Consider the following 72,089-nt stretch of genomic DNA (forward strand, 5'->3'; position numbering starts at 1 on the left):
CTTTGCACTATAATTTATGAAAAATGGTTGTGTTGGCTAAGTGATAATCTCTTAATAGTTAGTTATAAGCAACAAAACCTCTGACATCATCAACCACAGTTCCCATGAGCGTAGTGTGCAAAGAAGCACAAATTTGATCACTCTTAATTCTCTCTCTCTTACAGAGTACCCTTCTAATGAAAATTCAAGAATGTAAAATTATTAAAGCACAAGTAAGGCTTTATTCGAAGAATAATTGCATAAACATGCAAGAATTGAAAAGGAAAAATAGAAGGCGGAATGAATTTGTTATCTCAATATTGATGAGAGAATCAATACATAAAGCAACTAAGTTAAGATTGGATGTATGCAAGCACTAAGGCTAATTAAATCTAACTAAAGCTAAGTATGCTTTAGTTATGTTAATGTGCACATACACCACATGTGAGCACTAGATTTAACTAACTAAAGCTAAGTGCACACCACATGCAAGCACTAAAGTTAACTAAAATTAATTAAGACTAACTAATGTGCATGTACACCAACACCCCCCCTTAAGCATAACTTAGTTGAGTATGATGCAAGATGAATGAGTCTCGAAAACAAGGCCATTTTAGGTACCCATGTATAATGTATGAAGGAGGAAAGAGGGAAAACCCAATGGGAATAAAAACCCCCCTCAAAATACAATGCAAAAAGAAAAGAAAATACAACTTCTAGGAAGTTGTGTCATTCACCCTGAGACAATCTTGCAGAAATTGAAACTTTTACTCAGTGAAAGACTTGGTGAAGATGTCGATAGTCTACTCATAACTAGGACAGTAGTGCAAAGCGGCGATCCCATCATGAATCAATTTTTTGATGTAGTGCATGTGGATCTTGATATGTTTGGTCCATTATTGCTACATTGGATCTCTACAAAACTTCTATGTAATCTAATTCTCTCACCGTATGACAGTCAAACAATGGACGATGATACCAAACTCGGAAAGGAAATGTCGCAGCCAAATGGCCTGAATGGCAACATTGACTACTCCTATGTACTTGACCTTTGCTGGTGATAAAGCAATGACATTCTGCTTCTTGCTTGACCAACAAATGGGGTTGGATCCCAAACTAAGTACATAGCTGGAGGAGGACTTGCGATCAAGGTTATTTCCAGCCCAATCTAAATGTGTGAACCCAATGAGATCCAAATAAAATTTTGTTGCATAATGAATCCCATAGGTGGTTGTCCCCTGGACATAGTGAAGGATGTGATTTACATCTTTGCAGTGTAACTCATGCGGCTCCTACATGTATCTGGAAAATGATCCTATGACAAATGAGAGATTAGGATGAGAGTGAGTGAGATAAATAAGACTGCCCACAAGCTGACGGTACAATGTGCAATCAACCAATGGTGTATCTTTTCCATTCTCAAGCTTTATCCTCGACAAGAAAGGTGTGGTTGTTGGCTTGCAATCACTCATGTGAAATCTTGCCAAAATATCTCTAACATACTTCAGTTAAGAAATGGTAATCCCATAACCATTCTGATTGATCTCTAGTCCAAGGAATAAATTTAGAAAACCCATGTCTGTTATAGAAAACTGCTTATGCAATGCAATTTTAATTTCAACAATGGCATAAACTGAACTACATGTTATCAAAATATCATCTACATAGAGTACTATGATCAACAAGGAGTCAATTTTCTTCAACAATTAAACATTGGAATAAGATTTATAGTGTACAAAATTTTGAGATAACAAATAGGAATCCATCTTTGCATACCATGATCTAGGTGCCTGCTTGAGGCCATAGAGAGATTTCTTTAGTTCTCATACAAGAGATGAATTTTTCATGTATACTTACGGTAGCTCCATTTAGATTTTTTGCCTCGAGATCATTGTGAAGAAAGGCATTCTCACATCCATATGATTCACCTCCCACCATCTTATTGCTACAATGGAGAGAGATAGTGGAATGGAATCCATTTTTTCCATTTGAGCAAAAGTCTCATCATAGTCAACACCATGTACTTGCTTAAAACATTTGGCCACCAACCATGATTTATATCGACTAACTTGGACATATTATACTTTCTTGGTCTGGTAAACCCACTTGCACTTGACAATTTTATGATTGGAATGTAGCAAAACCAGGTCCCAAGTCTAGTTCTGAATGAGATATTTGTATCCTCATCCATAGTTTCTTCCCATTCAGGATGCCCAACTACTTCTACATAAGTATGTGGATTAGATGCATGCATCATATAGGTGTGCATAGACATGCATGGATCCATAGCTAAGAGTTCTTTTGGAGCTTCCTCAAACTAAAGTCTAGTGGTAGGATCATCTAAGAGATCACCGATGTAGTGCCATTTTTGTGTTGAAGGTGATCGAGAATCTTACGAACTACATGAGGAAGTATTATCTTGATTTTCAACAAATAGTGGTCCAACAAGTGTCATAGGCAAAGGCTTATCTAGATCATAATTTTGATTTGAAGTATCATCTAAATACTCATCAAATGATGGTGAGGGCAACTTTGTAATAGGTTCATATGGTGGTGCATGCAAAGCATCTTCTTCAAACTTTACACTCCTTTCGATAAAGATCTCTTTAGTGTTGATATAAAGCAATTTGTACCCTTTGACTTCACCATAATATCCAAAAAACATGCATTCCTTGCTCTAAGGCTCCAAATCCTTTCTATTCTTTGTAGGAATGCAAACCCATGCTCGAGATCCAAAAATGTAGAAATGACTAAAGTCAGATTGCATGCCAATCCAAGCCTCAAAAGATGTTTTTCCAGTAATAGATTTATGAGGAGATATATTTTAGATGTATGCAACACAGTTGATAGCTTCAGCCCACAATTTTGATGAAAGAGATCGTGAATGCAATATGCAACTAGCCATCTCTTTTAAAGATCTATTCTTGTTTCTCAGCGACCCCATTTAATTGTATGCATGCTTCATTACAAAGATTATGAACATCTTTGTTGACATATTCGTTCCCATTATCTGGGCAGAGGATCTTAATGCATTTTCTAAACTAATTTTCCACATGTGCTTTGAAAATATTTAGAAGTTGAAAAACTTTTGACTTGAGTTTTAGGAAGTAAGCTCAAGTGAATAAAGATATAATCATCTATAAATGATAACACATATCTTTAGATATCATTTTGGGATTCAACTGCGTTAAGTAAGTCATTCATCTATGACCATTTCCAAAGGTGAAGAGGCTCTCACACATGCCCCTTCTCGAACCTGTCTTGTGGATCCTTTCCAATAGCACATCCATTACAAACAACATTTGAAAATTCAATGGTTAGTAGTCCTTTAACCATCCCTTACTCTCTGTGTTGCTACATATATCTAAAATTCAAGTTTCCAAATATCTCATGCCAAATCCTACTTTCTTCATTTGCACGCGTAAATAGCAAAATAGAATTTGAGTGAGGAACAAAATCAGAAAATGTATACATATGAGATTGATCATTTACCTTGCAAGATGCAATCTTCAAGTTTGTTTGCATATCATAAATTCTCACGAAATCTGGGGTAAATTCCAATTTCCTTCTAGTGCCAGTGTGTGTCATCTGATACACTAAAAGAAGATTCACAGAAAGCCTCAAAATATTTACAAGACATTCTGAAAACATCCATCTCCGAACTGCACTCTTCCTTGTCCAGTTGCTTCAACTGCAGAATTGTCTTCTATTAGAATAGGAGGTCTCGAGTATGCTTGTAGAGAAGAAAAATATACCTTTGAAGAAGCCATGTGATACGAAGCTCCTAAATCAATGTTCCATTCTTGTGGTGTAGAATGAAGGGAAATCAAAGTATGACCATTACCCCTTGTTTCTAATCATTTTTCTTTCGTCTTCTTCTTGGCACTTTTAGGAATGTGATGACCAAGGTTATTATGTTAAAGAGTCTTTGCCATCAGATCAATAGTATTTTGCATGCAAGAGGATTCAGGATGATAACCTCTGTTATAATAAGGACACTTGGAGTTTCATTTCTTTCCTTTCTTATCCTTGGAGCTAGAAGAGTCATCTGGAGGTCTTGGATTTCCTCCCTTTCTTGGATCTAGGTCTCTATCCTTTCCTTTTCCTTTGGATTATTGATTTGGTTTTGAGTTGGACTTTCATTTTGCATGCATGGCAAGAGCATGTGCATTTTAATACTTTAATGAACCCATCTTGATGAGCTTATTTTTCTCAGGAATGAGAGACTCAACAAATGCATGAAGTTTGGGCATTTTCCATTTATCTCTAGCTGCAAGTCTAACTGTATGAAATGTAGAAACAAAAATAGCATATTTAGGACCTAATTTACACAAATAGAAAGGATTAATTGACTTTCCAGTTTAGATTTATTGATATCGCAATCCTTTAATTGAAGAAGAAATGATTTGAATGTCATAAATAAATCTTGAATGTTCTCAAAGTTGTTTGGATCTATAGAATTTAGCTCATTTTTTAGAACATGAGCCCACATCTCATCCTACTTTCCAAATAAATTATCCAAGGTTGTCCAGACTTGATTCAGAGTGTTTCATGTGTCAACATGGAAACACAATGTTGGAGATCTGGTCAACAATAGAAGACCAAAATCCGCATCCATCATGTTGAAGTATTTGGATTTTCAGTGGTGGAATTGGGTTCATCTTTCGTATCCATAACTATCTGATACAAGCCTTTTCCTCTGAGGTGAAGCAAAATCTATGACTTCCATTGGAAGTACTTATATAGAGTGAGAATAGTTGAAGATGGGAAGTCCATTCTTTATCCTTGAGGTTGTAGCAACAATTGTGAATGTTCTCTAATATTCTGATCCGAAAATCAAATATCCCACTAATTTCCAATTCTTTGATCTTCAAACCTACAAAAGATAGTTCATGTACCTTCTCTAGACCCTTGCAACTCTGATACCATGTAAAATTATTAGAGCACAGATAAGGATCTATCCAATGAATAATTACATAAACTTGCAAGAATTGAAAAGGAAAATTAGAACAGAGAATGAATTTGATATCTCAATATTGATGAGAGAATCAATACATAAGCAACTAATTTAAGCTTCACTATATGCAAGAACTAAGGCTAATTAAAGCTAACTAAAGCTAAGTGTTATTTATGTTATGTTAATGTGCACGTACACCACACACAAGCACTAGAGTTAACTAACAAAAGCTAAGTGCACACCACATGCAAACACTAGATTTAACTAACACTAACTAAGTGTATGCCACATGCAAGAACTAAAGTTAACTTAAGCTAATTAAGACTAACTAATGTGAATGTACACCAACAAAGAATGTATCAGAACAAAATGAAATGTGACATGTGAGTCCAATGGATTTAAGGAGTTTATTTTATTGCAAATTGATGGGTCATATCCATATCATATCGAGATATGTGAGGAATTTAAATCAAACTTCGTTTCTGATGAATCTTAGAAGTGAGGTTATCCTCTATCAACATCAATTATTAATATCACATTAAGAATTGCAAGAGGTTTAACTTAAGATTCCATTTCAATGGATCGTAGGGCTAGGGATTCTTATTGATCAATGAATCTGTATCGAACTAGGAATAAAAGGTGTTGTCTCAAGAGGCCACAATTTCATCAAGATGGCAATATTCTCGTCGAAATTTGGTGAGGTTTTTTTCAAGAAATCTAATATTGAGAATGTTTGAATCATTTTTTTTATTATAGAAATGAATTCAACATCATCAAGAACTCATGGGGTACCCAAAATCCTAAAGCTTAACAGTATTTCCAAAAATTCCCACCTGATTTTCTTAAAATCATACCTAAATTTCTATTATTTTTAGAACTATATTGTGAGCTTATTAGACTAAAGGCAAAGAAAAGATTTGTTAACATTTTGATTGGAATCGATGATATTTAATTCGTTCACATGCCATTTGTTAACCGAGAGCATTTTCCTTTCGTTAATGAAGCATGTTTGACTTTCCTCTATATATATATATATATATATATATATATATATATATATATAGATAATGTTAATGTTAATGTTAATGGCATTAGAGAAGTTGAATAACTATATAGCACAAGAAAGGATAATGGTTTTATTTTACATTGATAATGGGACCATGCTTCAATACTAACGAGATTAATTTCGTTAAAAGTGCATTGAATTATAAGGAACAAACTTATGAATTATAAATCCAAGCTCCAATGAAATTTTTCAAGCTAGAAAAATTTTTAAGAGGATGAAAAATGAGCTACACCAATACACAATTGTCGGAATAAACCATGGATTACAACAATACACAATTGCCTAAATAAACTATGAATTAGCTTTTCCTTGTATCCACTTTTTGAAGAAATTCATTAATATGTGTACAATAAAAAGCTTTCAAACTTCAAATTTTTTTATTGAACTTGATAAAAGTATATAAGAACCCTTTCTAGATATTTTTATCTTTCAAATTTTCAATCCTTCCTTAAATATCAACAGATTTGTACAAGTTCCAATTTTGGAATTTTAAATTATCATGTCTTTAAAACTATATTCAAACTAATAAAAATATCAAATCTATTTACAAATTTCCCAACCCCTCTCTTATCAAAAGAGCTACTCTTTATATTAATATATTACTTCATGTATTTTTTCAAATTCCTCAAATATTTTTTTTAACAACAGTGTCAATAATTTAGCAAGAAGTTATTGAGAAAATATTTTAATCATTTTTCTTAATTAACAACATTGCTAGAAGTCTTCTCCATTTTCGTTGTATTTTATTTAGAATGTTGATCGTATCTTGTCTTTTATTTGTCTACGAGCATGAATCATATCCCATTATTTTTTTCCTTTGTTCATACCCCTGGTCTTCATGATTATTTCCTTTAGCTTAAAAATATATAAAAAATAAAATGAATGGATTTAGTGTTTATTATAGGAACACTCAATAATAATAAAATCTACCACAATTAAAATAAAGCACACAATAATATATTTATTTGCACGATTTATCTTTATGATTCATTATTAAACTTGATTGAATCTCATTGAAGTCAAATCTAAGTTTGAAAAGTCAGAAAAAATGAATGGTTGCATTAATAGGTTGTTAGCTACTTTAGACTTTACGTGAATGGTAAGTTATACCACATTGGTTAGGTGAAATTAAAACATTTCATTAATAGTGTATTATTGACCCAATGCACATTGCATTTATTGTGCACAATGTGGCTCACACAAAATTTATTCAAATTTTGGTCTCGACTTCTACTAACTATACAACCTCAATATTTATGATAGCTTGGACACTTAGAATGACACATTAGTTTTAATGGATGACATGGTGAATGATTTAGAATGACACATTAGTTTTAATGGATGATATGGTAAATGATTTTGCAGCTAAGTTGGTAATATAATGGAGGGATATGGATATGTTATAATCATCTAGATATCCAAACATCTAAGCATCCAGATTGCTTTGAACGTTACCCTATGCTATGGCGTCTTTCATCACCATGTATCTTGAGATGCTATATGTGGCCTGTGTGACATTCCCATCCCTTTTGATAGACTTGATGTCCCTTGGAATGCTTCTAAAAAATAACTTTTTCTTTCCATATATAGGTACTTCTTTTGACATATTGTGTATATATGTGACACAACTAAAATACATATTTCATACCCCACAAATTTCATTCATTACACCTCATGTATGCCATTAAGAAAACATGAAAAAATTATAAAACTTTCATGTTCTTGGGCGAGGTTTATGGGTTAGACCAAAATCCACCCTCTATAGGTCATCCCTTAACTGATCAACTGAATTTTTGTGATTTAAAACAATGTCTTGGCTAATCCCAACCTAAGAGGTTTCGATAATATCCTCACATTGATAAAATTTTGTGTGATCCAAGTTTGTCATCCCTTATTTTAAGAACTCTCCTACTTAGGAAACCCCTTTTTCCATCCTCACTTAGTTTCTCCATTACTTGGTGGCATTATCCCCTATATTGGAGATGAGGATTGTTAGTGTTGGTCTTCAGTGGATTGGAATATAGGAGTCTGAAAGGTGGTTCTACTTGGTGCCTATGATTTAGGATCAAGTTATATTATAACTTATTGTTCCTTCATCTATAAGAAGCTTTCCTCCTATTCCAATGTTAATGTTACTTTGAATTCTATTCTATTTATTTGAATTTAAATATGTACACATATATCTATCTCTCTATTGTAATTGGTATCTATTTTTATTTCTTTGATTAATAAACAAGGTTGAGGAGTGAGAGTTGGAGGGAGGAGAAGGAAGAGGAAATGGGTATTCGTCAAACTTCAGTGTCTCCATGTAGGTTTCTATTACCTTTAGATCTAGACTTTCTCCTTGTTTGCATACTATTTAGGATTCTCCCCAGTGGAGTTGCTAATTTTGTGATAGGGAATTTTCCCCTAAGGTTAGGGTTAAAAACCTATAGAAAATAAATCAGTAAGAAGCTCTATAATTAAATCCCAAAAAAACATGAAAATAAGGACAAAACCTAGATCTAAAGGTAATAGAAACCTAGTTGGAGACATTGAAGTCTGATGAAGATCCAATGCCTCTTCCTTCTCCTCACTCCAACTCTCGCTCCTCAACCCTGTATATCAATCAAAGAAATAGAAATAGAGACCGAGTACAATAAAGAGATAGAGATACATTTGCATATCCAAATTCAATGCATAAATGAAATAGAATTCGTAAGAATATTAACATTGGAGCAAGCAGAGGGATTCTTATATAGATTAATGAAAAACATGATAGAATACAAGTTGATCTTAAATAATAGGCACCAAGAGGAACCACCTTCCAAATTCCTCCGTCTTGAGCCACTAGAGATTAATTCCAACAATCCTCATCTCAAATTTAGTGGATAATGCCATTAAGTGATGGATAAACTAAGGGTAGAAACATGGAATTCTTGAGTAGGATAGTGCTTAAAATAAGGGATGACAAACTTGGATCTCACAGAAAATTTGACAGAGTGAGGACACTACCAAATTCTCTTAGGTTGGGCTTACCCAAGGCATTATTTTATATCACAACAAACTTGGTTGGGCAGTTGAGAGACAACTTGTAGAGGGTAGCTTCCAGTCTAACCCATAAACCCTACCTGAAAACATGCATACTTTATACTTTTTTCATGTTTTTTAATGGAATACGAGGTGTAATGGCAACAAATCATGGGGTACACTGACATGCATTTTAAGTGTGTTGTGTATATACGCAGTATGTCAGAAGTACTTGTGTGGAAAGAAAAAAAATGACTTTTTAAAAGTTTTCCAAGGGAAATTAAGTCTCTCAAAAGGAAGGGGAATGTCAAATAGGAAATATAGAGCATCTTAAGATACATCATGAAAAAATATGCTATAACACCCAATAGCTCGATCTTGTATTCATATCATAGAAGTAAACAAAACTAAAACCTCATCTAGGATTTGGGCATCTCGAACATTAAAATGCCACACAAAATGAGGCAATCCAACAGCTACCAATGAGCCACTATATTCCAAGTCCCATATCCATGTGTCCATTCATAGTTGAATGAATATGGTAACTGGGCATCTAGAGTATTAAGAAGTTGTGTGGATAATGCTTGCTTTGGATTCTTGATGTGATACCATCAATGACATGTCAATGGTCCAACTTAGTTTCCATGTTCCTATGAATCAATAATTAATTTCTAAGGAATGACATGTCATAAATGGAATATCAATTATCAAACTCAGTTGCCACATTAGCACAAATGACAAAATGCTAGTAAAAAAGTTAAAAGGAAAAAATGGAAGTGTCATTGATATCCAATATCCTAAGGAAAAAAATGAAACCTCAAGGATTACATCCATATTCAAATGTAAGACATCTAGCATCTACCATTTTCTAAGAGGATTTAGTAGTATTACATTCAAATTCGTGTGCTAGCACCACATGTGGCATCTAGAGAATCTCGAAAAACATAATTTCTCCTTGATCTAGACGTGGATTACCCTTATTTGGGCATATGACATTATTCAACTTAAGAATTATGAATTAAGTCCATATTTCTCTTAAACATATTTTTTCCTTTTAAATCTTTGACTTTATGCTAAAATAAAAACATAGATGAAATTAAACGAGAAGAGTATTTTTCAAGGAAAAAATAATTAAAACAAGTAAGAATTAAAAAGAATCAAATCAATATCAATATATATATATATGTGTGTGTGTGTTAGAACCTAAGTTAAATAGTGGAAAATCATTGAAAATTATAATCTAAGAAACAATTTAGAGTGATCCCAATTATTTTATGAGTTTTTCATATAATGATGGGGGGTGTTGTGCAAGCTACAACAATTAGTAACTAACTGAGTGAGCCAACTATATATACCATTTATAATTTAGGAATAATTTTATCTAAAAGATGAATGAAATATGAATAAATAAGTCGTACATTTCAAATTCTAAAAATCACAAGAATCTAGTATACTACATACTTGTAAAAAATAAGCTTGTAAGTCAAAATACTCAATACTTGATGCTAGTTTTACAAAGCTCACTACATTATTTTAATTTAATCTAATTAGTAATGAAATTAGCCAACACTATGAGAGTTTTTTCTACCATCAATGTTTACATTTTTTTATTCTTCATCTCCTTTTATTGAACATTGCTTCTTTTTCCGCAAGCATCCATAGCCTTGATGGGTTTATTTTCTCTTCCCACACTTTAAAGTGATTTCAAAATCTTTCTTGTGTTAAGAAATATTTTGTACCCTTTTTATTTATAAATATAAATATGGATGTTAGGAAATGAAGTGATATAGGATTTGTTTTAATTAGTAAACAATTAAGACATAAAAAATTAGTCTCTAGACTATCTTCCATTTCTAGTTATTTTTCATAATAATTTTACTATTTATGCCAACATGGCTGTTGCAAAAATAATATAAAATGAAATTTCTTTAGAAAATAAACTTTTAAAGATAAATATTACTTAAAGGTAAAGATTTTTTGTAATAATCTTCTTGAAATTTCATATTGCAATGATATTGTCAAGATAAATCCTCCTAATAGAGTATTATTTCCAATTATTAGTCATAAATACTTCTGGCTATAACAACCATTAATTAATACAAATATGTACAAACTAATCTAAACCTTAATTGGTAAGCAAAATATCTAAAAGAGAATTTAAAATTTCAGGAAAAATCAAATAAAAGATAAAACAATTGAAGTATATACAAAATTAAATTAAATTAAAACTAAAATTTGAATAAGTTAAAAAGAAATAAAAGTTTATAAAACGAGTTTAATACATATAATTATAAAATAAATGAATGCTAAAATGAAAGATTAAATCCAAAAAATATAAAAATGAAAATAATATCCAAATGAAATTAAATTGAAGAAATTCTAAAAGAATAAATGTCAATCATCCATCGTAAGGTCAAATTGAAAAATAAAATTAAATCCTTAGTAGCATGGGACAAATCAGGAAAAGCAACAAATTCTAATAAATTATATAAACATATATACAATTAAACCTGGTAAAAGAAACCAAGGTAAAGAGGTGGGAAAAGATGAGTCAATTATTCAAAATAAAACCCAAAATATAAATTCCTGTAATAAAGTTTACAATCTAGAACGAAATATAAACCAGGTTTTGAGAATTAATGATTAAGTATTTTCTCTATTAATCCCACGAGTTAAAGAGAACTAACTAAAAATTAAAAAATCAAAATCAAAATATATAAAGTAATCTATTAAAAAGGAAATAATCTAAAACATATGTAATTTATTAAAATAAAAATCAATTATATGAGCTTTATTCCATAAAGGAGTAATAGGTAACTTGGCTAATAAAAAAATAGCATTGATCTTTTCTTTACAACTATATTTATTGTAAACCAAAATCAAACCTACATTAAACAACTATACAAAGAAACTAATTTTTGTTCTACACTACCATGACTAGAAATGAACCTCGTATAAGCCTAATAACATAAATCAAAGGATTACATTACATCGCTTTCTATCCATTATGAGCAATTAAATATTATTATTATTTATAGGAAAATTTTCTCAAAAGTTTCTATTCTATCTCGAAACTTATTTTGGTAAAATTTAACATAAATGAAGGAAAAACACAAATGGACGGGATATCTGTTGAAAATCGTCTAGAGCATAGCACTATATGGTGCAAAAGAAGGTTAATATCAATAGTATTATTTATTCTATTTACAACCAGCAAAGTATTAACAATATTATAGAATTGGAACTTTTTCAAGAATGATTTTTCCAACTAAATTTCAATTAGGTCATCAAAATTAAATTGAAAATATATTAATGATTGTGAATAATTTATGGATAAATAGATTAATTAGTAAGAATAAAGCAATTTCAAGTAGTGGAGCTTGTGGAATATTATTAAAGTTAATGGTATTATTAATCTTGGAAGACAAAACAAGATGATAAGGCATAATCATTGTTTGAAATTGCAATGCTTTAGTCTCTCAGAGAAATGCTCTAATACTCTGGTGCTCATATTTGAAATTTCCATCAATTTAGAAAGAATTAATTGGATCGAATAATATATCATCTTCTACCCATGTATAATGTATTTTATCATAACTAAACTAATTAACATACCTATATATCATTAAATCTATTTTTTTATTTACATAAACTACATTATTAAAATAGAGGAATCGAAACTTATTCATAAAAAAATATTGCAAAAAGTACCGATTAAAATACTGAGACCAAATTGAGTATCATTTTGTACTTATGAAGAATATTCAAAAACATCACGTACCTTGTTAGGATATTGGGTTTTAAGTTTGGAATCATATTTAGGTGTGGGTGTTTTTTCTAAGGAATTGAGATTATTTTGAATTTCAAAAGTAATAAGATCAAAAATTATTATAAAATTTTATGTACTCGGACATATCCCATTTTCTAATTGACCTTTGGAATTGATGACATTAGAACTTGTCATGACCATCACCTTAGGTGAAGCACCTCAGTGTCATCAATGTCTAGTGGTTTATCAAAAATGACTTCTCTTGTTTCTAAGACATAAAAGAGAATAGAATGAACAACATAGTTGGAGGAACTAAATAAATATGCATGTGATTTTTCAAAACTATCTAGAGAATTATCATTGATTATTCATAATCCTTAACTAGACTAATAGAAAATCTATAATTACTATGATTTATAATAATTTCTTTATCTTCTAAATATGAATTTGTATAGGAAGGAACTTTTAAATGAAAAGAGCAATTGTTATATAGATTACTATCAACAAATAGATCAAAATACAATGAAAAAAACTTTTAGAGCACACATGATTAAATTTTTCTCTATTGGATAAATGATCATTAGGGTTCAATTCCTCAATGTTCATTTAAACATAGGTAATACTAATAGAGGGCTAAAAACTAGCTAAAAAAATTCAGGTGTGACATCAATATCTTTGGAAATATCCTTGCAATCCTAAAATTGTGTGTCAAAATGTTCTAGCCTATGTGATTGAACAACATTCTCAATATTATTAGTTAATTCTAAATAATCATCCCTAATATATTCTTCCACCTGCATTTTATGCTCATCATAATTATTCAGTCTTTACATATATGGAAGAGAGCAAAGATAGAGAAATTCTTCCATTAAATTTACATCAAAAGGTTTTCATAGATAGGAAATCTAAAACAAATCAATCTAGATCTTGAAAAAAAATTATTCTATGCACTCACCCTTTATATTTTCATATATTTTCTAATTCTAAACATAATTCATCATAGCCATGCTCTTAATGTGCAGCAAGAAACATTTAAATGAATTGTTTCTATGAGTATATTGATTTGGTTGGTAACACATGAAACTAGTTTCTTATTCTTCCATGTAAGGTAAGAGTAAAAAAAATTGCAAATCTTAGTATCCCCACATAAGTATAAAAAATTACAAATGAGATTAAATTAAGAAATGTGATGAAAATAAAATAAAAAAATTACCTTCTCCATTGAAACTCAAATTTTGCAAGAGATTGATTGTTTCTCTAAATACACCCTCAAAAGGCATAAGAAAACTAAAAGCATGTTCTAGAATAGTGATAGGAGTTGTTATTAATTACAAATGTTTAAAGAGAGTCTCCAGAGGGTTTGCTTTCCTTTCCCTCCATCTCGTGCCAACTATTGATAGGAAGAAAAATCCCTCTCACAATAAGGGATCATCACTCGATTAAGGCCCCAATTAGGCCTATAATTTCTTGGTGTGGTTATGTCCACTAGTATGTGGGAACAATTCCACTAAATAGTTTTCTCCTTAAAAGGAGACTTTCGTTGAGGCTTTCCTAAATCCTAAATCCTAAATGTAGTCCTATTTTATTATGTAAATGTAGTCTTGTTTTCATCCTAGTGTAACAATGATAAAAGGTTGATTGTAAGTATAAATTAATTATTGAAAGCAAGAACAAATTCATTACCCCCAACAAAAATGAAACTAACATATTCAATTATCATAGATAGGAAATAATTCACATATAAATGATATTGAATATGTTCCTGCAATCAAATCAATAATCTATTCATAATAATTTTTAATAGAAAAATTTGACAAAAATGCAAGATTTCCTAGATAAACCATGAATTAGTTTTTCCATATACTGATCTTTTAGAGAAAATTCTTTGTCTGTAGTGCGAGAAAAAGCTTTCAACTTTCAAATGTTTTATTGAACTTGATAATAGTATACAAGCATCAATTCTATATCTTTCGATCTCTCAAGTTTTCAGTTCTTCCTTAAATCTTGATGGAAATGTAGAAGTTTCAATTATGGATTTTCAAACCAACAAGTCTTCAAACTTATATTGGAACTAATAAAAATATCAAATTTGATTACAAAGTTTCCAACCACTCTTTTATTGAAAGAGAAAGTCTTTATACTAATATTACTTCATAAATTCATTCAAATTCCTTAAATCTTTTTTGTTATAGCAATCTCAATAATTTAGCAAAAAGTTATTGAGAAAATCCTCTAACTATTTTTCTCGATTAACAATATTTTTTTTCCATGGAAAAGAATTGTAATTTCATTTCATTAGTGAATGATATAAAATTACATCTTGCAGGTGCATGCAAATAGATAATATCGAGTGATCACCCAAAAATAATGTGATTGTATGCCACATCTATATAGAAAGGTTGTACAAAACTCAATCTATATCTTATGTTGCACATAAATACAGAAGTATTCCATTTATATTTTCTCTATGAGTGAATTAAATTTATTTTTCGACAAAATACTATATGTTGTTGAACCCCCTTAATACTAAGGGAGGCATTCGTCCAACTTTATAGCCCGTACAATACTTTTAGACCATGGACAAAAAAGTTAGCCTTAGCTTCGATTTTACGTTGCTTGTAAGCCCCCTTCTATGAAGGGTCTATGATAAAACTCGTAATGTCCATGATCATTTGATTCCTTTATTACCCAATCACCTAGTGTCATTCGAACACCTTCCTTAGATAAGGAATTCGCTAGTGAGTTGCATTCTATGTAAACATGACAAACTGAGCAGTTGTCAAAAGAATCTCTAATTCAAATAACTTATTCCAACAATGGTAGAAAATATGATTATGACATCTTTGGGCCCCTTTTTCCTAACTTATGACTAGCATTGAATCACCAAAAATATGTAGTGAGGTGTAGCCTATTCTTTTACAAAAAGAAGCAGTAATTTAAAGCCATAAGTTTAAAATAGTTGTTTGTGCCCCTCCCAAGCCCCATATTCATGGAATAATAATGAGTCTCGCTTAGGTAAAGTATGTCCCCTCCCCCACAGTTTCTATCATCACCATGTGCCGCCCCATCAAAAAAATTCTAAGACCTAGACTTATTAATTTCTTCAGGAACAATATTTTTTGATCCAGGAATTTTGTCCTTTTGTGGGAGTAGGGATAAAATGGCAACAACTTATGCCAATATACTATCCAACATGGAGATAATGTCTTGGAAGATAGCTTTGTTTCAATATATACATATCCCCCAACTAAAAATTAAAGTAAGTTCCTTGAAGGATTTTATAACTCTATTCTCGACCTACAAGTGTAAGGTTTCCACTAGAGACGTCCTTTGCCACTACTTTTCAAACCCCAATTTCCCTCTGTAACCTTCCCATACACATTATGTAATGGAACTTGTTGATGGAGTTGGATGTTGCCAACAAGTTAGTGGATCTCCCCGATGTGAAGTCCCAATTAGGCCTCACACTGATTGGTGTCGGAGTCCCATAAGGCTATATAGCCTGGACACCATTGGAAAGGTTTCAAAGATATGCCTTGGTTACACACACACACACACAAGAGATCGCAACACCTCTTTGGGAAGCAAGTATGTAAGCTTTGTGAGACACCCAATGTAAGATGCACGAGGGAACTTCCACACCTGGTAAAGGAAAACAAGCCTCTGGTTAAAAAAGTAATAATATTATCCTAAAGGGGGGACCTGGGAACGAAGGGAAAGGCTTGTTGATTACCTGCAGTTTATTGCACATACTAAACAATAATAATGTAAACATAACAACATCTATTCAATAATGACCATATCTAAGCAAGGAAATAGTTCATTAGCCTTAGTATGTAATTAAAGCAACATATATCGCAAACATAACAAGAATAGTCCTACTATATCTACGATACATGTATGAAGAGATGTTGCCTCATAGAGCTTCTAATTATAAATGAAATATCCCAGGTACACTATTACATAAATGAAACACTAGATCCAGTAGTGGAACATGAAGCCACAACTTTCTTCTCCAAAGAATGATCTATCTCCTATGCACTACAAGAGAAGCCAATGCAAGACTCTAAGAATCCAAGCCCTTAGCTTGAGTTATGAGGATCTATTTGTAACTAATGACAATGACCTTTGAGCTTCCCCATGACTCTTCGTATTCTATACATGATTCTTTACATTCTATATGTGGCCATTCACATTCCACATGTGTCTCTTGGAATTCATTACATACCAATTATTACAAAAGATAAATTATATATGAGAAGGTGGCTATATAAGACAAAACTGATAACATGAAAAAGCTTTATCAAAATGAAAAATCATTTGCTTCTTCATGGAGCTCATTTTTTATGTATGTGTGTCATGCTTTGAACTCTGTTGAGATGACTTTGACCCAAACTAGCAAGTCCCCTACATAATGCATCTTCACCTCTAGTGCCTCCATCAATATGGTCTTGGAGATTGACTGTACATTATTCCATAGCTATGAGAGTTTCATATTTTCTTTGACTAGTACGATGACATATTGTAGAATGATGTCTTTGGTAATCTCCAAGCCTTCCTACTCTAATGCTTGATTGATATGTCATGTGTATTGCCTGATCTCCTAGAAGATGATTTCCCTCCCTTTGATTTCTTCAAGTGATCCTATTGAGGGAATCCAATGTTTCTATAATAGAGACTTGAAACCATTGTGCAGTCGATTGTAAGAAGCAATAGTTCTAATCGACTTTTCTCCAAGATGCATGTAGTTCTGATGGTGGAGTCTCAGCTAAACTCTATCTATCTCAATGACAATCATCTCTTTCCTTTCTAAATGTTATGGAGCATCCAAATACTAAACAACCCATTCTTGAATTTGGTCAACTTCTTTGTTCGCCACTTTCAGGAGTTTTACCACTTCTTGTGCTTTCTTCTGAATGCCAACGAGAGGAGCCACCACTTGTTGTAGAAGTATCATCTCATCATATAACCATGCCATGGTGTCCTCCATTGGCCCTAGTTCCTCTTGCATGGATGGCTACCATTCTGTAGTGTTGAAGTTGTCTGAATATAACCATTGATTCTCTGACGCAAGGTGTTCCTATGTTGCTTTATTGCAGCAAGTTCTCTCTTTAATATAGCATTCTCATTCAACAAATATTTAGAGTTATCTCGTGCTTTTGCAGCAAAAGCAACATTTTCTGCCATGATTTCCCTAGGATTCCTTATGGTAATTGGAGTTATCACCTTCGTTATAGATACTAAGACTAGGTTTTTAGGATCATTTTAGAAGTATCCTCGTCTATGCTACACAGTCCTCTTCTTGCGTTAATCAAACATGACACTGCACACATCCATGACTCTGTCTGCAAGTGGAGGTGTGATTCCCATTTCTCCAAATGAAAGATGACCACTTGTGAGAGGAGGTTCTTCTAGATAACCTAGTTCATCATCCATGGGTTGGATGGTATCTTATTCCTCCAACTCTTCTTCTATCTCCTGATTCAACTGTTCTTCTTCCAGTCTTTGCACTACTTCTTCCTCCTAGGATTGCCTTTTTTGTTCCTCTTCTATTCTTATCATTTCCTCTTCTTCTTCCTATTGCTTCCTAAGCAACTCATCTTGCTTCCTCTTCTCCTCTTCTTGCTCTGCTTGAATAACTCTTGTGATCAAAGGATCATCTTTGCATTTCTTGATGCTTTCTCGTATCAAATCATACTTGATCCTCTTCCTAGGAGCTACACTCTTAGCTTGAAGGGATATCTATTCTTCCTCCTGGACATGCATATCTTGAGCTAGTGGATCTTGGGGTGAACTAGTCTCCATACCTAGATGTGTCTTTATAATTTCAATGTACTAGTTCTTCATCTTCTCATCTTTTGTTGTGGACATTGACGAATATCCCCAATTGAAACCGATCCTTTGACAATGTTTCATGCACACTCTCTTGAGATCATATCCATGAAAGTATTTAGTTGAAAAGTGCAAGTGATCCAACTCTTTTATTTCTGGAGTTGTCGCCTTATGGCTCTCCAACTCATATAATCTAATCCTTAAAGGGAAGGTGGGCCAAGGGGCTTTCTTCCTCCTGTGAAGGACTCTTGACAATCCCTTGTCCAACTGATATGATAGTTCTTGCATGACCACCTTATTGGTCACATATTTCCACATGAGATGAGGGGATATCTGACACCCAAAACATATGATATGTGTACCCCTAGGCACTACAAACCAATTTGTGATATCCTTTGGTGACTCCTTCACCTAATCGATCTTACAAGGAGGATCAATCTCGAATATCATATGGAATATAACTACAAAGAAATGCTCAACCAATCTGTCATATGCACCTTTGAAGCTTGATTTTGACAACACTCTATAGTGGAAGTAAATTGGGAACTTGTTCTGAGGGGTCTAGTTCCAGTACATTCCTGGGAAAGCATATTGTGCACATATTCCATCTAAAAGAAATGAATACATATAGAATTATGAAGCCTAATTCGACCTCAAAGATACTTTTTCCTTCCCCACATGATGCTGCAACTCAAATGACAATATATCTACCCAATTGAAAGCTTTACCACGGGTAACCACCATATTGAGCATATATATCCAATTTTCCTCAAACACCTCAACATTCTTCCACCCATGAAACTGAAAACACATGGAAATAAGATACAAATATTCATCTCTGAGAATCATGGTTGGATAAACTGTAGATGGGCGGTGGCAAAACTTAGTAGACTCTTGACACAATGATTTGATGATGTCACTTGTGTCGAGATCAGCCCATCTAATGTAGAAGTCATTATTTGCATATTATTTGGGCCTAAGCATCTTGTAGTAGGTCAACATGTCATCTCCATAATAGGTGGCAAGATGACCACCACTTTCATTGCAAAGCATGAGATGAGAGTCATCCATGTGTGTAATAATCCACTCAATCACTTCCACATAGGTGATGACCGGGAACCTACATGTGATCTTGTGTATCCTAGACCGCCTAATATTTATATATAATTCTAAGTCCTCCAAGTTCTTAGAAAATTGCTTTTACATGAATGTATCTTTTATGGCACCTCACGTGACCTCGGTCAACTTATCAATGAATTAATATGTGTTTGTATAAATGGGAATGGTTGGATTTGTTACTTCAACTACTTCCTCAGTGCTTGCTTTTGTGGTTCCTTCGGAGGCAACTTTATGTGTATGTAGAGGCATGTCTCCGTTGGATGATGAGAGAGTGAAAATACTTGTAGCTAGAACACCTATTTGTGGAATCACACTCATGGTGACAAGATTAGCTTTATAAAATCCTAACTTTGTAGCAATATCTCAGCAAATCATATTCAAAGAGCCATTAGATGTAACTAAACATGAAAATATATCAATGATGGAACATAATTACTTGCATGTGTAAGAAAATAGGTATGCAAACAAAGAGGGTGCACTTTAAAGAATGATGGGTGGTCAAGGATCATTTAGGGCTTTGTAGTGCACTCATGCGCTCAAGCAAGATAAGGAAAACCTCAAGGGTGCAAGGCCACACTCTGAAGAGACAAAGGAGTGAGTCTTTGGGCCTTTAGGCATTCAAGGTGTGCTCATGTACTCAAAGAGACACAGAGGGTGCATTGGTGCACTCTGAAGGGATAAAGGAACAAGTCTTCGAGCCTTCAGTGTGCATCCATTTGCTCAAGGAGAAGGAGTGCACACTGGCACATGCCAAAGGGATGAAGTAAAAACTTTCAGTCCTTCGAGGTATGCTCATGTGCTCAAAGAGGGCATAGTTCTTCATGATGAATGAGTGTGCTCAAGAGGAAAACTTTTGTATTCTGGGTGCAGTTTTCAAATTTGATTGGGCTTCGGGTTCTAGAAGTGCGCTCTACCATAGAATGGCTCAAGAGGAAAACTTTTGTATTCTGGGTGCAGTTTTCAGATTTGATTGGGATTCGAGTTCTAGAAGTGCGCTCTACCATAGAATGGCTCAAGAACAAGTCTGGAAACAAGATTGCATGACGGGAGTAAGAAGAAGAAAGATCTACAAGATTTTATGAGTGTTTTCACAATCATGATTAGAATGTGAAGGGTCAAGGATCATGCAAAGTTTCAGCATGCAATAGCAGATTAACGCTTGTAGAGGAAAGATTGAACACAAATGCTAGTAAATAAAATGAAAAGCAAAGAAACGCAAGCAAGGAAAGCATGATCGAAAGTGAAATCATGAAAGGAAATCAATAGATTCAACATGAAAAACTTACTTGTAATGCATATCGACGAAGAGTTTCTTGATCCACCGATGTGTGCCCAACCCAGATGAGAATGATTATGAAATTGAATGATTAGATGGGTTAATTAAAAGAGATTACATGCAAAATTGTTTCATGCATGATCACCACTTATCGACAAGTGAATGAGTTAGTTGAAGGAATTTATGTGGGATCCTATTTTCTAGGAGTGCACCCACATGCAACAAGGAAGCTCATGCATGCATTCAAGAAGGGTGCATGTCTTTAGCACGAAGGAATGCACTCAAGGAGGGCACACTTGTTGAGCATGAAGGAGTGCGCTCAAGGAGGGCGCACTCCTTGAGCCCGAAGGATTGCGCTCAACACAATAGTATGTCTTCGTGAACTTGAAGTGATATTTTTCCTTTAAAGGGTTCTTTTCTTGCTTTTATTTGCTTTTGTGTGCTTTTGAGTGCTTTTTTAGTGTGTGCATGGCGAGAAGGCTAGTTTCTAAGTCAAGAAAAGTCACGAGTCCACCTAACCATGGGCAAGATAACACAAGCACTTCTAAGGGTTAGGTGACGACACTTAGGAAACATTGACTTAGGAGGATGTGATGCTAGGAGAAAACATAAAAATAACAAAACAAACAATGTGATGACACTAAGGAGCTTGAAACAACAGTTCATGTAGGCTCCAAATTATACTTACGAAAAAAATTTGGAGGGTGTTGTCGCAATGACAACATAACTCCATAAACAAATGTACCACCATTTCCTCCTCTTATTTACATAGACAACACTAGAGAGGTCCTTCTAGATTCCTTTTTTGATTTTATCCCAAGTTGGAACTTTGTTTTCTAGTAGGCACCACATGAAGAGATGGGCTTTGTGCAGGGAATTTTATTTTCCATAGGAATTTTCACCACCATACCTATTCACCCTACATTCAATATGAAATAAACTGAAGGTATCCTAGCTTTGGAATGTAATCCCAAAAAGGAGATTGAATAGCCCATATTTTTTATGATCTTCCTCCAATCTGAGTTGCTTATCTAATAACTAGCCTTACATACAAATGTTGGTGAGGTTTGGATCTAATATTTTATTGAGATTATAGATTCCTCCATAATTTAACACCACCACCAAAGCTTTCGAACGTAGATAAGCTTCACCACAGCTGACCCATTGATCACGTCCCATCCTGAACAAAGATCCATTCCCCTATATACTTCTAGATGATTGAAACATTTGTGTGTGACTTATTGGGATTCATTATATAATCCTTAATTGAGCTAGGAAAGATATACTTCATATGCACCAATGAGGTCCACAGACTGTGAGTTTTCAAAATCCTCCATCCCAATTTTGACATGAGAGCTTTAGAAAAAAGAGGAATGTTCTTCAGCCCCCATCCTCCCCATGCCTTTGGGTTTGTAATTTTGTCCCATTTAACCCATGGCATCATAACTTTGTCTCAAGATCGTACCCACAAGAACCACCTTAGACACACCTTTCACATTATCTCTAGAATTCCTTTTGGGATAGAAGATAGTGACATCTAGTATACATGGATGGCTTTAAGAACTAACTTTATAATATCTATATGAACTTCTCTTGAAATCCATCTCAAAATACAGGCCTTTATCCTTTTTTCCATCTTTCTAATAAGCGAGTTCCAAATTACTTTCTTGTGGAAATTTGATTTTAACTAAAATCCCATGTATTATAGGCCTTCATAAAAGTCCAACCAGGTGTACAGAAACAAGGTTTATAAATATAGGACTTCCATTCCTTCCAAGTAATGAGAAGAAAGGATTTATTTAACCATATTAACAAACATATCAGTGTCTATCCTAAACAAATCTAGGGCATTGAGTAAGAAGTACAAATCTATTCAAGAGCCATTACAAAAAAAATTAGGATGTCATCTACAAATAGTACATGGGTGATATGTATATTACTTTCCATTGTTATTCCTTTAAACTCTCCTCTTCTCTTCACCTCTCCCATCATCCTTCCTAGATCTCCACCAACAATAGGAAAAGTAGAGGGGATAACGAAATCCTTGACGAAAGCCCCGTTGTGCATGAAAAAACGGGGATGTTGAGCCATTTATCAAAATGGAAAAAGAGACCAAGGAGATAAAACTCATAACCCATGATATAAAAGGAACTTGAAACATGAGATGTGTCATAAGGAGCCTCAAATATAACCAATTAACCTAATTGTAAGCTTTAGAAAGATTAATCTTTAGGACCACTACTTCCAACTTCCCAGTTTTAATGTTATGTAGGCCCTCTTGGGCCACCCCTATGGCCTCATGAAACAAAATTCCCTCCGAGAAACCAAATTTCTCCTTTAATATGGCTTTGGATAGAATTGGTTTAGCCAATGATCTATCACTTTTTCTATCACTTTGTATATGCAATTTCATAGTGATATAGGCCTAAAATCATCAAAAGTGATTGGTTTGTACACATTCATAATTAGGGCTATAAAAATTATGTTAAGGAGGCCAAGAACACACCCAAATACTCTATATTCCTCCACCACCCTTAATAAGTATGGCTCTAGAAGATTAAAGAATCCTAAGAAGAATTGTTTTTTCCATCCATCAAGGCCAGGGATCTTGTCTTTTGAAAACTACGAAGGAACTCTTTCAGTTCGTCTTCGCTGACCTCTTCCATGAGGTTGATGTTATCTTCTACATCCACAAACCCTAGGAATAACTAAGTTATCCTTATCACTTCAATAATGGATGTCCCCTCTTCTGCCTTGAAATGTGAGGAAAACTCTATTTTTCTAAGTTGATTCATCTCCTCAAAGTATGTGGCTTAAGCATCATTCCTTCTCTCCAGAATCTAAATGGTATTTCTAAATTGCTTCCTTTTGCAGAGTTTTGAAAGGAATTTATGTTTTCATCCCCACATTCCAGCCATATAGCTATGCAATTTAGATGCCACAATACCTCCTTTTCCTCTAGAAACTTCATTTTCTTTGCCTCTAGCTACATCAATTTGTCTTTTGAAATATTTGTTTCATAACCACCCTCTTCATATTCACATAGGACATTAAACTCCTCTTCTACCTCTTGTAGGTCATGGTCATCCCTCTATTGTTTTAGAGTTTCCCATTATAGGGTGGATGTTTTTTTATCTTTGAGAGATTAGTTTTGAATTGAGTTTCTAAAGAGGAATCAGAGTATGAGTTATATGGGACCCAACTTGAGTTTACCACCGCTAGAAAATCCCCCTCTTTTATCCAAGACACATTGAATTTGAAAGGACTTTCTAGCTTATTTCTAGTCCCTTGGATTTCTAAGATGATGGGGAAATGATATGACTCTTCCCCACAATCCACCCATTGTCACACCTAACCCAAACCTTCCACAAAACGTTTTGAGAGGAATAAATGGTCCAATTGTTTAGAAACCTTGCATCCCTTGTTCTCTTGTTCTCTTGTTCCTCCATATCATTTTTGCCTTCACCAATTCAACATCTATGATATTGTTAGCCATAAACATATGACATAAGTAATATGTGATAGTATATGGTCTAGCATGTGGCCTCCATACTTTTGTGACCCCTATGGAGAAATCAAAGTCCCCTACCATAATCATATTCTCATATGAGAGGAAGGAATTTTTGAACATAGATTCTCAGAAGGCCCTCTCTTTGCATATGTTCCATACATATTAAGTACCAGTAATTCTTTCCCATCTTGGTTGAGAAGAAATCTAAGCCCAAGACCTACTCACATCCCCATAAATTAATTTGTTTTATTCTCATCAAATACCATCCAATGGCTAGCCCTCCTAATCTACCATGAAATTTAGAGCAAACAAAACACCATCCTTTGAACAACAACTCCAAAATTTTGGTTACAACATTCCCCTCCTCCAGGTCCCTTATAGGAGTAGGATGTTTGGATGAATTGAATGGGCCATCCTACATAAGGCCAATTTTTTCAAGGAAATCGCTAACAACCTACAATTGAAAGAGATAATAATCATGAGGTAACCTCCCCTAGGGCTTTCACTACTTTAAGAACCCCATCAATGGATAAAAAAAAAATGTCTGCCATATCTAGGTGAGCCTTCACTTGTACATTGGCTAGAAAAGGCTTTTGATCTTCTCCCTTCCCCTCTAGGGTACTTGGGAGTTCCTTCCCCAAGTCTCTAGGTAGGCACACACTTGTAGCCTAAATTAAACAAGGACGCAAGTTATATTTAGAATATAATTGTGTTTAGTCATCCAAGTTACCCTCTTCCATAGAAACTTTCGAGGGAGGAACACTCAACGAAGCTGGAGTGCATAAACAGTGAGCTACAATGGGTTTTGGGACATCTGGGAAGGATATTTGATCATTCTCATACTAAATACACCTAGTATATCCCTTAGCCAAATTAAGAATAGATGAAATCGTATGTGAAATAGTATAAGGGGAAGAGGAGGTACCCATATGAAAGCCCAATTCATTTTCCATAGTTGTTGAAGAAATTCCCACCTCCCTATCTTCCTTCTCTATCATCTCTTAATGAAGTTGTCACTCCTTCTCTATAATTATTGTAGGATGATGAGGGAGGATCTCCTATTGGCTTTGTGTCCTTACCTCAGACCCCATCATATATTCAATACTCCCCTATATTGGAGCACTTCTCTTAAGAGATGGCCTTTGTATTTGACCCCCCTTTTTACCTTGAAGAGGAAGATCACAGTTCTATATCTGACATCCTAGTTCTATATCTGCTACTAGACCCTCTCGAGGATCCAAGTCCATAAGAATGTGATCCAGTAACATCCCCCTCTGTATCTTGGAAGGACAGATCATCTTGTAGAAAGTATCCAAGTTTTTTGTTGATAACTTGAAAAACCTTTGTGGACCAGTATTATACTGGTAGGCCTAGGAGTCGAACCCATATAGGAGCCATGTCCAAAATCCCTTTGCATGTGTCAAAGAACAACATCCAATTCTTCAAACGTACCAAAGATGAGTTAATGTACTATTTCAAACACAGAACCTAGGTAGCAACTTCCCTGGAGCTAAATACAAACAAAAACCAACCTCACATTAAGAAAGAAATATTTGGAAATTGTTTGAATTGATTTCCTTAGACTTGGGAAACCCATTCCTTTAGGAATTTTGTGTTGAATATTCTTCCTCTAACTCACCCCACAACTTCCAAATCTTCCATTCAAATCACCTCGTGAAATAGAATCTTCTCCAAGCACTAGATTCACTTCGCCCTTCTTTCTTTTCACATAGTGAGTCTTTTTTCATTTTACACTTGTGGATCTCTGGCCTCCAGAAACTGTCGCCTCCTTATTTGTTGGGCCTCCATCTTCTGGGTGTGAAACCCTACCCTCCACTAAGTTTGACGTCATCGGTCCACAAAGAGCCTATTGTCCCAATGCTATGAAGCTACTATTATAGAGAGAAAATCCTTCCTTTTAGTGTTGTAAAGTATCTGTCAACAAAGACCTCTCCAGAGATAAGACCTCATAATATAAAAACCCCAGAACATTTGAAGAAAATCATTATGCACCTAAGACTTGAGAGACCCTTCCACTACTTGCAACTGAACTAATTCAAAAGGCTTTGGTTTCTTTCATGAAATGGGATGATCCCTATCTAGCATTGTAAATCCTTTGAAATAAATTCCAAGTAAATTCTTCGTTGCGACAAGAAATGGGATTCCTATGAGTAGGAACCTAAAGTAAAGAGGAACTAATCCACCATATGAAATCCTAACATGAGGCTCAGGCATCTAAGAACCTTCAACGTACAAAAACTGCGTGCTAGGAATAGGAATGAATCCACACTTTGAACCCTAAAGTACCCTCCAACCCTACAAGGGAGAAGGTCCAACTAACAAAAACTATTTTGAAGTGTGAGCCCTGTCTTCTTGCTCTGATGGCAACCTAATTCCTACTATGTAGAAGCTAGCTAGCTCCAACCAAATCTAGCTAGAACCATATGGTACGATGAATAATCCACAAATATCTCCTCAATCTAGAAAAATAGTGTGGTACACTCTAGTCCCTTAACTAACTTCCCTCGGCTACCACATCCACCTAACCCCATGGTACTTCAACCTCAAAGGTGATACGTCAGATACATTCTTAGTCATCCTTTTACCTCTGTCTAGCATGACAATGAACACAACAAGTACTTGAAATTGCTACTCCAACACCTGTAATGAATGCAGTGACCTCTCGTGGACTTGATATTTGCGTAGTTCTATCAGTTTGTCTTCTTTATTTTCTATCAACCTTGGGGTCAAAAGAACCTTGCTCTCATGTTTTAGTAACTACACCCATATTTCAAATGCATTTTCTTTTCCTCGATTAAGATTATTTATTGGTCATAAGAGAAGTTACTCCACTAAGGAAGACACAAAAAGTGACACTGGAAACCATATAAATGAAAGGCCATAAGAGATGCCAAATTCTTTGTGTTCAAAACAATTTCACTTAACTAGCATATGCTCAACGAAATGGACAGAGGTATTGCATGAACTAGTAAAATAAATTTCATCATTAGGGATATGTTATGGATTTGAATTTTTCTGGAGTGAGGATGGTTGGCATGTTAGACGAATATTTCAATATTGCAAATTGCTCAAATTTCAAATAAGGTTTTTTTGCAGTGTTTGAATGGGAGTGTTACACTCAGTGGTATATGACCCTCAAGTCCTAGCTTGATTCAAATCAGCAGTTGATGTTTAATTCTTGCACAAAATTGAATCCATATCAATAATAGAGGTAAGCAATTGAATTGATTTTATTTTCCCTATCAAGGGAAGGCCTTGGTAGATAATTGTAGATTGATCATTCTTGATTAACAATATTGCTACAAGTCTTCTCCATTTCTATTAAAATAGTTTAATTTGTATTTGATTCATAATGTTGAATGTATCCTCTCTTTTATTAATTCACAAGCATGAGTCATCTCCCTTTATTCTCTCCCTTTCTTCATACTCCTTTTCTTCAAGATTATTTCTCTCAGCATAAAAATATACAAAATTAAAATGAACAAAATCACTGTTTACTAGAGGTTTATTCGATTCAATAAAGAATAAATTAGTCTACAATAATTAGAATAAAGCACACAATAATCTATATGTTCCCCTTATTTATCATTTTATAATTCATCTTAAGCCTAATTCAATCTTGTTGAAGTCAGATCTAAGCTTGACAAGCCGCAAAAGAAATGAATGGCTACCTCAATAGGTCGTTAGCTTCTTTAGATTTTTACATTCATGGTAATTTTTACCACATTGGCTAGGTGAAATTAAAATATTTGATTTATAATGTTTTACTAACCCACTGCATATAGTGTCTTATGCTGCATAGTGTGGCTCATAAGACACTTAGCCAAATTTTGGTTTTGACTCCTACAAAAAATATGAACTCAATATCCATGACAACCTAGTCATGCAAGATGACACATTAGTTTTAATTGATGACATGGTGAATGACTCTATAGATAAATTGGCAGTCTAATGGAAGGATCACGATATGTTACAATCATATGGATCTAGGAATCTAGGTATATGGATGACCTTCTAGAAAGGGATGATGAGGCTAATTGTGAGAGAAGGAGAATGATCAAGTTGTGAGAGGAATGAGACAATAGATCGGAAATAGAATATGTCACAAGTTCATAAGAGAAAAATGTAGAAGGAAAAATAATATGAAAAGGGTTAATTGTTTTTATTAAATGGTAATGATGCCATAAGGCGACATCATGAGAACTGCATGGCTTTTATAATGGTGAAGGCTTGTATTTATATTCTTTGTGGATGCCTTTTCACCTAGAGTCATGCACTTTCATTATATTTCAAATACCATGGGTTACAAAAAACCATGGAAAAATACCATAAATCACTATGGTAAAAACTAATGAATAATTTTATATGCTAAAAGCTAATCATACAATTATATTTTTATTTATTTTTCTTCTAGCTTTCAAATACCATGGTTTTGAAAACCATGGGATTGTAAACCACCAGTAGTAGAAAATAATTATTTTCCATGGTGATTCACTTACATCCACCAAGATCAATCCTCCCCCCTTAGGAAGAAATGTGTCCATTGCGTCAAGTCCCCTCATCAGATGGGGAAACTAAACTTGGCTCCTAGTGAGAACTTTTCCTCGGTAAAGAAGTTGTCCTACTTTGACAACCTAGTAGTTTTGTATATTCTACTGGTATATATCCTTAATATTGGTGTCCATTACTTGATCCAATGTAGTTGAAAACTTGTGTGGAACTCAATGCTAGTCATATCATTGTTTGTACTTGGTATTGGATTTTTTCAATACATCATGAAGTTGTTGCTTTAGGTTTTGGATATGTTCTACAATTTTGGATACTCAGTATACTTTAACCTAAGCATGGAAGGACTTTATTGGTGAGTATTTAGTTAGAAGAGTGACATCCATGTAGGCTACTAGATGGAACCCCAAACACGTTTGAAACTATTTATGGCCAATAGAGTTGTTGAGAGCTCTATTATAGCCATGTTGAGCATATGGAAGGTTGTCATCCTATGTATGTGGATGGTTGACCTAGAAGTATAGTGGAACCCTTATAGGTGAGGTGAATGTGCCTCTTGACCTTTCTACAAGCTTGCCCACATGCTTGTGTTTTGTAGAGAGATTGTGTGTTGAATATATGGCGGTTGCAGTGTCTTCTTGTCCACCTTCTTATAGAACCATGGAGAGGAAAAACTTGGCAGTATGAGAGACTACATTTTTGCATTCTTTTCTAAGCATAATGATTTTTTAGTAGTTGGAACTTCCTATGGTATCTTATAAAGATTATACCCCATAGTTACAATGACACTACAAGGTTGAGGCTCATAAACAACATAATGTTTCCACATATAAGGTAGTCCCAGAAGAACATCAAAAACTTTAAGTGGGTCAACACCACACAATACCTCATCTTTAAAAGGCTTGATGTCATAGGGCAAGTGGCATTGTTGGATGAAACAAATGTCTCATCCATGGCTCAACAAACCAATGGTGTATGGTTAGGGGTGTGACAGTATTGGAAACTTCAATCTCTTGACAAACTTTACTGATATCAGGTTATTCTAGCTCCCACTATCAACAATGAATGGTAGTGAGGTTCCTTTCACCCACATTTGTGAATGGAAGAGGCACCCCCCCTCATCAGGCTCCTTTGACTCTTTTGGTTGGATCTTCATAGTTGTGATGATAACATTGGGTTCTGCATTAATGATTAGATTTATTTTATCTTGTTTTGAATCAAAATATGAGCCAAAATCTACTTCTTCTCTTTAATCTCAACCAAAAATGATTGTTTCAAGTGAAATTAATTAGTGTTGTGCTAAGGGATTTTGTGGAGCTAAAACCACTTTCTAGTGTCCCTCTTCGACTTTCCATTATCCTTCTTTTCCTATGACTTGGACTGGTCATCTTGAGGTTGGATCACCTTGCTTGATCCCTTGTTTCGTGAGTTAGAGCTTCCTTTTCTAGGTTTTTGTTGCAATGGATTTGCAGATCCAAACTCTCATTTATTCCTTTGTTTCAATTTCTGCTATAGTTTGACAACATATCAATATGTGACTCCTAGTGAGGAGATGTCTAAGAAATCAATCTATTTTTGTATGTACCTATGTAGGCCACTACAATACTTCAAAACTAGGTGCCACTTAGAGTCTTTGATACCCAACTTTGAGCAAAAGGTATGGAATATATTGGTGTATCATGGCACTATCTATTCTCTCTCTTGTCGCTTATTTGTCCATCCCATGCACTATTCATGATAGTTCCCCACATGGTATAATTCCTCCTTAAGAGCATTAATAAAAGAGGCCTAAGTGGCGCCTATATTGAATATCCCAGACTCCCCTTTGAAGTATCTTTCCCACTAACCTTCCCATCAATATTTAACATGGGGAAAGGCTTTTAGGAGAATGAAGGTGATCTTCTCATTGTTGGAAAACTTTTGGATAGAGTAATAGTCCTCTAATATTTTTGACCATTTCTCCAAAGGATTTGCATCTATTTGTCCTTCGAATGAGGGGATATCAAAGTTAACTTATACCTTGAAGGGTGTCATACCTCCAAATTGTGTAATGTCCCTTTTTGAATAATCACTTATGGAGAATGGCTCAATAGCTTATTTGATTTCCATAGGCTATAACCAATAAAGAGGGTATCAACTAATTTAATTGTTTAAATTTAATTTGGGTGAACACGCAACATGTAAAAGTGGAATTTAATAATTAAATTAAAAAAGTATTATTAATTGACTATGGGAGAAAAAGCAAGGAAAACTTTATATCATTTAATTAAGTGGGAAAAGGTGAAAAGGTAAAAGAAAGGATCAAAGGGAAAAAAGGTTGTAAAAGAGAGACCCATGGTATTTTGATGACCCACGATATTCTAATGATAAAAGAGAGATTGGAGATTACTCTTGGGAAACCTGATTATCTTATAGTTCTTTGGAAAGTTGTTGGCTTCAAACCCTTGGACAAAACCCTAAAGGAATTCTGGTTTTGGATGTGAAAGATTCAACCCTGGCCAAAAAGTTGAAGAGAATCAGTCTAGTTTCTCACATTGGGTGTATAGGAGATTGGATCAAGATTGGTTTTAGTGGTGAAACATATCCACCATAGTTGATTAAGAGGAAATATCACTTAGATATTTCACAGGTACAACCTGATTTCGTGGAGTGTGGAGGTTACATTGTCATTTACAAGTTGCATTAGCAGCCTTTAAAGGGGACACTTCAATTCAAATATTTCTACTCATTCATAACACTATTTCTCTCATCAAAATGAGGAAACTTTTGTTGGTCCATGGAATAAAGAGGACCAATCTACTATAACCATTATATCCAGCATGATCTCCTCCAACAGTTAGGAGAGGGGATATTCCAACACTATTATCATTCTCTTTCTCTTGTAAAATCATGCTAGCCATATTCCCAATAAATTTGTTTTTCTTCCTAGCATGTAATTTAATAATCAGATTTAATAAACAATTGGTTGAGTTCATTACTGTGAATTTTATTTGTATTGGTTGAGTTGTTATTATGGTAGAATAAATTTTCTTACAAGTTACTTGCTAATATTTCTGGTATAATGTCGATACTTCCTTCATACTTAATTACTTTCAAATTGTTTAAAGAAATGTTTGCCTACAAAGTGTTCGAAAAAATGTATGAATGGTAGAAAATCAAGAAATTACTTGTTAATTATAGCAGGGACATTACAATGGTATCAAATTTTGTTTTGCTGCCATCCTATGAGAACATGCTACTTTGATGAATCTATAGAATAGGGCATATGCCACCTATAAGAGAAAAATAAAGGGTGACAACTATGCTCACTTAGAATTAGAAGAGGAAGAAAACCTGGGAGACAATAATGAACAACTTGGAAGCATTGTGAATATTTTAAATGGCCTAGCATAAGGTCAACAATAGTTGGTTTAGATCATCACCTAGGATATGGAAAATAATGAAGGGAACCAACATAACACTGGTCCAAGTAGGTTGAATGGTTATGATGGGAACCATGTTGAGTAGAAAATCACTCATATTCTGGTCTAGAATAACCCTCAGAAAATAAGTAGAGAAACTCCTACACCTCTACTACTTAATGGTGATGTTGACAGGAATGATGTGATAACAGGTGATAAGTTCATGTTAATTTATGATGCAATGAACAAAAACTCTGACAATAATGTTGCAAATGAGATGAAAATTTAGGAAGCTCAAAGTAGGAGCTCAAGTCATCATCAAGTAGGATTTATGAAAATGATTGAAGATAGCAACAAGTTTTACATTAGGGCAAGTGGTACATTGTCTTGCACATGGTGCGAAAATTTCATATGAAACTATTGAGTTTCTCTTTGAGCTATTGCACAATGGCCCTGAATGGAATGGATCTATTTACAAGAAGCTTAGTTAAGAGAAAAGTTCCATACTACTCCTTGTAACTCTGCTAAATAGTATGATCCAAGGATCAACAAAAAAAGAAGGGGAAATCCTCAAGGAGCTTTGTGACAATGATGATAATATAGTGCAAATGGCAGCTAAAAATAGGTATGGACCACCAACTGATCATATTTATAAACTCTTAATAGAATCAAAGCTAAAAATAGAAAAATCCCTCACAAATATGGAATTGAATGGTCAAAATATAATTTTTGTGGGAGATGAAGGAGTAATTCAAGATCTTGAATAAAAAATGTCAGCTTTGGAAGCTCTAAAGAATTTGTCAATAAAAAACATGAACAAGAAATATGTGGCCAATACAAGAGTTATTTCTTGCTCCTATAATCATCAAACTATATTTTCATCTATATATCATAAGGCTCAACAAGAATCCTTCTAGTTTACATCTAAAGATCCATAAGAAATAGAGAGTGTAACAGATGGCAATGAGAAAGGAAAATTAATGAAGAATGAGAAGATCTTTGCCATGATTCAATCTAGTAGGCTAGAATCTCCCAGAAACAACATTGGATTCTCTCCTGAGACAAATAGTGGCAAGAGAAGAAAATAATCTACTTTGAAGGGTCGGCTACTGAAGACTGCACATGAAGATAACATGATGAATGCATTGCAAATTTTATAGTAGGCACTAACTTTGCTTGGCTGAGAGATATTTTAGTTACTAATAATCACGAGAAAGAAATATTTTTACAATCCATTATAGTGGAAGGGTTTAATAGTGAGTCGATCTACTTCCCCTACCACTCTTAGGTCCATCCATTAAAAATAATATTCTTCAACAATCAGAAGGACCTGAAAGACAAGCGTGGGGATGGAAAATGTGAACATAATCATTGTGATAGAATTTATGACTATGCAACTTACAATGATTTAGGGAATGCTCATAGAAGTGAGGATACTGCAAGACCAATTCTTGGTGGTGAAGATATACCTTATCCAAAACGTTGTTGTGTTGGCCATATTCCTATGAAGATAGATCCATCTGCAGAAATCAAACAAGAAAAACTTGCTACTATATATGTTCCACAGGATGAAACATTCAAGGACATCAAGAAAAGTACATGAGCACTAAAGGATTATTCTGTAACTTGGTACCATCTTCAATAACTAGTTTCTTGAATCCCAGTTAGGAGTTTGGGTGCTTTCCTGATATTGATTTCTTGTAACAAGAGGGCTATATTTTAAAGTTTGAGCCACACCAACATGATATTTTTTAAAATATGATGTTTCCAAAGATAATGAAGAAGGTGCTAAAAATTGGCAAAGAGATATTACAATATGAAGTTCCATGCATAATCTCAAGGGATAAATTTCCATGGTTACATGACAATAAGTTTGGCCACCAAACATTAGCAGGGGTGAACCCTGTTAATATTGAATAGTTAAAGAAATTTCCCATTCTTAGCAAACTAGATCTGGCAATATATGGTTCACCAAAATCTACAATCAAATCTGAACATGTTGAAGGAGAACTAAATGTAATGTCTATTAAGTAAGAAAATGAAGAGGAAATATTGTTCATCTTGGACTTCCATGACGCATATATGCCATTTGTCACCAACATGAATTCTCTGAAGGGGAGAAAGGCTTATGCTTCAAGAACAATTTTCTTTTTAACACCACTTGGCACTCTGAAGCCTATAGTTATTGAGCTCATCCTCCCACCAACTGTTATTGGAGTTGAGTCCAAGCAAAAGTTTACTCATGGCCATGATGCAACTTCATACTATCTTTTGAAGCTAAAAAAATCTCATGTGTATACTAATGATGCTAGTTTTCACCAACTCGCCAATCACTGCATTAGATAAATTTTGAGGTCTAAAATGAGCCTCCTAAGGAATATTATAAAATAATAGTGGAAATAATAAAATAATATTAGATTACCTCATCAAGTTTGGAGGGAAAAAAGAAAACACTACTTTTTCAACTCATATTTTAAACTTATCTCCATACGGTTTTATTCAAATTTCAAGTGGGGGCACTCATTGGATGTAGAATTTAATTTTTCATCCAAGGAGTACTCATGTTGCATACTTTCGATGGACACTACTACAAGAAAACTGTGAAATACATGAAAAAATGTGAATGCAATTACGTTTTTTCATGTATTCCACATTTTTCATGTAGTAGGGTCCATTGAAAGTATGCCACATGGGTACTCCTTGCATGCAAAATTAAATTTTGCATCCAACGTGCTCTCGCTCGAAATTTGAGTTAAATCGTAGGGAGATAAGTTAAAAATACAAGTTGAAAAATGATTTTTTTTTTTTTTTATATTTGTACCTTTTTACTCCAAAAATGGTGAATCATCCCCCATGGTTGACATCATATTCTATTGGTTCATATAAACTTGATTTTTGTTGTACATTTTTGTTTTGAGGCCCATCTTTTACATCAAAATTCCTCTAATGGCTATGGACACACACTTGCATGGAGCCCTATATTATTGTAGCTAACAGACAGTTGAGTTGTATACACCCCATCTTCAAGTTATTGCAACCACAGTTTCATTACACTATGGAAATTAATGCACTAGATCATTAGAGCTTGATAATGGAGGGGGACTTATTAAATCTTGCTTTGCACCAGACAAGTACTCCATGGAGTTAAGTGCATGTACATATGATAGAAAATGGCACTTTGACATGGAGGCCTTTCCAGTAGACTTGCTTGCAATGGGCATGTTAGTGGAGGATCTGAGTCAACCCCATGGTCTAAGACTTGTAATTGAAGATTACCCATATGTTGTTGTTGGTTTTCTTATTTGGTCCACCATAAAAGAATTGATGGAAGATTGTGTATTATGATGACCCATGATATAAACCTATGGTATTTTGATAATAAAAGATGGATTGGAGCTCACTCTTACGTAGGCTTGATTACCTTATTGTTCTTTGGAAAGTTGTTGGCTTCAAACCCTTGGAAAAAGCTCTAAAGGAATTCTAGTTTTGGTTGTGAAATATTTAACCCTAGCCAGTAAGTTGGAGGGGTCATTCTAGTTTCTCACATTGGACATACAGGAGATTCGATCAGGATTGGTTTCAGTGATGAAACATATCCACCCTAGCTAATCAAGAGGAAATATCACTTAGATCTTTCATAGGTACAACCCATGTTCGTGGAGTGTGGAAGCCACATTGTCATTTACAGGTTGCATTATCATAATTTAAAGGAGTTTCTTTGGCTTAGATCTTGCTAGTCTTTCCCGACTCTATTTCTCTCATCAAAGTGAGGCATTTTTTGTTAGTTTGTGGAATAAAAAAGAGGATTGATCTACTATAACTAATTTATCCAGCATGATCTCCTTTAACAATTAGGAGAGGGGATATTCCAACAATATTATCATTCTTTTTCTCCTATCAAATCGTGTCATTAGATAGATTCCTTGTAAATTGATTGTTTTGCCCAACTTGTAATTTCATGATCAGATTCAATAAACAGCTAGTTGAGTTTGTTACTATGAGTTTTAGTTGTATTTGTTGAGTTGTTATTGTGATAGAATATTTTTTCTTACAATCTAGATGTGGTAATATCACTAGTTTAATTTTGATATTTCCTTTATACTTAATTACCTACAAAGTGTTTGAAGAAATGTTTGCCTGCAAAGTGTTTGACAAAATGTTTGAATGGTAGAAAATCAAGAAATTACTAGTTAATTACAGTAGGGGAAATTACAAATTGTTGCTTGTTGAAGGTGCCTTGGCCCCTATTAGCAGTTGTTGAAGGGTATGGAAAAAAATCTCCATCATCTTATTCCTTTATCGTATGAGTGCTTTCTCGAGAAACAACTTGATAGGATCTCTTGCTTCGTTATTCTCTTTTGTTCCACAATGGGAGGTCACTTGGGATAGTGGAAGTCGTTTTCCTAAAATGAAACTAGCTTGAGGAAACTCTTTATACCTTAACCTCATTAGGGAGATGCACTAGGAAACAATAAGAAGAATATTCTCTGATACCAATGATCTAGATTATGAGAGGAATGAAATAAAATATCGAAAATAGAATATATTACAATTGCATAAAAGAAATAATATAGAGGAAAAAAATAATATGAAAAGATATTAATTAATTTTACTAAATGGTAAAGATGTCATAAGACTAAATCATGAGAAATTTCATAGCTTTCATGAGAAATTTCATAGCTTTTATGATGGCGAAGGCCCACTTTTATGATGGTGAAGGTCCATATTTATGTTAAATATGGGTTATTTTTTACCAAAAGTCATGCACTTCGTTGTATTTCAAATACCATGGGTTACAAAAAAACCATTTGTGAATATTATATGTCAATACCATAAATCATTATGGTAAAAACTAAAAATGGTTTTATATGGTGAAAACCAATCATACAATTAGATTTTTATTTGTTTTGCTTCCATCTTTCAAATACCATAGGGTGGATACCATGGTTTACCAAAACCATAGGTTTGTAAAACACCAATGATAGAAAACAATTATTGACCATGGTGATTTATTGACATCCACATGGATTAGAGAACTAGAGGTACACTATGGCAAGGCCAACAATGTAGAACTAGCAGTTGGCCAAGGATGGTTACACACATGGTGAGGATGAAAACCTAACTACATCACCTAAGGTTGAAGTGTAAGCATCCATCTAAAACCTAACATTGATCTTTCTAAAACAAACTTTCATTTTATCATGTATTGTACTTGATAGGTTTGGAAATAAATTGAGGGTCTTGTAGGTTTGAGATATATTTGGATAAGGGAGCACAATAGACAAGGGTCTTAGGAGGTGGTGTGAAAACATTGAATTTTTAAAGGGTTTTGGTGCATTATCTTTAGTTGTGCCATGGGGAATTTGGTTGGAAAGAAATTATAATAATTTGAAGATAGGGACATCTCTCCATTACAATGCATTACATAGGGATCAAATAACCTATGCTCTTTTCATCAAATGAAACCAACATAATTACCAAGGTGAAGAAGGTATTAATAAAACGAGAGCTTGGGCCTATTTTGATGATGCATCCTAAGGTGATCCATTAATAGGAGGGGTAGGGGGGATTCTCTTTCTTTTTAGTTCGTATACTTTGTGCTTCAATGTAGGTATAGGCTTGGGTACCAATATTTTCTCGAAGGTATTGACCCTAAAACTGGTACTGACTCTAGCAACAAAGTTTGGTGTATAGTATGGTCAAACTCATTTACAGATCTTTTGTGACTCTCAACTTGTGGTGAAATGGTTAAAAAGGGAATATGTTTTAAGGAAATTCACCCTATAACCACTTGTTGATAAGATTTGGGATACTCAAATAGATTTCATCTCTATTTCTTATGACCATATATTTATAGAAAAGAACTAGGTTACAAGCAATTTATAAAAAAAGGTTGGTTTTAGCCAAAAGAGTTTAGATTGGGCCTTTGCAATGATTCCAATTGTTAACATGCATCTATTTTATAAAAGGATATATTGGTCTTTCTTATCTTCATAATATTTTTTCATAATTCTTTTTTATGAATTATATAGGGGGACTTTTAGTTTTTTTTTTTTAAATTACTAAGGTGTAATTAAAAGCCTACACCTCTTAGATGTGATGATTTATATACCCTTTTAAAAATATATGCTAGATAAGTTTTGATGTTCCTTTGATTGTACGAGAGACAAATTTTACAACCCAGTATGACTGATGTGTAAGTATGTCATGTCCTCAAAAAAAAATAAAAATATTTTTTACAAATGTCGGTCAAAACATTAGCTTGAATATTAAATTATATATAATTTTTTAATCATTTTAATGGGCTAAGATTAATTATTAAAATATAACTATGTATTATTTTATATAATTTGAATGGATAATAAATTATCTCATGCTTTAATAGTTCCTTTATCATATACCTGAATTTGCATGGATCGTAAATTTACCTTTAACAAAAAAATTACCGCATTAAAATTCCAAATTAAAATATTAAACATCTTTACTCGAATTTACTAAAGCTAATAGCATCTCTTAAATCAAAGGAAAAAGGTTAATTCAACACAAAGAATAAAAAATCCTCCAAAAACTTTTAATATTTCTATTGATTGAATATTTGTAAAACGGATCTTTAAAGGAAAAAATCGTATCCTATATTATATTAAAGTCTTTAAAGATATAAATATTTCCATATCAAAATTCTAATATTTGAAAATATAAATCTGATGTAGTTTTATTATAATTTTTGTTATCATGCCATAAATAACATTATTAAATCTAATATTAATATTATTAAATTTAATAACTTTGGATTAATATATTATTAAATTTAATATGATATTCAATTTGTTATATTATAATATATATTAATATATCATGATATATATTAACTGAAGATATATATATGGAGGGAAGAACAAAAACATAAAGTGATAGAGGTGGAGAGATAGAGAGTGGGAGAGATGGAGATAAAACCAACTTAGATCCATCTAACAATGGATATATCATGCCCCAAGAGGGATCAAATCCCTCGATGTGTAAACCTTCTTTTTGGTGTGTAGAACTTGAGGAAAGGTTTGCACCGATTTGATCCCTCTCGGCACACGATAGATCCGGTGTTAGATAAATCTAAACTGGTATTTATAACAATAATAATAATAATCTAATTTTAAGCTCACAACCAAGCTATAAACTAAATTGGTGTATAAGGTCCCTTTGTTTATGCGACAAGGGACCTACCTCTATGTCGTAAGTTGATTGCTAAAATTTATAGAGATATACATACTCTACTCCCTTCAAATTGAACTTGTCAATTCTTATAATAAAGCACAAATTCTTAACCACTGAGTGAATCTACTAAACCCATTCAAATTGTACATTACAAACCTTCTTAAATTATATTTTCAAAAAACCCAAAAACTTTATGAATAGAACATTTGATCCATGTAAATTTTAATAATTTTTAAATAAAATTAATATATAATAAACCATCCTTATTTCCCATCAACCACACATCGCTAAGGAAGAATTCCATAATGATCAAAGTTTTGTGCTTGGTACAATATGATTGAATTTGTCCACTATTCATTTTACACAACAAATTAATACTTCATTCCCACGAAAGGCCAAAAAACAAACAAACAAATATGTGACGTGGCATGCGTCGAGCTGGATGCTCTTTCATTTGGACGCATTCATCCCACGGCCAATAATGGTGGGGTCAACGTGTCATATAACGGAACAAGTCTTCATGGATCTCAATACGTTAAAATTCCCATGTCAAAACCGGGATATTTGCCGGCGCCGTGAATTTCCATTTCCGGCGTTTCCCAAACGGTTTTCGTTAACGGGACAAACCGACGGCCGGTTGCATAACGCGCCATCTCAAACGCTGGGCTAACTCTTGCCAGAATGTCGTTTCCTTCCACGCGGCGTTCAGCGATTCCTTGCAAGTTGGAAAAAACTTATTCTCCGTTCGCTTCTCCGGCAAATGATTGCAGAAGTGATTTTTGAGTGTGGGTCTCCGCCACGCTGTCACATATAACGAACGTGGGTCCCACATCCATGAGATACCTTGAACGGAACACCACTCATTCCCTTCTTTCGCACGCAATCAAAAATTTTCGTAAAAAATTCCACCGCTGATCCGTCGTTTTCCAACTCCACATAACAAATTGTTTTGCTCTTCTCCGGCTACACTCAAGTTGGTCGATATTGGAGTCAAGTTGGTCGAGACAGATATTTTATAGAAATTAAATCGGAAAATTTACTAAATAATTTTCTAAAAAATCTCATTAAAAATAATTCAATTTTTATTATTTTTTTCAAATAAAAATATAGTCATTTCAAACTTTTTACAACAAAAATCTTATTATATTTAAACAAATCAATTCCATTATAAAAAGGTTATTGCAGTTGTTATTATTACTTTTCAAATAACAATTTAGCTTTTTGAAAAATGTGGATAGGGATTAGACAATTATTATTTTTTTAGATAAAAGTTTTATTGTTGAAGATTTTGTTTTTTGGTATTATAATTCTTAGTAAAATTTTATTCAATTAAAAACAATAATGAAAAATGATTAAATTTATTTAATTATTTACTGATTGTATGTCATTGTTTTTTTAAGTGATAGTATTATTATTTTATATTTTGATAAAAAACTAGTTGTTTTTTCACCCATTGAGAATAAGTAGAAAGTTTATGAATGGTTGTTTTTTTTCTCTGTAAAATAAGTAAAAAGTAAATATATGTTTTTTTAAATGAAATTTATGATGATCAAGAATAATTATAAATATTGAAAGATAATTTTTTATTAGATTTAAGACTTTTGTGATCTATATTGTAGAAGAAAGTCTTTTGGATTAATCACATAGTTGGGATTTGGTCGCCGTTTCGAACCACCTAATGTGGTTCATTCTCAGGACAAGGTGAGAAATCCATAGATGAGAAGGAATAAATAGTAAGGATGCAGCATTGCCCAGAGTTAGCCATTAGAAATTAGATGTTGGTGGATTAGTTAGAATGTAAAGAAAATAATTATTTAGGGACTAGAGGTAAGGAAAAATATTCTATATTTAGTTAAAAATAGTTGTTAAAAAAATAGTAATTAAATATTATCTTGTCTATTATGAGTTGACTTATTATATTAGAAAACTCCCCGTTAGGAAAATAAATTTAATAAAAATGGATCAAAAATAATATTAATTTAATAATATTAACATGTTTAAAATTATCTAGTAGATGGGCGCAATAACTATATATATATATATATATATATATCTAGCGAACCAGGCAGAACCAGAAGAAAATAAACCAAAAAGAGAGAGGAGGAGAGAGGAAAAGAAGAATGATGAGTTAAGATGAGAGAGTTGGAATCCACCACAGGGAGGCCATTGAGATCGAAAGGCGCGCCAGAAATCTTAATAGGGATGATGGTTGGAAATTGAGTAAGAGCTGGATTCCAGCTCTCTCTTCTTAACTCATCATTCTTCTTTTCCTCTCTCCTCCTCTTCTCTTTTTGGTTTATTTTCTTTTGGTTCTACATGGTTCCCTATTTTTATTTATTTATATTTATATTTTTATCAATTTATATTTATATATTTGTTCGTTTATATAGATATATTGCTCCTCTCTATTAGATAATTTTAAACATGTTAATATTATTAAATTAATATTATTTTTGATCCATTTTTATTAAATTTATTTTCCTAACAGCTAGTTTTCTAATATGAATAAGTCAACCCATAACAGACAAGATAATATTTAATTACTATTTTTTTTAACAACTATTTTTAACTAAATATAGAATATTTTTCCTTACCTCTAGTCCCTAAATAATTATTTTCTTTACCTTCTAAGTAATCCACCAATAGCTAATTTTTAACGGCTAACTCCGGGCAATGCTGCATCCTTACTATTTATTCCTTCTGGTCTATGGATTTCTCACCTTGTCATGAGGATGAACCACATTAGTTGGTTCGAAACGTCAACCAAATCCTAACTATGTGATTAATCCAAAAGACTTTCTTCTATAAGATAATTTTTTATCTCAAACTTTTGTGATCCATAATGATGTTTGAGACTATCTTTCAGATTAATCATATCGAATAATTTTATGGTCAATCTTTTGAACCTACCAATGAAACATTGACCATAAAATTATTCCATGTGATTAATGTGAAAGATAGTCTCAAACATTAAATAATAATATTGTATAATCATATTGTTATTAAAATATTTGAAAACTTTGAATCAATTTATTTATTTAAGAAAAAGAGTATTTGTATTATATAATCTAATTTTGTGTCTTGTTCGTAGCAAATACATTAGGCACTGTAGAGTTAATTTATCACAATTTTCTAATTGTTTTCTCTTTTTCAATAGGAATAGATGATATTTTTTAGGAGAATATGTGAGCCAAAAAAAGGGGTTTTGTAATTGAATACCTTACAAAACTGTTTCAACAAAACACAAAATTTACAACACATAATTCTATTAAGATTTTTTTTTTTTTTAAACTCCATTCACCATTAGGGAAAATTTACAACACAATGCTATTTGGGAATTTTTTTAATAGATTCCATTCTCCATAAGGGAAATATAACAACCCTAATTTCTTGTAGTGGCATGATCCGAATTATCCACAGTTTCGTGTTCATTCTGTCGATGTTTCAAACCCCAAAGGGGGTCCATCATCAGGACTAAATTAGATAGAATATGAATGAAAGCTTGATTCAACTATCTTCAATTTACACCCGTCTTTAGCATGCTAAATATGCTTTGGATGGGATGTCTTCTGCAATTTTCCTTATTGTGTTCATGGTGTTTTCCATATATTTCTCCTTTTCGAGTGAGCCTTTCACCAAATAATATAAGATTAAGAGAGAATCTCCCCTAACTGTAAGTGTGTGCACTTGATGTTCTTTGGCTAACAAAAGTCTCTGGTAGAGACCATATATCTCTAGATTATTTGTCTTATGACGAAGACTCCATGAGTACCTGAACACTTTGTTCTCCTAAAGACCATAAAATACTCCTCTGCCTCCTACCACTACTTTGAATCCATTTATTTATTGTTGACTTAACCCACAATAAAACATTAAATCTTATCATTTACATATTACTTCATAATAAAGTAACTGCCAATAAACTAAATCCATTTATTTATTAAAAATATTATTTTTATCACTTTAAAATTAAAAAATAAATAAAATAAAAATTCTTTAACTATATTTTAATATATATAACTTTATTATTTTTCAAAATATCACTAATTGACTAATCACTTAAATATTAATAGTAAAATAAAGCAATACAAATATTCTAAAATATCATTACCTCTCCTCCTACTAATTAATTAAATATCGAGTAAAATATACCAATACTAACGTATTCATTGTACATACTTATTAATTAAAAGAAACGCATGATAATTAAAAACTAATTATTACATGGTTGGAGAATAGCATTATAAGAATAGAAATATGGTAGCTCATAGTGTTGGAATACCGCTGTTGGAATTTCAAAAGAGACTCATCCGACGGTTTTCACATTTTTCGGGATATTTTTAAATTATATTTGATGAGCAAATTATTTGGCCAATTTGTCAGTCAAATTCTCATTCTTAATAGCTAATTAAATATTTTTAATATAAAATTATTTCTTTAAATTATAAGTTTAGGAAAAAAATAATTCACCTTAATCCATATTTATTTTAAATTATAAAAGAAATTGTTAATTTATAAACTTTTTAATTATAAAATAAAAATATTTAATAGTATTTTAAGATTTTAATATTTTTTAGTATATCTATATAAATAAATAATTTCTAAAATAAAATATTTATATTCTATTGTAAATTAATTATTAAGAAGTATTATACATTAAGTAAATAAATTGTTAATTGAATTTATGTGGATGTTTTAGAGGAATTGTTAGGATTGCGGATGTGGATGTTTAGGAGTAACTTATATGGATGTTGGATCTAAGTTCAATCTCCAAATGATGATGATGATGATGATGATGATGATGATGATGATGATGATGATGATGATGATGATGATGATGATGATGATGATGATGATGATGATGATGATGATGATGATGATGATGATGATGATGATGATGATGATGATGATGATGATGATGATGATGATGATGATGATGATGATGATGATGATGATGATGATGATGATGATGATGGTTAACGTCCGCTGAGACCAAATAATGATCTATCGGACCTAAAAAGACAAATTATTTATTTTGATTTAAGATTTTATTCCTATGCTCAAAAAGCTTGGAGAGAAGCCTCCTGAGCTCACTATAATTTTGGCATTGTAAAAGGCTAGGAAGGTCAGTATTGTAACAAAGGTTGTGAAATTGAGATCTAATGTGGTTGTATGCAGGGCACTCTAAGAGGAAGTGGTTTTCATCCTCGATGCTCCTATTCTCACAACTATGGCAGATCCTTTCCATCCATGGCGTTTTAGGAACTGCCCAGCGACCAGTTTCACTATGGAGCTCATGAGAATTCGTTCTAATCTTTGCTATATTAATTTTCTTCTTTGAGCTAGTTAGAATAGAGAGATACTTTTGATCTTCAAGGGTGGGGTTGATGACCTTCTTATAATAACTTAATTTTCTTTTAGACGCTAAATCTTTCTCACACCACAATTTTTCTTTGAACTTAGAAGTAACAATATCTTTAATGTTATTTATGTTTTGCAAAGCATCATTCTCATTGATCTCCCAATATTTTAACCAGGCCCTTGTGTCCTTATGCCATCCTCGGTTAAGCCTTAGGTGGTTTTGGCTGGAATTTAAAGCTAGCTTAGGAAGTCTATGGTTGTCTATGTTATTGAGCTTGTGCTTGTACAACAGAAACCTGAGCATAGCAAGGCTCTCAATAGGAGAAAGACCTGCTTCTATAAGGAGAATAGGATAGGGTGTATTACTTTTAATTTTCAGGTTATAAGTTATAAAACGCTTCTGGATTTGCTCAATCTTCCTCCATGATTCTCTGGAGATGTTGCAGCCCCAAACTTCACAGCCATATAAGATAACAGGAGTGACTAAAGTTTCAAAGAGGAACTTCTTTTTATCCCACATTACGAGGTTTGTTGTTTTACAATTATTTTTGAGTTTTATTTATTATATGGCTTTTTAGATAACTTAATATTATATAATAAATATATTTTGTTATATGAAAATAATATTAATAATAAATAAATTATATTTAATTAAACATAATTTTTAATAATTTTTTTTTTTTGGAAAAATCTTTATTTTTTTTAGAAAAAAAAAATAATATTTTGTAGATATTAACCATATTGAGTAAGAGTAAGGCTCTCGTCTTATGTGCATTAATTTTTTTTGAAAAAATAACAAAAACATGTGAAGTGAAGTGTGATAATAATCATTTAATTTCTCTTTCTTGTTTCGTTTTTTTTTTTTTTTTTTTTCTCTAGATCTTTTGTCATCCACCTGAGTTGAGGTTGACTAGAACCATTGTCAATTCGATTTGGTAACCTTTGCTGGGAGTTCTTTGTCTGAATCTGAACTTTCTAAAACATGAACTCTTTTTGTGCCCACCGTCCCATCCTTTTTGTGTGCCATTTTTTTCTATTACTCTAGTTCATGGATCACTTTTGATTATGTACCATTCTGCTTGTGGGTTACATTATTATTTCGGACTTGAGTATCCTTCTTCTTGTTTTGGAGGGTTCTTTGAGATTTTTTCTTCTTCCTTCTTCGTGAACTAAGGATTAGAAGGTTGCCATCCTTTTTTTTTTACGAGCCTACCCCTTTTTCTTTTTTGGGTTTTTTTCTACTCAGGGCATGTTTTCTTCAAGTGTCCTATTTGGTAACATGGTTGAAATTTGAATGTCATATTTTCATAATCCAAAAGTTGGTTCTACTGAAAGTTTTTATGTTTTAGCTAAATGCGGTCAAGTATACCTTTTCTTAATACACAAATTTTGGCGAAGGTAAATGACCCTTTCCTCGTTCTGTTGAGGTCCATCTCTTTTAATGACCCCGAGGTATTTCCAATTTCTTCAAGAATCTTGTGATGCTAGAAGGGAAGGGGAAGATTTGGTAGCCTCACCTATACTAGAATTGTTGTGACCACCATTATTGTGACATCAAAATCTAGGATGCAAGGCGTAATGAAGAGCCCTACATTTCCCCAAAACCAAGGCCCTTGTTTCAAAGCTTTCTCCACATCTTCCTAGGTATCAAATTGAACAATGAAGAAACCTTTTGAGAAAAGGTAAATGTTGCAGTTTTTGGTCGAGCTTGTAAAAGCCATCAATGCAAAGCATCGGATCTACGCCAAAAATCATTGAATTTGCAAATCACTACCCTGGATTATAGAACAAAAAAAGGTTGATTTACCTCTATTAGGTTTACCTCCATGGAAAGGGCTTGTTGCATTTGTTCAACAATGTAAGGTCCATGGTTGTACTGTGTCAGATCTGATGGATTTGAGCCCTCCCCTTGCATCACATCCTTATATGAGACTGAACCTCTAGGGTTTTGTTGTGGTGAAAACACAACCCCCCCATCTTTCACTTAATTCTCATTATGGGGACCATTTAATTGAATGGTTAGTCATATTACTGTTTGATTTTGAGAGTTTGGATTGCTTCAATGAGTTCAATCTGTCCTTATCTTCATATTATAACTCGTTTGATCTCATTTGGACATTTGGTTTGTAAATGGCATCTAATTGAAGGTTGGATGTTTTTCACTACTTGGACCTTATATAATGTATTTTACCTTTTATTTTATAAATTTGTCTCTTTGTAAATAATTAGCTATTTATAAATATTTATATTTGTAAATATTATTTTTTATTTTGTATCATGCATTTCATAGCCCCTGAGACCAAGATCTTCATTAATAGTGGCTATATTATTTTATTTTCCAAATAGTGGCTTTGGCTTATATTATAAAGCGGATGTAGTCTTTTGATAAAGTGGTTGTAACATATCAGAACCTCAGAACTTATCGATATTAGAAGATTCCTTTCAAAATCCCCGATATCATAAATCCTAGGCCCATTTAATAGTTGTTATAGTTTATTGGAGGGAGGACCCACTTCCACATCATTACTTTCGCTCCCGAGTATCGTGATCGAAGATTTTCAACTAAGACACATTTTTAAAATTTTGATATTCATATCTCGTCGATCCGTCGATATGTCGATACAACATATCCCTCTGATCTCCGATCTCTGAATATCATACCCCTCTGATCTCCGATCTCTGATTATCATACCCCTCCAACTTCCGATTTCCAATAATCCACTCACCTCCGATATACAGACCCGATACACTATTTAAAAGGAGTTCAATAAGATATTGCGTCTGTTGCATATCGTAGCCTTCCAATATCAATGTTTTTGTTTGTAAGCATTATAAAAAGTTCTTATGGGCTTACATCTGATACCACTCAGCTCTTGCCATGTGTATCATCCTCCAGCCACCATTATAGCCACTAAATTAAAATTAAAAGGTCTTGGGGCATAATTAAAAGTCATATGTGTATTGACTTTTTTGTCATTTTAAATGGATAATTTTGATTTCTCCGTTACAAAGAAAAACTTGGGGCGAATCGAATAAATGATTTGATCAACAACTACTCAATCACATGTCGAGATCCAAACCAAAATAGACATAGGAGGTTAAAACAAAATCTTAAATGAGGACTAATACCATGAAGAGCGTGATCTTGTCGGACAATCTTGTCAGTGGTTATCAATAGAAAATAAATCGAACTCAACGGCAAGCTAAACTGAGCACTTTATCAAGCAGAGGTGATCTACATTTTCCCTGCGATTCAACAAAAGAAAAAACCACTTGATTTAATTACTTTTATTATCTCAGTTGTTGATAGATACATGGAGCTGCTGTTATTTTCACAATTTCACCTTCATCTTTGTATAAATACAATCTCCTTGACAGACATGGGGGGGACATGCACGAGATAAAGTAGAGAATAGAATAAAGAGGCATTATTAGAATAGGAAATTCTTTCACAGATCTGTGATTTATGTGATTGGGGTTTGGTCTCTTTCAATTATGAGTTGTGTAAAGAGGAGCAGGGTTTGCACTATTGTAACTATTGTTTCTATCAACAGAGTTTTTGACTTGGAGGAGGCTTGTTGAGAATCAAATCTTGTATTGAACAGGAGAGGAGGTTTGATTAGTTTGTATAAAGATACTATTATTTTTAATAACAAATTGCATTCCTTTTTGGTAGCAGAATTATGTCTATGGAATTTATATTGTGCACTACTGTCAATATTGATTCTTATATTGTAGATTAGCTATCTGATCTTCAGTACAAAAATTTGTTATCATTTATCTCTTGCCATTACTTATTAAGATCATATTTCTGAGTAACTATTTACTCAGAAATCTGCTATCTTATCTTGATTTAATAACCAGTAACGTTATGTGAACTAATTCCTAATGCTATTGGTTCATTATTTGTTGTTTTCATTAACATTATGTGAACTACTTCCTAATGTTAGTGATTCAACAATTATGATTAATTGATCTCTTAAACATAGCATGATAAGTAATTACAATGTCAGTTAAATGAACTATTTCTTTAACCAGATATTCATCATAAGCTTTTCATGCTAAAATCCCAATTATTATTAGTCTTGCTCTTGGTTGCATGGAGGACTAATCCTTCATCCAATTGAGATAGTCTTAGGGAATATAGAGTTATATCTACATTTAGTTTAAAGACCACATTTCTAAAATTCCCCTTCTTAAAGAGGAAAATAATTAGAAGTGGTTTGGCTGAGCCCCAAATCATCTTAAGGGATTACTTTCTTTCCAAGCTAGCAGCAAGAGAGTCATCTTGATTTCTCTTTCTCTGTTGGTGAGAGAATATATATATTATAACCCAGCAAAGATGTAGAGAAAGGGTAACTGAACCCAATAGAACCAATTGGAACCACCATTCAATGGATATAGATCTAAGTTACAAATCTTGGCTAGGTGATATCCTTAAAATGTTGATTAGGCCATTTTTTTCGATCAACATGTTCCTGGATCTTAAAGCACCTCCATGCAGCCTGAGGTTCAAGATTATGATGGAGTTTCCTAAAATCCGGTAATCCTCCATTTGAGATAGATCCTGAAACCAATTCCCTTCATAAATAAAACATTGTGTAATTGTGGAAAAACCAGTTGATTCTTTGTACTCTACTTTAGCTTTGCCACTGAGTCTGAATCTGCGACCCAGATTATAAAATACTTCTTATTTAAGGACTTGATAAAAATCTGAAAGTCCTCCTGTTTCAGCTCATCCTTTCCTTCACCCAACTTAAATTAGTGTGAACAAGAGGATTTTTCTAATAGATCTGAGCTATACAAAGAGTTACTGAGGTTGTATGTGCATCGATCTAAGATTTTGACCCAAAAGAGCCTTTACCTGCTTCATCTGTTTCAATAACAAAATGCGCTAAAAAAAGTGTTTTTCAATTCTTGTGGTATACTTGTCCAAAGCGTAAGAACGATGAATCCATTTGGATAATGTTGCCCCAAATAGATGATGCAGCTTCTATCATTGTAGAAAAGCTTACAGTTGATCCCAAAACCCTTGCATCAGCTATATCCTATTTTTGGTTCCATGATGACAATGTTGCAACGTGAACCATAGAAAAGATTGCTGAAGTGAAAGCCATTGTTGCCAAAATCTTAGAGAATGAAAACCAGAAAAGACATCATTAATAATTTAATTAATTTATGCATATATATATATATATATATATATATATATATAGAGAGAGAGAGAGAGAGAGAGAGAGAGAGAGAGAGAGAGAGAGAGGTTTTGTTTAAAATCTGGCACATATTTTTAAAAATCATAAGTTTAAGTTGTTTAATTTCCAAAGATCGAGTGTCTCATGTGTTTTTCAAGGTGCTAAACTCATTTATGTATTCAGAAGTGTATTTTAAATAGCAAAAAATCACAATCTCTCTAGAAATTGAATTGTTAAATTCTAGCCAAAACGTGATTTCATTTATTAGTTAGACAACACCATTATATATTTCCATTCAACATCTTCTCGTTAATTTACATAGAAAATTGTCCATATTTATAGTTTATTTATTCATGTCATTAATATTAAAAATCATATTAAAAAATCAAGTATGAGAAATAAATACTTTATGTATTTTATATTACTGTAAAGATTAATATAATTTTCTTCTTAATTTATATTAAACACATAATCATAGAAATATATATAAATTTATGTGATTTAAACATTTAGAAATATATAGAATTTATGTCAAAAAAAAAAAAAAAAGTTAAAATATTTTTATTTTTATTATTTTATACTGATTTTATTTTTTAAATCTAAGCCAATCATATTAATTTAAAAGAGATTACCTCACAATTACATCCATAGTCTAATTTAAAATAGATTACATAAGAGATTGCATGACAATTACATTCATAATCAATAACATAGTCAATAACAGAGGAGCAAAAACATTCTCCAGAGAACAAAAGAGTTAGACTCCTTATAATTAACGTAGGCAATTTTTCAATTTCTAGAAAGTCAGACAAGAGAAAATACAACTTAACCCAAATATCAAATATGTCATAAACCAAAAGCAAATGTAGAAAAACAGTTCAAGAAAATCTCCAACATTTTATACGAATCATTATTAAAACCGGATGATTTTGTTGTATTTATTATAGCATTAGGTTAATAATTATGAATAAATTATATATAACTCATAAATAATTGCTTTATTAAAAACAATAAATTTAAATTCCGGGTGGAGGTGGACAAATTTTCTTCATGATCACTCAAGTTACATCTTATTGGTGATTGATCCAACGTTGAGAAATATTTTTTGAAATTAATTATATGTATTCATGTCATTATAAGGAATTATGCTTATCAAGTCTTTGCAAGTAAGACAATACATTAAGTAAGTTTGATTATAGAGAGAATTCTATGGTAAATAGTGCATCAATTATAATTGAGTTAAGATGGGTGACCTTTTGAGGATACATTGGTTATCATAGGCTAGTTTTAGAAAAAATGGTGTATTATTGAATTTAAAATAGTTTAAATGTTATGTTTTTTTTGGAGTGTATTTTTTTTCATGAGTTTCAATTAAAATATAATAAAAATTGTTGAAATGAAATTTTTTAATTGTTAAATATATATAGGCTTAGTGCTCGAGAAATTTTCAAAGTTTAAATTTATTTATATATTCAATAATATATTTAAAATAATTAAAAATAGAGATTTCACCAAAAATTATATCGTCATAAGTTGATAAAAAAGATATATATATAGAAATATTAGACTTCATTATTGAATATTACTCATCGAATATGGATCATAGTGAATGAATGGAGTATCAGTTACTCAGTTATATGTGTGTGTGTGAGAGAGAGAGAGAATTTAAGTTTAATTCAATTTACATTCTTGTAGCCCGCAGGGCATAAAATAGATGGTGATGAGGTGTATTGTTAAGGCACTCCGTATTGTGAAGGTCATCAGTTCAAAACTATGTTAGAAAAAACCTAGCCATGTTAATGGTTGGTGTGGCGCAGGCCGGGTGCAATCCTTGGGTGATTTTGACGGATTAGATGACCCTGGGTTGTGGTTTCTCAAACCAAATATTAATCATGCAGTCATTTCAGGACTCACACAACTTAGAAAACAAAACAAAAAAAGTTTTCATCCCTATAAACAAAAAATTACATCGAAATCATAGAATTTTGTATTGGTTTTCCACTATGGAAATGATAATAGACATGGAATTTCAATTTCCATGATAGCCATATGAAGAGTTTGTTGAATTTGAACCAAAACATAAGAAAAAACAAATATAAATACTAGGCCACCAAGGCCATTTTTTTTTCATGAGTTTCAATTAAAATATAATAAAAATTGTTGAAATGAAATTTTTTAATTGTTAAATATATATAGGCTTAGTGCTCGAGAAATTTTCAAAGTTTAAATTTATTTATATATTCAACAATATATTTAAAATAATTAAAAATAGAGATTTCACCAAAAATTGTATCGTCATAAGTTGATAAAAAAAGATATATATATATATATAGAAATATTAGACTTCATTATTGAATATTACTCATCGAATATGGATCATAGTGAATGAATGGAGTATCAGTTACTCAGTTATATATATGTGTGTGTGAGAGAGAGAGAGAATTTAAGTTTAATTCAATTTACATTCTTGTAGCCCGCGGGGCATAAAATAGATGGTGATGAGGTGTATTGTTAAGGCACTCCGTATTGTGAAGGTCATCAGTTCAAAACTATGTCAGAAAAAATCTAGCCATGTTAATGGTTGGTGTGGCGCAGGCCGGGTGCAATCCTTGGGTGATTTTAACGGATTAGATGACCCTGGGTTGTGGTTTCTCAAACCAAATATTAATCATGCAGTCATTTCAGGACTCACACAACTTAGAAAACAAAACAAAAAAAGTTTTCATCCCTATAAACAAAAAATTACATCGAAATCATAGAATTTTGTATTGGTTTTCCACTATGGAAATGATAATAGACATGGAATTTCAATTTCCATGATAGCCATATGAAGAGTTTGTTGAATTTGAACCAAAACATAAGAAAAAACAAATATAAATACTAGGCCACCAAGGCCATTTTTAACCATTGAACTAGAAAACGCTAAGTCTATGAAATAAAAAAACTAGCTAACCTAGAGAGCATTTTGAATTTGTTAGAGTCAGAGGCTTGAATCAGGATGGGGTCCTTGCTAATAGTGTGTTTTTAGGATATAAACTAAGGTGAGCCTCAATCTATTAAGTTTGTATTCCATAGAGCGCGAGAGCACCTGAATTATGTCCAACTAGAGGATCCAATCTTCTTGAGCTTCATTCCTTTTGATCAACAATCTACCTAGTAGTGTTTTTAAATTCCAAAAAATATCAACAATATTAATGTATTAGTTGAAGAATCCTCATGAGTTTCCTGTATCTAGAACCCAATTTTCCACCTTTGCTAACACTCCAAAATCCATCAGGAATTGGAATTCATCAACAATTTCTCACTTTGCATGAGAAATTGTTTCTTAGATATGTGGTAAAGTATAGGCATGGAAGCAATAAGTAGAGCTTTCTTCTCTATGCTGGGTCCGATATACACCCATTTCTCGGTAGTAAGCAGTGCCTCACCTTGCTCTATTGTGTTGATGAGGCATTATGAGAGACAACATGAGAGAAGATATGGGTTGAGTGGAGGGATAAAGGACAACATCGAAGGAGGTTGGAGAGCAAAGGCCATAGATAGAGCAACTAAAGCGAGGGAAGGGGGTGAGGAGAGGCAGGTTAAAAAAGGGACATGAAGGGAGATGAAAAATATAAGAGGAAACAACCTAGTTGAGGAAAACCGTATAGGAGGGGCTTGGTGAGCCTAAAACTAGAAGAGGGGACAAATCGACAATGAACATAAAACTAGAAACTACAAAAGGAAACAACCCAGGAGTCCCAAGCCATCATTGAGACAATAAAGAGAGGAAACAAAACAAAATAAAAAACAAAAAACAACAAGAAATAGATCCATATAAATACATGGTGCCCTAGCAGCTAAACAATGCCCAAGTTTTCCATGATTAACCATAACCATCGAAATAATCTTGCATTTGAATACAAATCCATGGAACTTATGTGCCTAGAGGATTCTTTATGCATTATGATAATGGTTGACCACCATGAATGAAAAATATGCTTCATGAGCTCAGGCTCAAGTGTGGCAATCAACCAATGAGAACAAATGGAGTTAAACCAACTTAATCCATGAGTGCATCGAGAGTGATCCGGATTTAAACAGGAACGCAACAAATTACAGATATAACCATAAATACAAAGATGCAGTAGAAATAACACTTCATTTCATTAATATCAAATACTATAATATGCTTACAAACATAATGGAAATAAGACTAGCTCGGGCGATGGTAGCTTATCTCTGAGAAGAGATGTGGCGGCTACATGCCTCTAAACTGTGTTACAATGAGGCTCCAAGGCCTATTTATTATTGAGAAACAATGGAAAACCATAAACATCCAAAAACCTAACCCTAGGAGATGAAGCGCCCAACTATGGGCCTCGTTTGGGTAAATTGGTACATCAGCTTCCCAGGGTCATAACTTTGGCATACGATCTCCGTTTGACGCACACAATACCTCGTTAGAAAGATCTATCTAAGGACTACAACTTTTTAGTTAAATACATGGTTCAATCAATTTTCCCAAAAAACGTCGTTTAGGACCTCAAAATGGCTCCAGAAGTTTAGGACTCGAAAAATTGCCAAAAATAGTAAATTGTGCTACAAATAAGGAAACTGAAAAATTGAAAGAAACAATGGTGTGGGTCCAAGTGGAATAGGTGGGTGGCCACCAATATCCACCTAGATCATTCCTCCCCCCTTAGGAAGCAATGGTCCCCATTTCGTTGATTTCCTCCATGAGATGAGGAAACTTCTGCTGAACTTGGTCCCTGGTAAGCCACTTGCCCTGGTGAAGGAGTTGGCCTGCTTTGACAACTCGATATAGTTCTATCCTCTATTGTCAGGTGTTCTTGATCTACGTGTCCATGATCCGATCAGTTGTGGCTTGTTCCATCCAATTTGGATTTAACTCTGTAAGTGTGAGTTATTCTGCAATGTCTAATGTGTCTAGCAATAGTGGGAAGTATGGTCGAAGGCGGTCCACATTGAACACTGGGTACAGGCCAAGGAATGGGGGAACACTGAGCTCAAATGCATTGTCTCCCATAGCCTTGGTAATGGTGTAAGGACCATATCATAGTGGTCTGAGTTTCCGATAGGCTCTGGTAAGACGTTCATTTTTCAAATGCAACCAGACTTTGCCACCCACCTGAAACTTGTGTGACAACTGATGTGATGAAGGGTCCCCCAGCATAAACCCATACTTAGCAAGATGATGCCAAGGTTACCCAGCATATACCCACAATATGTATATTAAAAATGCATCCACACTCTTGTCCTAGGTATTTAACTCGGCATGGAGTCAAATCTTCATACCATAAATGGTCAAGGCCCTATTATACACAGTTCCTTTGTATCGGAACCAATCACCCCGCCAAACTCCTATCGGGACTTTAAACCTCGTAGAAACCTTTATAAATGATTTTATTAAAGGTTTCCTTCTTAACCCTTCAATCAGGAATTAACAACCCTTCAGCTCCTTAGTTCAAGCCTTTAGTCGCATACATATATATATAGATATATATATAAAACTAGTCCTCTCACCCTTTGGTTAATACATATTTAACATAAAAACCCTTCATTCACGCAATTCCCTTATAAATACATTTACAAAGGAATTACTCCGCAAACATACCTTTTTGCCTTAATACGGCTTTTGCACAGATTTCAACGCTTTACCTTTATTGCAATCAGCTAATCACTTCCCCATGGTCATAACGCATGTCAATAGAACCACTGACCCATATGGGAACACATACATGCGGATCTCAAATCCTATACACCCGTGTTCACAACTATCGTCGGGTCCGTGTCCTTATCTCTCCACAGTGTTATACCAACCCTGATCACCCGATAAGCGATCACGCTGATCTCCGATCACCAATCGACTTTATCGCTATCGGCGTATTGGCATCTCTACTATTCGACTTCTTCCACCGCCGATCCGATATGTCTTACGGACCCGATAATATCATCGGTCATGTTTGATGAAATTTCGGTTCCAGTTAATAAATCGCATTGTCGCTCTTCCCTTTGGATGGTTGCAATGCGACTCTCCCATTCGATCCCAGCCGTTGATCACCTAGATTCAACGGCGGCTGAACGCTAACTCTTCACGCTTCTCTGTCCGTCACTTTACTTAGTTTGTTTCCTCATTTTCTTCAATCTTCTGCATGGTTCGGGTTTCCAAAGGGTTCTGGTCCTCACTGTCTCTGCTCCGCCACTCTCTTCTCACTCAATTCCTCATACTCCCTTGATTGATATCACTTCAAAGCAATTCTTGATCCTCCAAGCAGATTCAACAATCTGTTACAATTCCCCTGGAATCGTTTTTCTCCTCTACGTGTCCTTTGAACTCTGCCTACAATCTCCTATAATAGAACCTACGAGTTCAAACTATAATTAATCACAAACACATGATTCACACTCTCTTGACACAGTCAGGAATAACTCTGAATATATTAATGTAAAAACATAAGATTACATTCGAGACTCATCAATCTCACACACACAAGCCTGAATCTACTGTTAGTGGCCTCCTCCTTCTGCCCGTAGGCTTACATATGTTTATATGGAAACTTTGGATTGGACTACTATGAAGGATCTGATCCCATCCTTTAACAAAAGCCCTAAAGCTCGCTACATGCATACATATGTGGCAGACTTTATCCACTCCATCTTTTTCTCTGCTTTAAAACAGAAAAGTCCCCTCATCATCTCAATGGTCCACTTCTACTCTAATTAATTCCTAAAAGCTCTCTCTTGTTCCTTGAATCATGGAACTGCGTAGGAGTTGGATTTGACTTCTAACTCTTTGTCATTTATTCACCATTCATGTTCTCATTTATTTGTTTTGAGAGCATTTACATATTCTCCTATTATCTAATTAAATCACACTTAAAAGCGTAAACATTGCATTAACTTGATACTTAGGAAAACTATTTCCTAAACTGTATGACCCCCTATGTCTACTATTTATAATGATTTCCTCTCGGGTGAATGCTCCTGCATCAGACTCCCAAAGTAGAATATATTCATGATCTCCTAATCATGTGTCTTCTGGTCTTTGTCTTCCTGGATCCCACAATTTGTTCTGTAATTGTCCACATGCTTTGTTTCCTTGTTGCTGCTGCATGTCTGCTGTCTTTTGCTCCATGTTATTCTTCTTTTCAATCAGTTTCAAACTCTGATTGGTCATCCTTCATGTTGCTACCATTTTCCTCCATTTGAACTGCTACATCATCAACTACCATATTTCTTCAATTTCTATGTCCAACATATCTTTGGGCTGGTCCATATTCTGCTCCTTACTTCTTTCTCTTTCTTTGTGTTCCAAGTTGTTGCTGTTGTCTTTGCTTGCTGCCATTGTATACATTGCCTCCACGTTTGTTGCAGACATTGCCTCCTCTTTTGCTTTGCTTGTTATGCTGACTCCTGCTTGGCTTGCTCCCATTTTTGCTGCCTCCCCATCTTCCTTACCCTCTTTCATGATTAAATCATGACTCTCCAGCACTCTCTCCAGCAAATTAACATCTTTGTTCCATGGATTAAATTTTCCCATGGAGTCTTTTATTTTTCTTTCCATCTGTGCCAACTCTCCTTTAGTATCTATAACTAAACCTGCATTCACAAACCAATTGTTAAAGTATAAAACATAAGGCTTCAGTGCCTTATTTTCCTTTAGCAACAATTTAGTTTGTTGCTTTATTTTCTCCTTCTCCTCTGTCAGCACATCAGTATGCCGATTCAAATTCTCAGCAGAATTCATGAGACTGTCAGTTAATTTCTCTTCCACACCATTTTTTCTAATGATGTCTTCCTGCTTGGGTTCACAGTAGTGAACTTCTCCTTCCTTAATCCGCTGTTGGTTATCTTCACTTTGAAATTGGTTGATTCCTACTGCCTCTTTACCATCTTCAAACAACCTCTGCTCAATCTCTTTAACATCATACTCATACTCATTCATGTTGTTTAATGAACATGTAAACAAATTATTACACCTTCCTGTCTCCATGGCTACTTGAGACACATCTCCATCTTCAGAAACTGTAACTGTAGCTTTTGTTCTACCATCAAGTTCTCTCATTAGTTTCTCCAGCAGTTTAATCTCTTCTTCACACTTAGCAAGCATTTCATCACAGTTCTCTCTTCTTCTAGCTTCATCCTTCACATGTTGTGTTATAGTGTTAAAACATTATCTTCCTCTGACCCTTGTAATCTCAAGGTCTTTCTACTACAACCAATCACTACTTCCCTCATTCAAGAGGTATTCTCCATAATACTCTGTTCTCCTCGAGTACTCCTCCAGAATTTCGACATCTTCAAAAGACTGTCCATCCTCTTCAAAACACTCCTTTGTTAGTGTTCCTTTCCCAAGGTTAAATCCTTTGCATAGGGTTCCTCCTTCTTAACATCTTTCAGTAGATGTCCTTCCTCCCTACTATTTGTCTCAACAATTTCTATGGCTATCTCCATTGTGCTTATCATCATAATGAATCGATGATTATTTACTATGTTTTCAGCTAACATAGTTTCTTCTTCAAGTTTGCCTTCAGTCCCTTGCTATCTACCTTCTCCAAGAGCTATCCTTATCCAATCATCTGCATTAATATTCTTTTGCATTTGTTCTGCATCCACAAACAAACTATTAGTCTTAAAAATATAAGACCCTATGGTCTCACTTGATGATTCAGCCATCATATCTCCTTGTTGTTCTAAATCATTCATATGATTCAGAAATTCTTTGATAGTCTCTTCTTCAATCTCCTCAAGCCCTTCGCTTGGTTTCTTGATATCTTTCTCCATCTGGATATGAGACCTATCTATCTCATCTTTTTCCAGAACAAAATTTAGATTCTGTTGGTCTTATTCCTCCTTCATGAAAATATCAGCCAATTGTCCTTCTTTACATTTTTCACCTGCATACATACACAAATTGTTAGACTTAAAATCATCAAACCCCTTGGCCTCACTTGAAGTTTCAGTCTTCAAATCTTCGTCTTCACTTTCTCCCAGAAATTCTCCTTGTTCTGGTTCGCAAATGGATTCTTCCATTTCTAACTCAACTTCCTTGAGTTTTCCTTCAACCACCTTAGTTGCATTTGTTGTAGCCTTCTTTGCATCTCATTCCATTCCACTGGCTTCCTCCTCAAGACCCAACCTATTCTCTGGCTTTCCTCAAGCATTCTCCTTAGTGCATTGAGTTGTTATTTTAATTCAGCAACCTCTTTGTCAATTTCTTCTTGACTCATTCTCATGCTATTTACTTTGGCATCCTCTTTCTCATATCTTCTGCTATGGCTTCTCTCTGAACCTCTGCTATGACTATCAGTAGTCATCTTCTTCTCCTCTTTCTTCATGATCTCCTTTACAACAAGCCTCTGCAACAACTAGTCCTCCTTGCTGCAATCTTAACTCACTAAGCTCTCCTCACTCAGTCTTTTGGTAAGTACGGTCCTCTATCTGGAACCTCTTCTTGAGCAACACTTTTGCTCCTTCTAGGCTTCTGCAATCTCTCACTTCCTCTTGAGAACACTTCATCTGTCCTCTCTGTCCAATCTCTTGTTCGATTCTTCAGGTTCACTGCCACTTCTCCTTCAGAGTATTCTCCTCACTATGTCTTTAAGAACACATCTATTCTCTTATCATAGCTTTTCTTGCTGCCACCTGTGCATTAGTATAAAAACACACGTTCTCAATTTAAAACAGAACATATTACCTCACCTTTAAGATCTCAGCATGATCTTGTTTCACCCATTCTTCTTCACTTCGAATGGCGTGTCCTCTGGTTGGTTTCCAAGTCCTCTTTCCTTCAAGGAATCCTCTATTCCTGTCTACTCCAAGCCTCTGCTGGAACTGCTACAGTCTTCCAGAACTTCAAAAGTTCTCCTTATAGATTACAAATCTGCTCTGATACCAATAATGATGCAGGGTCCCCCAGCATATACCCATACTTAGCAAGATGATGCCAGGGTTAACCAGCATATACCCACAGTATGCATATTAAAAATTCATCCACACTCTTGTCCCAGGTATTTAACTCTGCATGGAGTCAAATCTTCAGACCATAAATGGTCAAGGCCCTATTATACATAGTTCCTTTGTATCGGAACCAATCACCCCGCCAAACTCCTATCGGGACTTTAAACCTCGTAGAAACCTTTATAAATGATTTTATTAAAGGTTTCCTTCTTAACCCTTCTATCGGGAATTAACAACTCGTCAGCTCCTTAGTTCAAGCCTTTAGCCGCATCTATATATATATATATATATATATAACCAGTCCTCTCATCCTTTGGTTAATACATATTTAACATAAAAACCCTTCATTCCCGCAATTCCCTTATAAATACGTTTACGAAGGAATTACTCCGCAAATATACCTTTTTGCCTTAATACGGCTTTTTCATAGATTTCAACGCTTTACCTTTATCGCAATCAGCTAATCGCTTCCCCGCGGTCATAAAGCATATCAACAGAACCACCGACCCATATGGGAACACATACACACGGATCTCAAATCCTATACACCCGCATTCACAACTATCGTTGGGTCTGTGTCCTTATTGCTCCATAGTGTTGTACCAACCCTGATCACCCGATAAGCGATCACGCCGATCGGATTTATCGCTATCGGCGTCTCTGCTGTCCGACTTCTTCCACCGCCGATCTGATATGTCTTACGGACCCGATAATGTCATTGGCCATGTTTGATAAAATTTCGGGTCCAGTTAATAAATGGCATTGTCGCTCTTTCCTTTGGATGGTTGCGATGTGACTCTCTAATTCGATCTCAGCCGTTGATCACCCAGATCCAACGGCGGCTGAGCGCTAACTCTTCACGCTTCTCTGTCTGTTATAGACAATTTTGTGCCTTGCAGCATCAGGCATGAATTGTCAATAATCCAAGGGATCCAAAGTCCCTAAACATGATGTTCCTACCCCTAGAGGAACAAGGTCAGCAAACCAACAGCTCTCAGATCAGTTCTCCACCTGAAAACACTCAAAAACAAGCAATCCTGAAATCAAAGCAGGTGCTCCACTAGGCTTCTGCGCTGAAACTCAACTCCTCCATGGTGTACCTGCGTTGCAAAGCAGGTAGAACAAAGGCCACCTGCGCTGAGCGAGATGGGACAAGTGGCAGACTGAGTCATTGCTCTGGAATCTTCCAAAAATGACACTTGGATCAGGGATTTCGCCTTGTGATGAGTCAGAGGCTCTGTTTCTCCAAGTGGAAGCAAGGTTCTCCAAGTGGACTCAAGAACTGAAGATCAACTGAAGAGAGAGAGGACACAAGGCAGCTACACATCAGTTGCAAGCTGAATCATCCTTTCTCAATTCATCTATATATTGAGCTCTCTCCTATGAGCTCAGGAGGCTGGAATTTTGTGCAAAGTAATGATATGCTGTTGGTTTCACTATAGAACTATTGGGTGATTGCTTGAAGGAGGTGAAGAGGAGAAATTCTTTCTGCTGGGAGGTGTTGCTGGATTGGGGCCTTCAATGGTTGTAACACTCTCAGAACTTTACTTCTTCCATTAATAAAAGCTATTGAGGTTCTTCTATATGCACTTGTTTCAATGATGTATTGTGATAATTGTATATTTGATTTATGCTAATCCTTGAATCAGTTATGATTGCATGCTTCTTGTAGTTTCGTTCTTTGTTATTTTGCAGGATCTCATTGTAGCTGGGCCAGCGAAAGAGCAAGGAGCTGGGAGCAAGCAGCAAAGAGAAGAGTTTGGATTCGACATTAAGCGCAAGGCAACGGTTAGTGCATTTCTTCATTCTCTCTTGCTTTCATAAAGAAGTAAACCTTAAGTAGTTTTCTTTACAGTTGTTGCTGAGGTACTATCACCCTTAGAGTGGGATAGGGTCATCCGAGTCGGATACTTTTCCCTACAACACTGTCTGTCCCTTTACTTAGTTTTTTTCCTCGTTTTCTTCAATCTTCTGCATGGTTCGGGTTTCCAAAGGGTCCTGGTCCTCACTGTTTCTACTACGCCACTCTCTTCTCGCTCAATTCCTCATACTCCCTTGACTGCTATCACGTCAAAGTAATCCTTGATCCTCCAAGTGGATTCAACAATCCGTTATAATTCCCCTGGAATTGTTCTTCTCCTCTGCGTTTCCTCTGAACTCTGCCTACAATCTCCTGTAACAGAACCTACGAGTTCAAACTATAATTAATCACAAACACGCGATTCACACTATCTTGAAACAGTCAGGAATAAATTTGAATATATTAATGTAAAAACACAAGATTACATTCGAGACTCATCAGTCTCGCACACACACACAGGCCTGATTCTACTATTAGTGGCCTCCTCCTTTTGCCCGTAGGCTTACATATGTTTATATGGAAACTTTGGATTGGATTACTATGAAGGACTTGATCCCATCCTTTAACAAAAGCCCTAAAGCTTGCTACATGCATACATATGTGGCAGACTTTATCCACTCCATCTTTTTCTCTGTTTTAAAACAGAAAAGTCCCCTTATCAGCTCAATGGTCCACTTCTACTCTAATTAATTCCTAAAAGCTCTCTCTTGTTCCTTGAATCATGGAACTGCCTAGGAGTTGGATTTGACTTCTAACTCTTTGTCATTTATTCACCACTCATGTTCTCATTTATTTGTTTTGAGAGAATTTACATATTCTCCTATTATCTAATTAAATCACACTTAAAGGCCTAAACATTACATTAACTTGATACTTAGGAAAACTATTTCCTAAAATGCATGACCCCCTATGTCTACTATTTACAATGATTTTCCCTTGGGTGAATGCTCCTGCGTCACGATGTTGATCATGTCACTGCTTGTACTTGGCATTTGATTTCTCCAGAATGTCGTGGACCTACTGGCGGATATGTTGGATGTGCTCAATGAAGTTGTTTGCCTTATCAGTTTCGGACTGGACATGAGCCGAATCTACCTGAGTAGCTGCAAATTACATGGCCACATCAATGGGACATAGTGGCTGGAATCCCAAGCCCACCTGAAAAGGGCTGTGACCAGTCAAGCTGTGGAGAGCCCAATTATAGTTGTGTTGGACATAAGGGTGGATGTTTTGAGTTGTACATGCACAGAATGTGTACGATCATCCTGTTTATGACCTCTGTCTGGCCATCAGTTTGGGCATGGAAAGTTGTGGACTTAGTGAGCTTGGTGTCCAGCATTGACCAGAGACTGAACCAAAATGTACTAAGGAACTTGCTGTCCTGATCTGAGATGATAGATTGTGGGATCCCAAAGTGTTACCACACTTGTTCAAAGAAGAGTTTAGCAGTGGCTTCCACTATGATATTCTTCTTGTAAGATGCCATAATGGCCATCTTCAAGAATTTGTCGACAACCACAAAAACATAGTTGTTTCCATGCTTAGTAGAAGGAAGGCCCGACATGTAATCCATGGATATGGATTCCCAAGGTTGACTAGGGGTAGGAAGCAAAGTATAGAGGCCTTGCTTCTTGATGGTCGGTTTGGTAATGGCGCAAGTAGTACAGGATCTGATGTACTTCCCGACATCATGTTGAAGATTCATCCAATAGAAATACTTCTACAGTACTGCCACCATTTTCTCAACCCCGAAATGCCCAGCGGCCCGATTGTAGTGTGCTTCCCAAATCATCTTGGCACGCTTGCTTGTTGGAACACAAAGGTGTCCCAGGTGGCATAATAGGGCACCCTGGAGGTGAAAATCTGGAACTTATTGACCCTCCAAGATCGTTTGGTATGTGTGGCTGAATTCTGGAGAGTTTTTGCAGAGAAGTGTCCAATCATAAGTCTTGTGCCCACAAGAGTTGAGCACGACGGTTAACGCCATGGTCGGTGGTCGGCTGAGGCAATCTGCAACATTATTGGTGCTTCCCTTCTTATACATGATATTCAAAATGAACTGTTGCAGGTATGTGGACCACTATTGATGGCGATCATTTTGTAACTTCCCTTGCGTCTGTATGAACTATAGGGGCTGGTGGTATGTGTGGATGATTGTTTCCTTCCTCAAAATGTAATGCTTTCATTGTCAGCAGGCCTACATAATGGAATAGATCTCTTTTTCATAAGTGGGATACTTTCGGACTGTGTCTGAAAGTGTCTCACTGTGATATGCCACTCGATGCCCCTATTGAATAAGGACTGCTTCAATAGCATAGTCAGAGGCATTTGTCTCGATCTAAAATGGTTTTTGCAAGTCTGGTAATGTGAGCACTGGTGCAGAGCAGAGGTGATGTTTCAACTTTGTGAATGCCTTATGTTGAGATTCAGACCAAAATAATTTTTCTTTCGCTCCTCCCTTGGTGACTTGACTCAAGGGCCAAGTGATATGAAAGAATCCCAACATGAACCTACGGTAGAAATTGGCAAGACCCAGAAAGCTACGGAGCTCTGTCAGAGTGGTTGGAGCTGGCCAATCCCGAATGACTTGGATCTTAGCTGGATCCACATTCACCCTCCATTCATCAATAATGTATCCCAGATACTGAACCTGGGTCATGCCAAAAGTTCATTTCTCCAAATTGGCACATAGCTTGTGTTGTCGCAGTGTTTGGAGAACCTGTTAGATGTGGTGGAGGTGCTCTTCCCAACTCTGCCTGAAGATCAGGATGTCATCCAAGTATACCACTACAAATGAGTTGGTGAATGGCCACAAAATGTCATGCATCAGCGTCATGAAGGTTGCAGGAGCATTCATCAACCCGAAAGGCATAACGAACCATTCGAAAAGGCCCTCCTTGGCTTTGAAGGCAATCTTCCACACATCGAAGGGTTTGATTGGTACCCGGTGATACCCTGATTTCAAGTCTATCTTGCTGAAATATTTTTCCCCCTTCAGTTGGTCTAGAAGGTCATCAATCCATGGGATCAGGTACTTATTCCGGACAGTGATCATGTTAAGCGCCTGATAGTCAATATAGAGTCTCCAAGTCCAATCCTTCTTCTGTACCAACATGATCAGGCTCCCACAGGGCGATGAAATCGGCGGATGTGACCTTTCTGCAACAGCTCTTGAATATGCCTCTTGATTTCGTTGTTCTCCATAACTGAGTACCGATAGATTGGTCTATTGGGCAGCAACGCACCTGGGGTCAGATCGATGGAGTGCTTGACCTGACAGTGCAGAGGCACCCCTGTGGGAGAGGTGAAGATGTCCTTGTACTCCTCCACGACCTTGTCCATCTGTAGTTGTCGTGCGGAGGGGCCCTGTCTGGAGGTCGTGGCCACCTTCTTCTTCTTTCCTTGAGGGCGTATCATCAGGAAAATAAAATTCCCAATTTTGGAAATGAGCTTATTGCATTGTTTTGTAGTAACCAAAGAGATGGCGGTAGGCGGTGCTACCTTCGATATCCTATACAATTTATTTCCCAAAGTAACAATGACAACACGGGGCCTTGATTCATACACAACATGTCGCTTCCACAAGTATGGTTGGCCTAATAATACATCACAAACATCAAGGGGAGCAACGTCACACAATACCTCATTCATGAAGGGCTTGATGTTGCATGGAAGGCGACATTGTTGGCTCACGCGAAGATCCCGTCCTTGGTGAAGTCACCCGATGGTGTACGGTTGTGGATGTGTTGTGATCGGTAAGCCCATCTGCTTCATGACCTCTGCCAAAATGAGGTTCTTTTGGCTCCCGCTATTGGCAATGAACTTTAGCGGGGAGCCCTTTACCCACATCTGGGAGTGGAAGAGGTGCTCCTCCTCCTTTGGATCTTCATGGTGGCAACGGTGGCGTTGGGATCCGCATCGATAATCTGCTTCCCTTTTTCATTCCCCTTGTTGGGTTCTGAATCAGAGTCAGAACATGCATCTGATTCTGAAGCCTTTAGCTCGGGCACTAGTGACTGCTTGGCCTGACACTCACTTGTGTTGTGAGTGGAGCTCTTATGGAACTCACACCACTTTCCCGTGTCCTTCTTTGGCTTCATGGTGTTGTTCTTTGCTTGTAGCTTTGGTGGGTTGTCTTGGGCTACCCCGCCTTGGCTTTGTCCTTTTTTTGCAGTTTGGGGGCACCTTTCCCTTGTTTTAGATTCAAAAATCCAAAGTCTCACTTCTTCTATTTAAACTTTTGTAAATTCTTGATAGCATATCGGTACGCCGTGCCGAGCGAGGAGATGTCCACGAACTCCATCTCATCATGGATGTACATGTGTAGGTAGTCGCAGTACTTGAGAACCAAATGCTTCTCAGAATCCTTGATACCCAACTTCGTGCGAAGCGTATGAAAAACATTGGTAAACTCCATCACATCTTGGTCCCTTCCCTGTCACAACGTTGTCCACTTTATGTATTTATCCTCATAGCTCTCGATAGGGTAGTACTGCTCCTTGATGGCATCTTGGAATGAGTTCCAAGTGGGTGCAACTGAAAACAGTGAGTTCGTACTTTCATCCTTCTGCTCACAGTAGGTTTCCCACCAGTCCTTGACGTGGGGGGCTGCTTTGAGAAGTGCAAAATTGATCTTTTCCCGGCTGGAAAAATCATGAATGGAAAAATATCCTTCTAGCAGATTTAACCATTTATCTACAGCGTTTGCATCCAGCTGACCCTCAAATATGAGAATGTTAAAGTTAACTTGTACCTTAAAGGGTGTGGCGCTTCCAGAGTAGCTTCCGGAAGTAGATACATCACCCTTGGGTAGCTGCTAAAGGATCTGGGCAAAGTTGTCCATCATCACATTTCTTTGTCGCTCGAGGGCTTCTTCGAGCAAGATTTTGATAGGATCTCCTGCCCCCTCGTCTTTCTTTTCATCCTCCATGGGAGGCCGTCGATTTGCAAGGCTGGTCTTCCAAAGGTTCGACCAGTTCAAGCCCTAACTCCTTATATCTCGACCTTGTTTGGGACATGCAAAGAAAAACAGAGAAAGAGCAGACCCCTTTGATACCACTAATCCATATTTAAACAGGAATGCAACAAATTACAGATATAACCATAAATATTAAGATGCAGTAGAAATAACACTTCATTTCATTAATATCAATTGATACTATAATATGCTTACAAACATAATGGAAATAAGACTAGCTTGGGCGATGGTAGCTTATCTCAGAGAAGAGATGTGGCGGCTACATGCCTCTGAACTGTGTTACAATGAGGCTCCAAGGCCTATTTATTATTGAAAAACAATGGAAAACCCTAAAAATCCAAAAACCTAACCCTAGGAGATGAAGCGCCAAACTATGGGCTGAGTTTGGGTAAATTGGTACATCAACTTCCCAGGGTCGTAACTTTGGCATATGATCTCCATTTGACACACACAATACCTCGTTAGAAATATCTATTCGAGGACTACAACTTTTGAGTGAGTAACATTGGTGTTTTCCCCATGTTGCTCCTGGTTTTCCCAAAAAACGTCGTTTAGGGCCTCAAAAAGGCTCCGGAAGTTTAGGACCCGAAAAACTACCAAAAATAGTAAATTGTGCTACAAATAAGGAAACTAAAAAACTAAAAGAAACAATGGTGGGGGTCCAAGTGGAATAGTGTTGGGTCCCTATAATACTAGTGATTACCCCATTACTATTGTAGTTATACCCCTTATTTATATTGTTGTGCCCCTATTACCCCCATGTTGTTATTTCTGTGCCCCATAGAATCCCTCTATTGTTATTTTTGTGGCTTTATATTATTATTGTTAGGTCGGCTGGATTATATTGTGACTCCTTAGACTCCTATATATAGAAAGGAGGTTTTGTCATTTGTATCATCGAAGAATTGTTCATTTATGTAATGTAAAGGAGGTTGCCCCCTCGAAGAGGCTGAATTCTAAGGCGTTGATCTATCTTTTCTATCTTTTCTTGAGCTGGTTTCATAACATTTGGTATCAGAGCTTTGGATTTTAGGGTTTCGCTGCTCCAAACAGGTCATTGTGGCATTTTCGCTATAACTTTTTTTCTGTCACGTTTCAGAAGTCGCAAAAAAAACCCATTTGAGAAGAAATTGCGCTGAACCTTGGGTCCGAATTTCAGAGCTTTTCACGTGATATTTGCGGAGATATGATCTGAGGAAGTTGGTCTTTTTGCAGACTCCTGAATTACATTCAAAACAGGTGACCTGGGGAAAATCGTCATAACTTTCTCTCTGGGGATTGGATTGAAATTTCGTAAGAAGGTACAGAAAGAGGACGGACTGTAGTTTCTTGTATGCGAGTTTCAGATCCAAAGGTTGAAACAGTGACTCGTGGCACGTCGTACAAGTTTGCTCTACTCAACTAGTCTAAAAGCAAGTCACTGTGGGAGATTTCACATAACTCTTCCTTGGAGAATCCAATTTGGGTCAGACTTGTGGCATTGGAAAGAGGACGCAGAAGGCTACTACAGGTTGCAACTTCAGAATTGGATGATCTCAAATTACAGAGATACATCAGATTCAATATCAGGTTTCTATAAAGTGAAAAAAGGTGTGTAATTTTTTTTTAATTTTTTGTGTAAACTTGGTTTAATGGAATTCAAAGGGCATAGTAAAGCATTATTATCGGTAACTGATGCCACGAGGAAAGAAAATGCAAACACCTAGTAAGGAACCTGAAAGCTCTAGCATGACTCATGAAGAAGAGGAAGAAATGCTACATGATATATCAAAATTACAAGAACAAGTGCAACATATGTCACGCTCACAAAAGCTGACAGAAGCTAAGATAAATGGAGTGGAATCTAAGATAAATGGCGTGGAATCTAAGATAAAGGGCATGGAAGCTAAGATGGATGATTTGAAGACAGATTTGAAAACAAACATGGCAGATTTGAAGACAGATTTGAAGACAGACATGGCAGATTTGAAGACATATTTGACAAATTTTCTACAAGAAATACTTACTAATGGTGAAAAGGTTGTAAAGGAAACTCATGATGTGAACAAAAGTAATGTTAATCATGATTCCATAAACTCTAATGTTGGATCGAAGACCCACCATATTCCAAAAATCGATATGAGGAAGTTTGATGGCAAGGATCCCGCCACATGGATATTACAGATGGAGCAGTTCTTCGATCTCAATAATGTGCAAAACACACAAAAGGTACGTATGGCAACTGTATATTTGGAACCAAATCAGTTTGTATGGTATCAATGGCTTTGCTCTCGTAAAAAAATTATCACTTGGGCAATTTTTACGGAAGAATTGATAGCACATTATGAAGATACAAAAAGCAACACTTTTTTTAGCCAATTGATAAGTCTCAAACAAAAGGGTTCAGTAATGGAGCACATTGAGGAGTTCCAAAAATTGAACATAAGGGTAAAAGATATTCCAGAGGAGCATAGGATTGATGTGTTCATAGGGTCTTTAAAGGATAATATCCAACATGATGTTCGCCTTTGGGAACCTGATTCATTAGAGAAGGCATTCAGGTTAGCAAGAAAAATGGAAAGCAAAATTATGGCAACTAGGAAGCATACCACTCACAACTATAAAGACGGAAGTGTTGTTGCCCCTAGTCTTCCACAACCTATAAGGTTGACACCACAACAATTGGAAGAAAAAAGAGCAAAAGGGCTTTGTTACAGTTGTGATAGCAAATACACTAAAGGTCATAAGTGTGCTGAGAAGAAATTATTCTACATAGATTGTGAAGAGGAAGAAGAAAAGGAGCAAGAAAGGTCAAAAGAAGAAGATATACTCCAGGAACAAAGCCTAGATGAAGAACAAATAAATCCGACCATATCTTGTAATGCATTGGCGGGAATTACCACTCCTCAAACCATCAAGATAGAAGGACAAATCAAGAAGAAAAAGGTAATAGTGTTGATTGATTCAGGAAGCACCCACAATTTTATTCATTGTAGGGTAGCAAAAGAATTGAATTGCTTCCTATATCCAGCACCAGAGTGTCAAGTGATGATTGCAAATGGAGGAACAATAAATTTCTCTGGAAGGTGCCATAATATCAAGCTATCCATGGGAGAATATGTATTGACTAGCCCAATGCTTTCCATTCCAATGGGAGGTGCTGATGTTGTACTAGGAGTCCAATGGCTACAATCCTTGGGTACAATAGCTTTTAATTTTCAAGAACTTTTCATCAAATTTTCTACGGAAGGAAAGGAAGTTGAATTAAGGGGTATTGCAGGGAAACCAGGAAAGATAATCAGCTCTAATGGTATGACAAAGCTTCTAAAAAAGGAGCAAAGAGGTGTAATTGCACAATTATGTTCGCTAGATGTTTCCACATCGGAATCATCTATTTCTCCAGATCTCCAAAAAGTCCTGGACAATCATTCCAAGGTATTTGAGACTCCCAAAGGTCTCCCACCTATGCGTGATCATGATCATGCTATTCATCTGATTCCAGGAAGTGTTCCTCCAAACATCAGGCCGTACAGATATCCCTATGTCCAAAAAAGTGAAATTGAACGTATGGTTGCAGAAATGCTAGAGGCTGGTATAATTCAACCAAGTCAAAGTTCTTTCTCTGCTCCAGTAGTATTGGTGCACAAGAAGGATGGATCATGGCGCATGTGTCCGGATTATAGGGAGCTCAACAAGCTCACTATTAAAGATAAGTTCCCCATTCCTGTCATTGATGAATTACTGGATGAATTGCATGGATCAATTTACTTCACCAAGTTGGATCTTCGTTCGGGATATCATCAAATCAGAATGAAGATTGAAGACATTCCAAAAACGGCATTTAGAACTCATGAGGGTCATTATGAATTTTTGGTCATGCCTTTTGGCCTTACCAATGCACCTTCAACATTTCAAGGTTTGATGAATTCAATTTTCAAACCATTCCTTAAAAAATTTGTGTTAGTATTTTTTGATGATATACTAATCTACAGCAAGTCTTGGAAGGATCATGTTGAACATGTTGACAGGGTGCTACAACTATTGGAGGAGAAACAATTATATGCAAAAAGATCCAAATGTTTCTTTGGAGTCCAGGAGGTGGAATATTTGGGTCATATTGTATCTCATGAAGGAGTTAAGGTAGACCCTAGCAAAATTAAAGCCATTAAGGAATGGAAAATCCCCACATCCATAAAGCATCTGCGAGGATTTCTTGGGTTGACAGGGTATTATCGCAAGTTTGTTAAGAATTATGGGAGAATAGCAGCACCTCTAACAACATTATTGAAGAAAGATGCATTTTCATGGACTCCGCAAGCAACAAAGGCCTTTGAACATCTTAAAGAGGCAATGTGCCAAGCACCGGTCTTAGCTACACCGGACTTCACAAAAACCTTTATTGTGGAATGTGATGCTTCAGGAAATGGAATTGGTGCTGTTCTAATGCAAGATGAAAGACCCATTGCTTTTGAAAGTCGTCCAATCAAGGGAAAGTTTTTAAGCAAAGCTATTTATGAGAAGGAAATGTTGGCAATACTCCATGCACTTAAGAAATGGCGACCCTACCTAATGGGAAGACACTTCAAGGTAAAAACGGATCATGATAGCCTTAAATACTTTTTAGAACAAAGATTATCCTCTGAAGAGCAACAAAAGTGGGTCACAAAGATGTTGGGTTATGACTTTGAAATCATCTACAAAAAAGGGAAGCAAAATGTGGTGGCAGATGCACTCTCAAGAAAGGATGAGGATGTGGAAGCATTGTTGTGCGCTATTTCTATTATCCAACCAGATTGGATAAATGAAGCAAGGGAGGAATGGAAGAATGATGAAGAAGTGTGGGCACTTATTCAAAAGCTACAACAAGATTCCAGTACGTCTGATACATTTAGCTGGCAAAATGATTCATTATGGTACAAAGATCGCTTATACCTCTGTAAGAATTCCCAGCTAAAACAAAAGATTCTTATGGAATTGCACACTTCTCCCTTAGGAGGGCACTCAGGATTTTTAAAAACTTACCACAGGGTTAAGAAGGAATTTTTTTGGGATGGCCTTAAATCAGATATTCAAAAGTTTGTGGCGGAATGTTTGGTTTGC

At 35.0% G+C, this 72,089-nt stretch overlaps 1 pseudogene; it reads left to right on the forward strand.

Moving 5' to 3' along the window:
• The first annotated feature begins 33,426 nt into the window (after positions 1-33,426).
• LOC149247381 (linoleate 13S-lipoxygenase 3-1, chloroplastic-like) lies at positions 33,427-35,791 on the forward strand (annotated as a pseudogene).
• Positions 35,792-72,089: the final 36,298 nt, after the last annotated feature.

The sequence above is a fragment of the Pinus tabuliformis genome, chromosome 7, assembly GCF_031772625.1.
Source record: "Pinus tabuliformis cultivar Carrire ecotype Pingquan chromosome 7, CPIR1, whole genome shotgun sequence".
In the NCBI taxonomy this organism is placed as follows: Eukaryota; Viridiplantae; Streptophyta; class Pinopsida; order Pinales; family Pinaceae; genus Pinus; species Pinus tabuliformis.